This window comes from Balearica regulorum, chromosome Z, assembly GCF_011004875.1.
Source record: "Balearica regulorum gibbericeps isolate bBalReg1 chromosome Z, bBalReg1.pri, whole genome shotgun sequence".
NCBI lineage: Eukaryota > Metazoa > Chordata > Aves > Gruiformes > Gruidae > Balearica > Balearica regulorum.
In genome coordinates, this window is record NC_046220.1 from 70,762,893 (window position 1) to 70,834,981 (window position 72,089).

General features: G+C 40.0%; 3 protein-coding genes and 1 long non-coding RNA gene across 13 annotated transcripts; 2 read left to right on the plus strand and 2 right to left on the minus strand.

Moving 5' to 3' along the window:
- Positions 1-8,504: 8,504 nt before the first annotated feature.
- Positions 8,505-26,326, minus strand: ZNF131 (zinc finger protein 131). 10 transcript variants are annotated; one of them, XM_075740016.1, is made up of 8 exons: positions 26,100-26,221; positions 22,476-22,614; positions 22,004-22,105; positions 21,042-21,186; positions 17,732-18,095; positions 17,407-17,629; positions 12,735-12,865; positions 8,505-10,678 (listed from the first exon to the last, which is right to left on the minus strand). In XM_075740016.1, exons 2-8 carry the CDS (start codon positions 22,597-22,599, stop codon positions 10,016-10,018), a joined length of 1,752 nt encoding a protein of 583 aa, XP_075596131.1. In that variant the 5' UTR covers positions 22,600-22,614; positions 26,100-26,221; the 3' UTR covers positions 8,505-10,015. The 10 variants fall into 10 exon arrangements, with proteins under 10 accessions (XP_075596131.1, XP_075596125.1, XP_075596126.1 ...); XM_075740010.1 differs by adding an exon at positions 23,183-23,347 and having other exon boundaries at positions 17,407-18,095; positions 22,476-22,609; positions 26,100-26,167; XM_075740011.1 differs by lacking the exon at positions 26,100-26,221 and adding exons at positions 23,183-23,347; positions 24,976-25,562 and having other exon boundaries at positions 17,407-18,095; positions 22,476-22,609.
- An 884-nt stretch (positions 26,327-27,210) lies between these two features.
- LOC142599425 (uncharacterized) lies at positions 27,211-29,741 on the plus strand. Its single transcript, XR_012832988.1, has 2 exons — positions 27,211-27,643; positions 28,656-29,741. It is a non-coding gene; the product is annotated as an uncharacterized LOC142599425 (long non-coding RNA).
- A 9,592-nt stretch (positions 29,742-39,333) lies between these two features.
- Positions 39,334-47,874, plus strand: SELENOP (selenoprotein P). Its single transcript, XM_010312992.2, has 5 exons — positions 39,334-39,435; positions 40,880-41,083; positions 42,802-43,014; positions 44,442-44,559; positions 46,082-47,874. Exons 2-5 carry the CDS (start codon positions 40,893-40,895, stop codon positions 46,730-46,732), a joined length of 1,173 nt encoding a protein of 390 aa, XP_010311294.2. The 5' UTR covers positions 39,334-39,435; positions 40,880-40,892; the 3' UTR covers positions 46,733-47,874.
- CCDC152 (coiled-coil domain containing 152) lies at positions 47,522-65,129 on the minus strand. The gene is made up of 10 exons (XM_075739313.1): positions 64,971-65,129; positions 63,233-63,263; positions 62,358-62,474; positions 61,301-61,406; positions 53,128-53,196; positions 51,985-52,049; positions 50,465-50,567; positions 49,627-49,754; positions 48,626-48,712; positions 47,522-48,087 (listed from the first exon to the last, which is right to left on the minus strand). The coding sequence occupies exons 3-10, from the start codon at positions 62,442-62,444 to the stop codon at positions 47,965-47,967; spliced, it is 768 nt and encodes a 255-aa protein (XP_075595428.1). The 5' UTR covers positions 62,445-62,474; positions 63,233-63,263; positions 64,971-65,129; the 3' UTR covers positions 47,522-47,964.
- Between the last annotated feature and the right edge of the window lie 6,960 nt (positions 65,130-72,089).

The window sequence follows — 72,089 nt, forward strand, 5'->3', positions numbered from 1 at the left end:
AAAAAAAAAAAGGAAAATAAAACCCATTTACTTACTTTATAGGAACAGTCAGAGACTCAGCTAATTAATATTTGCCAAGTGTCCTAAAAGAAAGCTGTCTATGGATGAAGGACTACCTTTTTCCAACCACACAGAAGAGCCATGCTGGAGATTTTCTCAGTGTTAGCCAAGAGTTTCAAAGGCTGAAGTTTACTCCCTGCATCACAATAAAAATCAGAAAGAGAAGCAAACACTCCTGACTTCCAGGGCTCCGGAATAACACCAGAGGCCAAGACTGGCCATTTCCAGATTCACAGATTGGTAGGGGTTGGAAGGGACCTCTGGAGACCATCTAGTCCAACCCGCCTACTAGAGCACAATCACCTAGAGCAGGTTGCACAGGATTGCATCCAGGCAGGTTTTGAGTATCTCCAGAGAAGGAGACTCCACAGCCTCTCTGGGCAGCCTGTCCCAGTGCTCTGTCACCCTCAAAGTGAAGAAGTTTTTCCTCATGTTCAGATGGAACTTCCTGTGTTCCAGTTTGTGCCCGATGCCCCTTGTCCTGTCACTGGGCACCACTGGAGAGAGTCTGGCCCCTTCCTCTAGACATCCACCCTTTAGATATTTATAAGTATTGATGAGATCCCCTCTCAGTCTTGTCTTCTCCAGACTAAACAGCCCCAGCTCTCTCAGCCTTTCCTCATACGAGAGATGCTCCAGTCCCCTCATCACCCTTGTAGCCCTCCCCTGGACTCTCTCCAGTAGTTCCTTGTCTTTCTTGAAATTGGGAGCCCAGAACTGGACACAATATTCCAGATGTGGCCTTACCAGGGCAGAGTAGAGGGGGAGGATAACCTCCCTCGACCTGCTGGCCATGTTCTTCTTAATGCACCCCAGGATACCGTTGGCCTTCTTGGCCACAAGAGCACATTGCTGGCTTATGGAGAGCTTGTTGTCCACCAGGACTGCGAGGTCCTTCTCTGCAGTGCTGCTTCCCAGCAGGTCAACCCCTAACCTGCACTGGTGCCTGGAGTGGTTCTTTCCTAGGTGCAGGACCCTAAACTTGCCTTTATTGAATTTCATATGGCTCATCTCTGCCCAACTCTCCAGCCTGTCCGGGTCTCGCTGAATGGCAGTGCAGCCTTCTGGTGTGTCAGTCACTCCTCCCAGTTTAGTATTGTCAGCAAACTTGCTGAGGGTACACTCTGTCCTCTTGTCCAGGTCATTGATGAATATGTTGAACAAGACCAGACCCAGTACTGACCCTTGGGGCACACCACTAGCACCACTAGCTACAGGCCTCCAACCAGACTCTGCACCGCTTATCACAACCCTCTGGGCCCTGACATTCAGCCAAGTCTCAATCACCTCACTGTCCACTCATCTAACACACACTTCCTAAGCTTGCCCGTGAGGATGTTATGGGAGAGAGTGTCAAAAGCCCTGCTGAACTCAAGGTAGACAACATCCACTGCTCTCCCCTCATCTACCCAGCCAGTCATGCCATCATAGAAGGCTATCAGATTGGTCAGGCATGATTTCCCCATGGTGCATCCATGCTGACCGCTCCCAATAACCTTCTTTTCCTCCACATGCTTATTGATGACCCCCAGAATGAGCCGTTCCATCACCTTTCCAGGGATGGAGGTGAGGCTGAGAGGCCTGTAGTCTCCTGGGTCCTCCTTCTTGCCCTTTTGGAAGACTGGAGTGACATTGGCTTTCCTCCAGTCCTCAGGCACCTCTCCTGTTCTCCATGACCTTTCAAAGATGATGGAGACTGGCTTAGCAATAACATCTGCCAGCTCCCTGAACACTCGTGGGTGCATCCCATCAGGGCCCATAGATTTGTGGGCATCGAGTTTGCTGAAATGATCTCTAACCTGATCCTCCTTGACCAAGACAGAATCTTCCTTTCTCCAGACTTTCTCTCTTACCTCCAGGGTCTCAGTTTCCTGAGGGCCAACCTTAGCAGTGAAGACTGAAGCAAAGGTGGCAGTCAGTAACTCTGCCTTCTCTGTATCCTCCATCACTAGGGCAGCCACCTCATTCAGCAGCGGGCCCACATTTTCCCTAGTCTTCCTTTTGCTACTGATGTACTCAAAGAAGCCCTTCTTGTTGTCTTTGACATCCCTTGCCAGATTTCATTTCAAATGGGCCTTAGTCTTCCTCGTTGCATCCCTGCATACTCTGACAACATACCTGTATTCCTCCCTAGTGGCCAGTCTCTTTTTCCATTTGGTAAACTTCCTTCTTCCTTTTGCGTTTTTCCAGGAGCTCTTTGCTTATTCATGCAGGTCTCCTGCCTCCTTTGCTTGTCTTCCTATTCTTTGGGATGCACCAATCTTGAGCTTGGACAAAGTGGTGCTTCAATATTGACCAGCTCTCTTGGGCCTTCTTATCTTCTAGAGGCCCAACCCAAGTTTCTTCCTATGCAAAAGTCGTGTGGTGTTTTCCAGCTGTAAGAAGCTAATCCCATCACTTGTCAGTATGGTTCAAGTTCATGTCCTCTTACTTGTCATGTTCCCCACCCAAGTGTAACTTTGGCTCCAAAAAAAAAAGAGCGAAAACCCCAAATCTTACAACCATCTCTGTCACTTGTGTCACCTCCCTTGACCTGCTGGTCACGCCTCTTTTGATGCGGCCCAGGACACATTTGGCTTTCTGGGCTGCAAGCGCACACTTCTGGCTCATGTTGAGCTTCTCATCAATTATCACACCCAAGTCCTTCTCCTCAGGGCTGCTCTCAATCCATTCCTCGCCCAGCCTGTCGCTGTGCTTGGGATTGCGCCGACCCACATGCAGGACCTTGCACTTGGCCTTGTTGAACTTCACACGGTTCACACGGGCCCACCTCTCCAGCCTGTCCAGGTCCCTGTGGATGGCATCCCTTCCCTCCAGCGTGTCGACCACACCACACAGCTTGGTGTCGTTGGCAAACTTGCTGAGGGTGCAACTCGATCCTGCTGTCCATGTTGCCGACAAAGATGCTAAAGGGTGCCGGTCCCAGTACCGACAGCCATTAGAATTTATTACAATAAATTATTCATATTTGCAATAGCACAGGACTTGTGTTAGTTTACAAAACAATTTTGGGTATTATTTTCATATGACAAAGCTAAGGACCCCACAATTGGACAACATTTTTGAAACACCCCAGTAGCTGCAAATTTTAAACCGACACTCTCAAAATATCCCTAGCAAGTAACTGCAAGAATAGTAAAACCAGCATATTCAGGTATCTTAGTTCCTAATTCCCAAACAGAACAACTGTCTAGAACTAACTAAAATACTGAGGTCCTTGCATCTATTTGTGGTATAAGATACTATTTAGAAAAGAAGTATCAGTTGAATTAAAGGCGTTAGAAGATAATATTTAAGTGGTCAGGAAAAATAAACTCAACCAAATTATTTGCTCATTTACAGACATGGTATTGCTCAGCCCCTGGAACTGCTCTGAGGAAATATTTTAAAAGAAATTACCCAGTACAAGAAAAAACACTATATATGTAATTTAGGACCTTTTTGGATAGAACGATATTTTTTCAATTCAGTTTGTTACACACACATGCACAACACCACTCTCTCCCTGAAAATGAGTATTGTTTTTCAGTTTTCCTCCAGTACCGTATTGGGGGACAATCTAAGCACACTGCAACACATGTGCACCCATGACATCAACAAATGTATTTGGTGTGAATCAACTGAAATATCACCCTACATTCTTAAAGGAGTGATAAAAACCTACAAATTTCTTGCAACACCTGCTGTTATGTGTTTAACAGTAAGTGTGCCAGCCACTCTAAAGCTGTATGAACAGATTACACTGTATAAGGAATAATATCCCAACCCAGAAAACACTGAAGCATGTCCTGGCTCCTTCCATGGAATTAGCCATATGTTTTGTATGTTAAACACAATATGGGGTTTCTTAAACTGAAGATATTTTGTCTCTCACACATGTGTCCCTCAAATAATCTGAAGCTCCGCGGGCGACCCAGGTGGGTGTCTCGGCCCCAGCCCCACAGCCCAGCACAGGCCGTCGCACACAGTTGAAAATGCTTTATTTTGAGTTATTTTGAAGAAATGTCAGACTTAGAAAAATGTGGGATGTTATATCAGTAACTTTACCGAGAAAAAAAAAATCCTTTTAGCCAGTATACTTCCTCTAGGCAAATTAACACACAAATTAAAGCAACAGCGACAAAGTGCTATCGAAATTATTAAAACTCCTCCGGCGGCATAGGCAGAGGCTCGAGAGGAAGGCTCGGCCACATCGGCGGTAGTTCCCCCCGCCGCCCCCCGGTTAGAGCGCCGGAAGGCAGAGGAACGAGCGCTCAGCTCCCTGGCAGAGGCTGCGCCGGACAAGCAGGTACGCGAAAGGCGGCTCCCCCCCCCCCGCTGCCCCCAGCCCGGCTCCGCAGGGCCTCGCCGCCCCTTCCCGCCGCCCAGCGGAGCAGCCCCGGATGGCGGGCCTCAGCGCCGCCGCAGGCCCACAGCCCCGGCCCGCCATTTGCTCTGTCGGGCTGCCCGCCATTTGCCCGCCGTCCCTCCCTTCCCGCGGCTGGGACAGACCTTCCTGCCCCACCACGCCCTTCCCCCGGGAGAGGCGGGGGGGCCGCGCGGTTCCCGGCCAGCTGGCTGAGGGGGCCGGCAGCCGCGGCTGAAGGCGATGGCGGTCCGGGCTGAGGGCGCTGCCGGCAGCCCGAGCTGAGGGGCCGCCACCTTTGCCTCCAAACCTTGGACAGCTCCGGCGGCCGGCTGCGCTTCCCCTCTCGGCAGCCGGCACAGCCGCCAGCGGCCCCTTACACCCTCCAGGTACTCCTGTCCCCCCGTTTCAGACCCGCACCCTAGGAGCGACTGCCTGCACCCCCCCCTTCCTAGCTCCTGGTCTCTTAACAGTACAAATTATTTCCTCAAAAGGCCGCCAGCCCTCATTTAAAGGAACGGGAAAGACAAGCCCTAGCAGAGACAGTTACAGATGTCAAGGCTCCGGTCCAAAGAAAAATCCGGCAGGCAGGAAGCACCAGGGAGCTGTGCAAGCATCTGTCACCCTGAGCGCAAAGCCCGGGCGAGGACATGAACACGGACACACTTACAAAGTCAAGTCCAGCCGTGGCTGAAGCTGGACTAGATGGGAGCTGGTGAGGCAGGAAAGGGCTCCAGCTTCTGCTGTACCTGCCTGAGCTGTCACAGTTGTTTGACAAACTACAAATTATTTGTTTTTTCATTATCAACAGGTTGCTTTCATTTTTAAGTCACTTGCTAGCAGCAAACACTACAGTTCAAGAATAGAGGTGTTGGAAACAGCAACAACAATAAAATCTAACTGCACATTACATTCTCATTGTAGTCCCTGTAGAAGAGATACTTCAACCCTTAAACATAAACAAATAAATTGAACATGTTATAAATGTTTTCACATTGGACATAATGAGTTATATATTTTGTGTAAGACAGTATCATATTCTGCACCATTAGCTAATTTTAATTAGCATCACTGCAGGCAGGTGAAACAAAGCAGAGGCTGCATGATCCTCCTCTAGTAACCATTTCGCACAGGACTGACATCTGATCTCATCCTCATAACCCCATGGAAGAAACATGCTTTGGCTCAGGAACACCATTGTTAAAAAAAAAAAAAAGCAAAAACAAAAAAAAGCAGCAGCTAGTCCTTTCTTATATTGCCCAAATAACTCACCATTTCTCAAACTATCGATCAGCTCCCTTTCCCTGCTCTACTTTCAAAAGTAGCTTATGGCCTCCCATGTAGATCACATATAAATCTAAAAGTCTACCTCTAACCTTGGTCTCAATTTAATGCTGAATTTTATTTTACCTCCAGACACACCTCACAGGTTTTTGTTCATTCCCACTTTTCCATTTCTCACTGCCTAGACCCCACTGCTTTAGCTTTTGGTTTCATTTGGCATAAATTCACTCACTCCGTGTGCCACCCTATTGCAAGCTACAGGCCAGTACCTGCACACAGAGGCCTCTGGGGACCAGCAGTATGTATGTATTTAGAGGGAAGAACTCATCCAATGGTGCACAGAAAATGTAGTTGGGTCTTTAGAGACATCTGCGGCAGAAAGAGGATGGCAAGGTGGCCGTTCCAGAGGGCAGCCAGAGGTACTGACTCCTCCATCAATCTTCCCTCCCAGAGTATCAGCTCTATTTCTGCCTTTGTTTCACCTGCCAGAGTATCAGTAAGGAGGCATGCGGGACCCCACCAGTGGGAGCAATTTGGGTTTCAGATGTTTGGGAAGAAAACTGTAGGCTAAGAGGGGGTTGCAAAGGGAAAGGCTCTCCAGTGGAGTTATTACTTAGAATCATAGAATAGACTCATAGAATGGTTTGGTTTGGAAGGGACCTTAAAGATCATCTAGTTCCAACCCCCCTGCCATGGCCAGGGACACCCTCCACTAGACCACGTTGCCCAAAGCCCCATCCAACCTGGCCTTGAACACTTCCAGGGAGGGGGCTTCCACAGCTTCTCTGGGCAACCTGTTCCAGTGCCTCACCACCCTCACAGGGAAGAATTTCTTTCTAACATCTGATCTAAATTGACCCTTTTTTTGTTTAAATCCATTCCTCCTTGTCCTGTCACTCTATGCCCTTGTAAACAGTCCCTCTCCAGCTTTCCTGTAGGCCCCTTCAGGCACTGGAAGGCCGTGATTAGATCTCTCCAGAACCTTCTTTTCTCCAGGCTGAACAACCCCAACTCTCTCAGCCTGTCCTCATAGGAGAGGTGCTCCAGCCCTCTGATCAGCTTCGTGGCCCTCCTCTGGACTTGCTCCAACAGCTCCATGTCTTTCTTGTACTGGGGACCCCAGAGCTGGACGCAGTACTCCAGGTGGGGTCTCACAAGAGCAGAGTAGAGGGGCAGGATCACCTCCCTTGACCTGCTGGTCACACTGCTTTTGATGCAGCCCAGGATACAGTTGGCTTTCTGGGCTGCAAGCGCACACTGCTGGCTCATGTTGAGCTTCTCATCAATCAATACCCCCAAGTCCTTCTCCTCGGGGCTGCTTTCAATCCGTTCCTCACCCAGCCTACGGTTGTGCTTGGGATTGCCCTGACCCACCCGCAGGACCTTGCACTTGGCCTTGTTGAACTTCATGCGGTACGCACAGGCCCACCTCTCCAGCCGGTCAAGATCCCTCTGGACGCCATCCCTTCCCTCCAGCGTGTCAACTCCACCACACAGCTTGGTGTCGTTGGCAAACTTGCTGAGGGTGCACTTGATCCCATTGTCCATGTCGCTGACAAAGATACTGGTCCCAGTACCGACCCCTGAGCAACAGCACTCATCCCTGCTTTTCACTTGGACATTGAGCTGTTGACCACAGCTCTTTGAGTGCGATCATCCAGCCAATTCCTTATCCACTAAGTGGTCTGTCCGTTGAATCCATGTCTCTCCAATTTAGAGACAAGGATGTCATGCGGGACAGTGTCAAATGCTTTGCACAAGTCCAGCAAGATGATGTCTTTCCCTCTTCCCTTGTCCACCAATGCTGTAACCCTGTCATAGAAGGCCACCAAATTTGTCAGGCACGATTTGCCCTTAATGAAGCCATGTTGGCTGTCACGAATCACCTCCTCCTTTTCCATGTGCCTGAGCACAGGTTCCAGGAGGGTCTGCTCCATGATCTTGCCAGGCACAGAGGTGAGACTGGTCTTCCTTTTTTTCCCTTTCTAAAAATGGAGGTTATGTTTCCCATTTTCCAGTTAGTGGGAACTTTGCCAGATTGCCAGGACTTCTCAAATATGATGGAGAGTGGCTTAGCAAATTCATCTACCAGTTCCCTCAGGACTTGCAGATGCATCTCATCAGGTCCCATGGACTTGTGTCAGACCATCTAAGGAACCTGAAGGTGCACCTAATCTTCTCCTTCAGTGGGTGGTTCTTCATTCTCCCAGTCCCTGCCTTTTGCCTTCTGTGACCTGGGCAGTGTGGCCTGAGCACCTGAGGAGAGCCTTTCATCCTGTCCCTCAGGGTGAGGGGGGTGGATTGCTCATGGTCCCACCACGCCCCCACCCACGCTGCTGGGGCAGCACTGGGTGCAGCAACAGAGTATCATTTCTCTCCTACCAAATTAATGAACTGTTGTTGGACAGGGGAGATAAACAGATCAAGGAAATACCCAGTTGTGCTTGCCAAACCACATCCCTGCTACCAATACCATTTAACAGCTGAATTCACATTGGACTTAAATTACTTAAAAGTTAGTTTAATTGGTTAGACACACAGCCAGATTGTTTCTTTAATTCCACAGATTCAGACATTGTGTCTATATGCACAAATACCTAAAAAATTAGAGTTATGCAGCTAAGCAAGCAGCTCTGTCCTCTCTGTGTTATCAAAAGACAGGCTTCTTAACAGAAGCCAGGTATAAATACAATAGCCAACTTTTATTTTCATAATTAACATTGGGCCAAATTCTTCCTTCTGCACAGAATCTCATCACATATTACTTGCATCTCAGAAAACATCATAAAAAAAGAATGCTAGTTAATCAAACTGCTTGAAATTTTAATTGAGATCTACGTTTGTTCTGCAACAGTTTCTCAAAGGCTATGATGAAACACAAGAACCATTTTAAATGAGACTAAATAAAAGCACAAATCCCAGGAAATCATTCTGCATTTGGAGAAGACTGAATAGAAAAGCCTGATTTTAACTAAGATCTACAGGATTACCAAGAACATTAGGGAATGTCCTTGCAAAAATTCCTCCCTTCAGTTAAGGCTTTGAAAAGAAAGTTTTTCAAAGTGTGGAGCACCTCTAATCTCAAGGCAATAATTGAGAATTAGAAGTCCTTAGCATCCTTGAACATAGAGCTAGACAAGTATTTTCTAAACAAATCTAACTTTACAGTAAAGACCTATTAATCTTATTAAAAATGAGATTGATTCTTACCACTGGGAGCTGGCACTGTAACTGCCACTCAGTTGTTCCTAATTTATTGGATGAAACAAATAATGCAACATTTCATGGTTGGTATTGTTTTATTGTCTAATAGTGATTAAATTATTTACACTCCTACTTTTCAATCCCACCGTTTAGCACTCATACCTATGGCTTTTACGTTTAGCACATCTTTGTGTCAAGTGTCAGAATTTCATTTCATGAAACAAAAAACAGGAACCTGATACCATATAGACAAGTCTCCTCTATATTTATGTTTAAACATATTCATTAAAAAAAAATTACAATTTATAAAAGAAGAGTCTGCTGGTAGCTTTCTTCCAGCTCATATTTACCACAGACTCTACTGAGCTTTTCCTATTTTAAAGTGTCCCTTTTAAAATGTCCTGCTGCCTTCACATGGAATCAGTTTCCTCCCTCAGGCCCCCTGCCTCTAAATTGAACACAAAAAGAAAAAAAATCAGTAGCCGACAATTTTAAGCAAAAATATAAAGCACTATAACATTATTTACATTGCCTTTTGCTGAACTAGGTTCTTGAACACTCTAGGAACTTTGTGGACGTTTAACCAGTCAGTGTTGAAAAGGCACAGGATTTTTGTGCTCAGAGACCTCCAGCAACAATGTTTTTTCTCCAGCCTGAAAGCTAGGGACCGCTGTTAGGATACAGCAAAGTCTGTTCTGAAAATCACAGGTAGGCAATTGCCACTTACAATAGAACCCACCAGATTTTACTGATTCTTCTGCCACAGACACCCTGCAAATCTACAACAAGAGTTTGCTCCAACTGCAAGAGGAAAAGAGGTGAAGTTACTCTTACATATACCCAGGGATGGTGTAACAATGATACAAGTTATTCATTACTAAAATCCCCACAAAGCTGTCCATGTCTGTGGTAGTTTTTGTTCCATGGTATTACATGAATGTGAAAGATTTTTCACATATGAGAGAAGTTTAGTTGAACATGAAGAAAACTAATTTTGGTCCACTTGTCCAGCTTCCTATGGACAGCACATTGGAAAGGTGACCATTGATGGTTCAAAACCAATGTAAAAGTTAACAAAAATAATTTGGTATTTCATTCCTAAACCTGTGCAGTGTGTTTGTCCTAGTCATGCACCTTTTCATTCTGTGTGTCCACTAACTGTTGAGTTTTTAAGTCTTCAGCTTGTTCATGATCTTCCTTATCTGCATCATCTACTTGATTAGGTTCCTTTTCTTCTGCTTCTCCTTGATCAACACTTTCATATTCTACTTGTTCCAGGTGTGTTCCATCTATAAGTTCTGCCTGTACTTCTTCCATCTGTATTTGATTTACATGCTCAACATGTAACTGCTCCACATGAACTTCAGCGCCTTGTTCAGTCTGAATATGTTCAACTTCCAAGTAACTAATTTGCACCTGTTCTTGCAGTTCCTCCATCTGTGTGCCTTTCGCTTGATTGTCCTGTATGAGATCCTGGTGCATCTGTTCCACAGTAACCTGTGCAGGATCCACTTGTACCTGAATTACTGGTAGGACATGGACTTGCTCCACTTGTTCTATTATAGTCATTGATGTTACTGGTTCAGCTTCGACAGCTTCCACTGGAAGAACCTCTTCTGTCACTATTCGTTCAGAAATATTGTGCATTTCCTTGAGATGCCTTCTCAGCTCACTGCCTTGCATAAACCACAAATCACATAAGGTACAGTGGTTGGGTTTGTCACCGGTGTGTATTACCAAGTGATCTTTGAATTGATCCCAGCTGTTAAACACACTGTTACAAACCTGAAACAAAAGATAAAGTATATTAAAGAGCGCCAACAGAAATATAACAAAGTATAGTGCTTATTTCAGATCATGGCTTCACATAGTGTAGCCTCTTGCTACTTGGAATAAAAACCCATATATGTTAGAGGTAAAAGCTGAGAAGTCAGCTTCAGATGAACAGAAGACCTGGTATTAATTTATTTCTTTTTAAGAAACAGTGAGCTACTTTGAGTTGTGCATACACAGGATACTTAAACTTATGAGTCAGTACAGCATTTGAAAGTTTTCTTATTTTAACCTTATGTGAAATTCACATACAGTATAATGCCCCAATAAGTGTCTGGTGCTAGAGTGTTGGGTTGAAAGCTATTTATGTAATAATACTGTACAATGAAAGTGTAACACAAACTGTCCTTTTACTGACCTTCTAGATGCAGTACTACAAGCTGACTTTTCCTTATCAGCTTTCATTTGCTCATGGCATTGTAAGGTTTAACTGGCTAGACTGAACTCACTCATTTTGCCATTTCAAAGATACACTTGGGTGATTTCAGCAAATAAACTCTTTTAAAACTCCATCCCTTTAATTTTTTTCCAGATAAAAGTACTGCCTGAACTGCAGACACACTGTTTTCACAAAGCACATGAGCACAATTCCTTCCCTTCAGCTGGCACTGAGGTACGTGAAAACACCACACAGACTGCAGAAATGAATGAGGTGCCAGGGTAGGAGAGGGAGAGAGAAGAGTGGGGTAAGGTCAGGCTTGGAGTAAAGAAACAGTCTCAGGAATCTGTCCATGCAAGTGTTCTTGCCTGCAGAGAGAACATGTTTCAACATCCCTTCACTGCTGGCAAATAGTTTTGAAACAGAATGTTCCACCTCCTCAATTTTCAGCAACAGACAGAAGGATGATGGAATATCTGACAGGGATTAACTCAAGATCAGGACTGTGTAGTGGAGCTAAATATCTCCATTTTGCTGCTGAAGTCTGTTAAAACCAGTTTGTGTTGCGTAGCGCCATGCTTTTTCCCCCCAGCCTCATGCTTTAGAAAGCAGTTGCACGTACACTTCTTAAAATACTCATCTTGTAGATAAGCACTCAAAATTACTTAGCCATACATAAAGGTAATGACTATTGGTAATGCCCAAGCACATAATTATTGTTCTTGCCACGTGGAGCCTATTTCAGTACTCAAGGCATACACTGAAGAGCACGAAAAGTGCTCATCAAGGAAGCACAATTTTGTTTTCTCCTCTTTGTTCAGTGAGCCAAGATTGATTTATTGAATACTATTCCAATTTAGTTCCAAAGAGAGAAAAATTCATCCAAGAATTGCTGCAGTTTCCGTAGGCTGCTAATCCACATTCACAACATCTGTGAGAGGATGTGGTATCACTTTAGAAAGAGAAAGCTATGACACAAAGGAATTAGACCAAAGGGTCACAAAGACAAAACAGAATGTTCAATGAAGCTATTAGGTACAACTTTGTGTTATACAGTAATTCTCACATTTGGAACAAGCTTATCTTTAAGATCAAGGTGTGCTCCCAAGAATTAACTGCAGATTAGCATAACAACTAAATGATGCAACAGCATCAGTGAAACTTCCTATTAAATGATTTGATTAGCAACACAATTAATCTCCTGCAGTATTCAATGTTTTCTGTGAATAAGATCACTCCCACTTTTGGAACAAATAAAGCTGATATCGAGCAGTTTTATTCACTACACAATGCAATTTAACCTCAAACCACAGCCATCCTGTGAACTGAATAAGTTGAAATCCTAAAGGGAAAAAATAGACGGGGAAAGAGAGAGAGAGAGAGAGAATCTCACTGATTGTAAGCATTACGAGGCTCCATATCAGTAATTCCATATTTTAAATAGAACTACTTATATCTAAGAATTTATCTGCATGTTGTAGTTGAATGCAATCCTTATATTTATTTTACTAAAATAAGTTCTTGGAGACATAAGCCAACTCTTGTTGCCTTTCCTGCTCAGTACTCCCACGCTCCCTCAGCACAGCAAGGAGGTAACTAGCCTCAGGCTCTGCTACTTCCATTACCCACCTGACATTCATACAGCTTCTTTCTTCCCTTTTTAGCTCCAGCTCCAGACTGACAGGCCGTCAGGTGACATTTGAGCGTGCTATTCCTAGCAAAACGTTCATGGCAGTTTGGACATTCAAATGGTTTTTCACCTGTTAAGACAGATACAGGGATTTGTAAGTGCATAAACCCAGCCAGTTTTCTGTCATCTCTCTCTTCTTCCTCTCTCTCCCTTTTGTGTAATATATAAACACAATAAATTGTGATAAATACGCTGTAAAGATGCGGCCAACTGGATTATTCTACAGAAGGAGAGAAAGACATTCTATGTGAACTTTATTTATGTAAATAAAAGTGTAAAAATCTAATGTGGAGTCATAACTCTTATTTAGATAAAAAACAATGTAACAATTACCAGTGCCATTTAAAGTACATTTAAGTTTCTATGGAAATAAGATTACTGACAAAATATCTTAAAGAAATAGCAGCTATTTCTCTCTTTTAATCTGATAATATTTACAGTTAAAAAAAATCAACATTAGTAAATATACAAAGTGACACATCAAAGAAGGAAGTATATAAATAATACAAAGTTTTGTTTTCAAGAAAAAGAACAGCTTATGCTTGAGAGCTGAAACTGAGCTCCAGAAAAAGAAGTTGGCAGGGAATGACCACTAAGTAACAATGCATCAGTATTAAAACAAACAACACTCCCTCCCCTCAAAAATACAGTGAAGAGAAAGCACAGAGGGACATAAATGGGCACAAGCAAGATAAAAATTCTTTTCAGTTTAGCCATTTCATTCCAAACCTGGTACCAAATACAGAAGCCAGCTAAGGACAACAGCAGGGGAGGCTGAGTCGTTTTCTCTTTTTCATCCAAAGTAGTATATTGTTATTACTGTCATCAAGTAGTGACAAAGAACAAGTGGCATCTCTGTTTACTAATTTCACCATGCAAAACCACAATGAAATTCAAGGAAATTAGAGTACAAAAAAATTAGGAGCAGTATGTTTCTTCTGAAAGTCTGATAATTAATCTGTGGAGGTACTGACACCAATATCACAACTGAAACAAATGGCTTAATGAACTCCAAAAGAGCCTGAAATGCCTTAGTGAATAACATAAGAATCTATCCTAGCTAGTTTAAAAGCCTGCATTTTCAGGAATGCAGTAGTTACTGACTGTTGAGATGGAAAACCAATAAATCTGTATTTGCAGAAATAAAGATATTCAGAAGTTCCTAATTAGCTTTTCAAAAGAAATCCACAAGTAGCCTATAATTCTCACTTATACACCTAAATGCTACAGAAAAATGTTAAATGGTGGGAACATTCATAGAACATTCACCCTAATGGTTACAAAATGGTTTTTGGAGACTGTTGTACTGGTAATGCAGAGGATGCTGAACTGCCATCAAACTTGCAGGTCAAAAATCACAGCCTTTGCCCAAGCAACTAATGGATACTACAGAACAATACTTGCACCACAGACCTTCACCTGCCCCATTATCTGGTCACATTTAAATAGTTACTTGGAGCAAGGCACCAGTCAGGGACAGATTTATTCCGTTCTTACTCCAATTCTTCAGTAATTTCCAACATATTCTGCCAAAAGTGTCTGAAAGTGACAATTCAAAGATAATGGTGGCAATATCCAAAGGCCAAAAGACCTTGTGTGACTCCTTGCACAGTACAAATCAATGCTGTGACCTGAGCTGCACCAGTCACAGCAGTGATGAAAAACACAGAGAGCGTGCCGGCTGTCTTTTCTCCTTTCCTCTCCAAGAAACACACTAGAAAGCTGCAGGCTAAACTCCTCAGCTAAAGGTGACAACTTGCTTCTCCTTCCCTGTGTGTCATCCAACCACAAGTCTAGTCTCATCTAAGTGAGATTTTACAAACAGGGAGGTTTTTGGCCTGATCTAATGATTTTTTTTCCCCTCCCTTACGAGAATGGATGAGATTTCACTTGCCAATTGTAAGTAATACACAGGACAGAAATTCTGACTGGAGATAGTCCAATATTGTGCTGGTCTTTTATAATCTGACAGTCACAGGAAGGAGACTGCCCCAAATAAGTATTTTTTAACCCAAAGAAATTAATAACTAACACAGTGACTTTTATTTGCCTAATAGGTAAGAAATACCAGGGAATTCAACCATCACCATAAAGCTACCATATCATTATTTAGATTTGGTTTAGAGACAAATACTAAACCTAGTTTGTTGGGTTTTTTTCCACAAACACAAAGGCAGGCATTTCAGACATTTATCAAATGAACTTCTGGGGATCATTTATTCCAAGGTATGTAAATAGAGCCCATTAATTCACTCCTATGGAAGATGTTATTTCCAGTTCGAATTACACTTTCTGGAAAACTTATTTCAGATTTACCAAGCATGACAAATACCTTAATTAATTTTTCCTAAGAAGCTGGTATACAAATTACTTCGGTTACAGGGTTTTCAGACAAGGGCAGATTAATTTAGCTGCTTGGAGCACATCACAACTTCTTCACTTCCACCTTCACTAATGTGAGCACACACACACACACTCCATAAAATGAAAAGAAGAAAAAAATCAAGAGGGCCTAACTTTGAGAAATATTCAGCAGTCAAAATTTCCAGTAAAATTAAATGGAGTCAAAGCTGTTCAGTGTCTCTTTCTGCTAGGAAATATAAGCTTTGCAAAATAACAGGATTAGAGCAGCATGCTGTGAGCAGCAGCTTCATTCCAAGATTGATTTCTGTGTGAGGAAATTGCTTTTCTTGTATAAGACAAATTAGAGCTATTGAACTCAACAGATATACAGTACTTAAGTGCAGCATTGCAGAATTTCTGTCCTGGGCGTTACTTACGATCACCAAGTGATATCTGATCCATACTCATAAGGGGGAAAAAGATAACGCTTACGTAAGACCAAAACCCCTCCCTAAGTTCTGGAGATGACTTTGTTAATATTTTCAGAGTTACATGATATGCAAGACATTTTTTGAGGTATTTTTTCAGAGATTCAGAAGCTGCTTAAGGTACTGTATGCATAAGTGAGACAAACTCCATGGATCTCCTTCCTTTCTTTTATTAAGACAAAGAAAACAGCCATTGGCAATGTCAAATTACTGCATCAAAAAGAATTACCAACACTGATAAGGTGTCTATTTCTGCCCCAATTGCTATTTTTATGCTATTACTGGTGTTGTATTTGATCCTGTTGCTGCTTAATCACTTTGTAGGACATTCTTCTCCCAGGCCTTTTAATTTCATTTTAGCATTCAACCAGTGCTATACAGAATTCAGAACTTAGAAAGCTTTTAGCTGCATAGGATTTTTTCTGCTGACCTTAGAGGACCACAGTTAAATGGTAGTATCTGTTTTGATTTTAAGCTTAAGGCTTTTGAAAATGCTAAACCAGAAGTAATTAGATTTCATGTGTTGTATCAATATATATTTAGAACGTACTCTGTGCCTCCTGTGATGCATCAAATTGCTTTGTCCCCAAAATCCTTTGTTGCAACAGCAACCAACATATTGTGCTATTTGGCTTACTCTGTTAATCTGCCACAAACTTCTCTCTGAAAATGCTTTTGTTAAATAGCTTGTATTTGGATTGCTCATAATGGAGAAACACTCCCTCCTTCACAGGGGATAAGGATTTGCCAAAGACTGTTTATAAATGGAACTTTTAAGGGGCTAATGGGAATAGACTGGACACAGTGTCATATCAATACTCAGCAGTCCCATACACAGAGATAAAGAAATTCTAATTAAAAGGCTTTAACAACAACAAGAAGCTGCAAAAGAAATAGGGCTGCTACCATCCGTTAAATTCTTAGTGATAACTCATAACTGACATATTAAACAAAAACATCTGGAAGATCAGGACCACATATATTTTACATTCAGAGTTATCTGTATAACACTCAGTATCTGTTCAGATAGTAGACTTTTCAGTGAGATGAAGTAGCATCTTAATCTCCATATTATAGAGAAGAAAGAGCGAGCACACATCATTTTGTACTCAAAAGATGCTATCCAGATTTCAGAGACAGATTTCACAGTAAAAAAAGTGTACTATAGCCACTAAAAATGTCTTCCTGTGTTAATTAAAAAGAAAAATCAAATCATAGATGAGATGTCAAGAGCAAGGGTGAAACCTTCCAAACAAGATGGTACAAGAGAGAATCGTTAGGGGGTATTTTATGCCTAATGCATTAATATGCATTTGCTCAGATATTGTTAGATAAAGAAACCCTCTAAATTGTACTCCACTGAGAAGCTCACAGTTCAGATCATATTTCAACAGTAACATTTACTAGTAGAATTGGGAAAATACAGGTAGCTCCTCAGTTTGGTACTACTGAAGAAGGAAACATGCCTTAAGGAATTATTTTGAAAAAATCTTTAAGATTTAATAGACTTGAGAGAGAAGCTTCATTAATGCTTTCTGGTTTTAGGTGCCTATTTTTAACCACCTCAATCCCTCAAAAGTTTACATCTGTGGAAAAATGAAACAAACGAAAAATGACCAAAAAAGACACACCAGCATTTTAGTTGTAACTAGAAGCCAAGTATTTCTAGCACTCAAGACTCATGTTCTCTTCAGCGTATTCTCTATTTCCCCCAGAACATCCAAAAATCCAAAATGCTACAGCCAAGGCCACAAGGACACGACTGTAGCAGTACTCTTACCCGTGTGCTTCCGGAGGTGCTCTTTAAAATGTCCAAAGTGGTCAAACTGCTTATCACAGTACTGGCATATATGTATTTTTTTGCCAGGTCTTTGCTTCTTGCTGGCACCACCTTCATCAAGGTGGTAACAGGTGAGGTGCTGTTTCAAAGCACTCTCTCGTAGGTATGTTTTATTGCATATGTCACACTTGTAACTCTCAGTAGAATGTGTTTTCATGTGTTCCTTAAAATGGTAAAACAATTTAAACGAACGGTTACATTTCTCACAGTGGAATAAATTGTTCACGTGTGACAGCTGAAGTTCCACAATTTCAATACCTTCTACCTGTTTGCATGAGGGATCAGTTGCACTATCGCTTCCTTCTTGGATCTGGCATTTTCTCTCTCCCTGACGATACTTGCTGGTGATATCTGCCAAAAGAGCCAAAGCCGACTCATCCGAAGTACCCGTTGTCTGTATGTACTTTATGGATTGCTCTGCAGAAGCTACTTCTTCAAGTGTTTCAATGCTGTCATCTTCCACTTCAATCGTCCCTTCAGCAATCTCAACCTCAATTTCAACAGGCTCTGACTCTGCAGATGGCAGTGTTTCTGTGATAACATTAGAGGTTTCAGCTATCTTCCTCTTTTTTGGTTTATTTTTGTCTTGTGCTTGATTTGATTCTAAGGGTGATGAATTTTCTTTGTTCCTGTAAAGCATTTGCATAAACACATTTAAGATCCATAACCATCTACATACCAATTCCTGCCTGATACTGAGCTTCTGCATCCAACACTCTCTAGCTGTTTCTCAAAGAAGCTGAATGATGAATGACCACATAATCTGTGTGCATGTCAGAAGCTAATTTGTCCTTAAGCTATACTCCTTAGAGCTGTAAAATAGCATGGTTAAAGCCGCAGAGCCTTTGACATAAGGCTACTAAAGTGTTTTAAATAGCTCTCCTTGAATGATACAAAGCACTTATGAAGAAGAAAGGCCAGTTAACCTAATGACACAGGTTTATCTAAGAAACTTGTGAAATTCCATACTTGGCAAGAAAACTTCCCTGAAGGAAGGAGTTCTTTGGCCTGCCTACTCAGAAATAAGATTCAAGTCCTTCCTACGCTATTCACCTCTTAAGCTCTAGAGTGTGTACAACTGCCTGCAGTGCCTACAGCTTGTAAGAAAACACTACAGCTGTGACTTCACACAATGATTATTAAAACATACTTCAGGAAAGCACACAGCTAACAGCTGAAGTAAAAATAAAAGCCCCTGGGATGAGGAAAGAGTATTCTAGTTTAATTTTCTGTGCTTAAACACAACCACCAGCTCTGTTCCAGTTCTCCCTGCATCATACAGAACCCCCTCCTCCAAGATGTCAGGGATAGCATGCCACCTCAAACACAGAGCAGAGTGGGCCAATGCTTTCAAGTCACACCCTCAAGATCATCTGCAGCGCTTATGTGCTGGAGGTTTTACTACTGATGATCAGTTTCGAAAATGAGTGGCTATCTCCCCTCAGATGAGACTGACAGGAGTAAGCTGTGCTTTTACCTTCCTTCACAGCCTGATGAATCCTTTCACATAATTTACTCCCTATCACTTTCATGTTTTCTAGTAATAGGAGAGGTAAGGCTTTGCCCAGTATCGTAAGTCATGTCAGAGATGTGTGGCTAATGATCTAATGCAGGATACGGCTTATTAAATTGCCCCTTACTCTACTGAGACACAGGAAGACTGAGCAGCTAAACTTACAGTTTCATCTAGCCTGGATTTCTGGTGTCTAGGTGACTTTGCACATTACAGCAAGGAGCTCCAGGATCACGTACCAAAAGACTAATCTGCTCAAAGAGGAGACTACCATCCTTCAACACATTGTGTGAAACTTTTAATAGGGATACATACATACAACACAACTGCACTTTAAGGAGTAACAGCTGGCTGTTGGGTTTTTTTTCTAGTCTAGATTATGCATTGTGCAACTCTTCAATGCATTATACAAATAGTTCTAATTACCTCTACTTCAGCTGAAGTTTCTGAAGCTTACCCCTTCTAGTCAAAGCTGTGATTGAGGCACTGCATTGCAATTCTTTCCCCTCTTACTGTGGAGGAGACAGACTGACAGTGGTACTCCGGTTTGTCTTTCTAACAAAAGAACCCCCAAACCTAAACCAAACCAAACAAACCCACACAAAGAACTTTTCGAAATCTATGAACAATGGAAATAATCTTAAGAATAGACTGGCTTGCATGTGTGTTCGTTAAGCAAAACATTTGTTTCCTTATAAGAATTACAGGGTTTACTAGTGATGCCTAATCAACAAGCTGCATAACATCATACAATAGTGGGAAATGCAGGCTGGACAGTTTAGCTTGATGGATGGATCTGAAACCTGGTTCAACAGCTCTACTGGTGTACGCTGCCTCAAAGTGATACTGATTAGAACATACTTTTCCAGTTTCAAGTTTCTTTTAAATTCCTCAAGCAGACAGTTAAGATCTGCTTTTTGTCCTGAATTGGAAAAAACCCAAAACTTGTTTGATGGTATCATGCTTAATCTTAATAATCTCAAAAAAAGGTGTTTGTGGGGTTGGAGGGTAGGACTAGAAATGCATAATCCCATATCTTTCCTATTTAAAAAAAAATACCTACTTTTCAACTCTACTGCCAATCCACAGAATAAGCATGGAATAAGTTAATTTGGAAGTTAATGCTGATGTTGAAAATGAAATTTCCAGCATATCATGTCATGGAGGTTTTTTAAAACAAAATGTTAGCTGGCTACTAGAGGAACTTGGGGCAAATGCCACTCTCCTTGGCTAACATGTCTATAGGGAGATAAAAAGGAAACAACAGTCTTTCCTTAGCCTGAATGCTAAGACCTTTCAGCAGGTCTAGAAGAGAAAGCAAGAATAACCATAGCGCTAGGAGCACTTACTGCCCCTCCTTTTGTTTCATGCCATCAGAACAGCATAGCATGCAGAAGGAATGAGAACATGACAGCACTTTCACAAAGTGAAAGGGAAGGAAGGGGAAGAAAAACAGCATGATGGGACTGGCACCTGCTTTTCTCAGGCTGAAGTCTGGCAATGGAGTGGAGCTCCTGCTACTGGAGTTTTTGGTGCCACAGCAACATTTGATCAAGTATTAATCCCATATAAAACTTATTATAACCGTTACATTCATTCAAGACCTTTGAGAGGTTAATTTTGCAGCAAGAAGTTTTACGATCACTGCTTGTTCTCTCAGAAATAGCAGAAAGCTCCATGAAATCAAAACATCAGCACAAGCTTGTTAATGTGGTCTAATTACCTGAGGCACATCGTCACTGCACACCCTGCTGTCAATCAGGTGTGGGCAATCAGCACAGAGACCTGGTATTAATTACCACGAAGTCACAGCCCTACAATGTCTGCAACATTTACCAGCCATGTCACTTGTCATCGAGTTCCAGCCCAAAGAATGTGACATTTTTCAGCCTGTATAATTCTGACCCATATCTTATAGTAGAAGACTATATGGTCCCACACAAGTTTAGAGAGTTGCAGGATAAGGAACAGCACTGCAAAATACTGGCAGCTAGCTCTTGTAAAAGGATTCTTGTGACTCTACATTTCAGTGTTGGGAAGAAAAAAAAGCTTATGTGCTTACCTAATTTCAAGTGCTTTGATTGCTTCTAACATCTGTAGATACTCAGCGGCTTTCCAAACATCATTTGCTTCTTCCTCACCTTGGACCATTAGCTTTGCTGTATAGGTGAACTCAATTAGGTGACGAAATGCCATGTTACTTACACCTGTATACCAGCAACAAGAAAACCAGTTTCTTTTAGCAGTTCCTCAGTCTCACCTATCTGATGAATCTTGCATACTTGCCTGCTCACCACTTTGCTCGCAGCACTGTAGCTGCCAGTTTCATAAAGATGACACCCTTAAAAGGCTCATGTTGGAATAAAAAGTCTACTATAGAAACATACAGTTAATGTGCAACAACTACAGAGTTATGCCACAACATAGGAAGGATAAGATGGACAAAAAGCTGTTTGAATAACAAGAAGTGTAGATTTAAACACAAAAATACAATCTCTCTCAAGAAACCTCTGAGCAGCAAGTGTACTAGAGGCTGAAATATTGCTCCAGGAATTTGCTCCCTGACTACCAGGCAAGTATTGCTCCATGTCTGTCCTGCTCTTGCACCCCAGCCAAGGCATCTGCCATTGACCATCACTGGCAGCCCTTTTCACCTGACCAGAATGGCTGTTGTCAGGGATAAGATTATATGTCACACTGCTAGTCCTAAAAATGTACAGGGTCTGCCTGACCTCCATTAGCCATGTATCAGGGGGAAGAAAAATAAAAAGGAAACCAAAAACCAAACCACCCACAGAACCAAACCTCACACTTTCCCTTCCAAAAGTTTTAATTCAAGACTTTTCTTTTTAATTTTTCTTAAGGGGAAGTTCTCTTCCAGTGGTGATAGCTGCTTCAGAGCTGACATCTAGAAAGCTACTGATATGACTAAGCATGTATGTAAGCCTGAACCAAGGATACAACATTCATTTCCAGCTTGGGCACACAACTCTGAAGGTTTCTATTTGCGTAAATCAAGATTACCTTCAATCTCCACCAAGGGCTCCTGAGTGAAATCTTGAAAGAATTTGTAGAAGAACTGGCTACAGGCAGCAAGAACAGCCTTATGAGCTTTGAAATGGTGACCTACAAAGAGATACAAAAATTTTGGTTTAAGATAACACCTTCCTCACTCGTAGTGCAGATGCAGAAATATTAAATGCAGGAAATCCTTAGAAAACATGTTAAGTATAGCACAGCAGTTTCAAAATGGGCTTCTATCTGAAAATATTTAGTCCCTTGTTTGGAAAAGAGAAGCAAAATCATTAATTACGGCTGGAGACTCTGTTCACCCTGAGTTTTGAAATGAAACTCTGCAAGCAATTCACACACCAGTACAGAACCAAGAATTGGTTAGCAGCCCAGTTTGACAGCTGACCCATGACAAACTCAACAGCTTCCCAGCACAGCTTTCAGAATTGTCTGTATACCAACTGGTTCCCAAGCCTGTACGTACCATCGACAATCAGAGTGATATCTGTAAACTGGTCTTGCTCACGTTGTTCATTCAGTCGATCCAAAATAACTTTATAGTGTTCAGGGAATTCCTGGATACATTCCATTGTTTCTTCGGCTTCCATGGCAAAAGGACTGGTCTGCAAAAGATGTGGTATAAGAATACTGTGCCACTCAGTACACAGCTTGCACAGTCAAATTAGTATACACATGAACTAACTAGCACTTTTCAGGGACTACAAAACCAATAGAAATTCTAAACTGTCTTGGTAACAAGTTTACCTGATTTTAGCTAACAGGTAGAAAATGGTAGGGTTAATGATGTGGAATACTGCCTTATTCATACACACGAAAAAGCAGCAAAAGTGGGTAAATGTATTTCTCTATTCTACAGATGCAGCAGGGATCCACCTCCCTCAAAGCAAATACTGCAGGGATGTAACATCTCTGCAGCTAACTATTCAGCAAGACCTCAGCAGCATAATGTCAGAATCTTTATACACTTACTTCTTGCAATTCCACCAATCTACTTGGTGGAAGAACAGTTCTTAAAATTTTCATATTTAAGTCGCATTTTGCACCTAGTTAACACAAGGTGCAAGGATGTAACAAAGCAGCACTTTTCGGCTTCTGAGTACATAGGAGTTGCCATGGATTTAATATGCTGTCACACCCAAGAGCAAAGAACATCTTATTCACCCAGCCTACTTACACTTCTCCCCCCCTGCAAGGTGAAATACTCTTTGTCAACCTTTTGAAAGAGACACATATACTTGTAATCTGATGGCTCTTCCTCCCTTATACAATAAACATAGCTGGGGGTGGGAGCTGCAGAGGTTCTCAAACCTGAAGAGGTTTAGCAGAACTCCGTGCCTGTGGACAAGATGCAGATGTTAGTCTGCTGCTTATGCAAAAGAACCTTGGAAGAAAGGGTCCAAGCACTTCAATGAAATCATTTCACAAATTAACTCGGGGCAAAATCACTTGAGATCTGTGCAGCAGCACCCATCTTCCACATTCACGCAGCTCACACGGAGGACAAAAGCCAAGACATTTCAAGTCACAAGTCACATTAGCACAGAAACATTGTTTCTTTTCACAGTCTAACTGAAGATCATGTGGTTTCTGACTAGGCTTGAATGAGTCTTAAAGGAATTTGAGACATATCCTTCACTATACTGTTATACTTAGTATGGACAAAAGAAAGTCAGGAGAGCAGCTAGAATCAAACCAAACATTGAATATAGAGATGGAAACTTCTGGTGTAGCAAAGAAGCAGTTTTCTTCAGAGTGCTAGAAGGAAGTGCTTCCTGACTTCTGGTGCAGATTGTTTTTGTCTATGATTGAAATTGGTAAGTCCTGAGCCCAAAACTGTTCCTTGCATGTATTAACCACGTCTCAGTGGATGGCACACCACTTGCTAACTCCCCTTTGCAGCTGTGCAAATTCTACCTCACTTACAACAAACACACATATGTTTATATGGGGTTCAACTGAAGTAGAATTACCCAGTTATGATAAAAGCAGTTATTTTCTTATGACTAACAGACATCAAGTAAAGGAAATCGTAGAATTCCTATTTTCACCACAAAACACACTTTCTCGCATCTCAGAAAAATCAGCCCATGGAGAAATCATTTTGCCAAGAGCACACAAAAAGAAGAGCAGAAGCAACCATTTATGGCAGTCTAGCTCTACCTGCTATCACTGTTTTGCCAAGCAGATGCCGAAACACCTATCAGGGTCTTAAAAGAGACAGAGGAGACCAGCCTGTGAGGGCGTGGGGGAAGGTGAGGTGGAAGGGAGCGGATGCTGCTGCTGCTGCCTTCACTTCACCTCATCTGTAATGCTGGGTCTAAGACAGATGACCAGTAGCTCCTGCCTTTTTTCTGTTATCTGGTATTCCACATAAAGTCTCACGTGGGAAGTTGTCAGCCATTTACTTCACCGTTTAATTCTTCTTGCCCACTTATGACACATTGTAAAAGGACAGATGACTTGCAGTTAAAAGCATAATTCCTTAAATAAAATTTTGACCCCAACTCTCACGATTTCCACCTACTCAACTGCAATTTTCTTACAAATTGAGTATTTGCAGAGACATCTTACAAAAAAACCCCTCCAAACAATAACATCCCCCCTACCAAATATAAGAAATTTTAAAAAGTTCCTTTCTCAGAACACTTAAAGAACATGAATGAGAAAACATGCAACTTATGATTGCTAGTTTATTGTTGGGAATTAACACAGCACTAGTTAAAAATGTGAATTTATTGCATATCTAAGCGCAGCTACAGCATTCATTTAGTATTCTAATTGTAAAAACTCAAGTGATATTGCAGAAAAAAGCCCAACAGAACAACATATATTCAATAAGAGCACAACTGCTTTGGAGGAGGAAGTGAAAGGTACAGTCGAGAAAACCAGACAGAAGTGATACAATTTGCCACTTATAAGTAGGCTCATAGACAAGTGATGGAAACTGGACTATTTCAGTTTACCTTGATTTTCCTAGAAGACGCTGTCAACTACTGACTTAACCTTACCAGCTTGTAACACCAGATGCATCTCACATGATACGCGTATGATTGGCAGATTTGTTTTTATAAATCCGCCTCAATGAAGCCATCTTATTACTATCCCCCTGGACTACAATAGGAACTCCTCACATTTTAAGCATTTGGTTTTATTGCCTACGTGGCTCACACATGAATGCAGGCTGGCAGAGCAATGTTACGACAATTCAGATGACCCAGAGGTCCAGTCTGAGGACTGGCCGAACCACCACCATCTCACTGTAGCCACCTCAGAAAAGGGGAATCTTGAGGGGCGTTTGGTGGGCAACAGCAGTGGTTGCTTCCAGGTAACACAGAAACGAGAACTTCTTGCACACTTTGCTGCGTGTTTTTCCTCAAAAATAGCAACGGCACAGAAAGGATGAGAGCCGTCCCCTCAGCCACAGACAAGGCCTCGCTCTCGCCGAGGCGGCCCAGCCACACGCCGGGGGCCGCACTGCTGAGGGGCAAGAGAAGCCTGTCACCGACCACAGCGATCGTGAGGCGGCACCACCACCCGCCGCACCGGCCCGGGGCTCCACCGGCCCGGGGCCCCGCCCACCTCCCGCAGGCCCCGGCCCCGCCGAGCCCCCAGCGCCCGCGCGCGGCTCGCCCGGACTTCAGCCCTTGCGCCCCGTGGCCAGCCACGGCCTCCCACTCGCTAGCGGCAGACCCATTGGCGGGCGCTGATGGCAGTCAGCGCGATCCCCGCCAATCGCAAGGGGGCGGCAGAGCCCGCCCCAGGCGGAGGAGCCAATGAGCGCCCGCCGAGTCCCAGGAGCGGGAGAGGGCGGAAGGCCTAGCCAGCGCCGAGTGCCCGCCGGGCACGGGCGCTCCGAGAGCGGTGCGGCCGGCGGCCGGCGGGCGCGAGTATCCCACGGAGGCGCCCCCGAGGAGTGGCCTCGGCCGGTGCTGACCGAGCCGTGCGCTCGGCAGCACCGCCGTCTCGGTAGTCCTTATTACGTCATCAAAGCGCGCATTAAATCGATCCCTTTTCAATTCCCGGCCGCGTCGCACCCCAGCGGCGCGGCGCCCCGCGGGGTGGGAAGGCGGCTCCGCTAGGTACTCACCGCGAGGAGCCCCTCGTCCCGCGGCGCCCGCTCCGCCGTTACCGCTTCCTGCTCCCCAGCACGCTGGAAAGCGGGGCGGGTGCCGGCCAATCGCGACTCGCATTCCCGGCCTCCACCGCGCGAAGGAAGTGACGGCAGGGTCACCTTTCACACGACAGGGCGCGCACGCGGCGGAAGGCGGGGCTCGGCGGCCCGGTGCATTCTGGGATTCATAGTCTGCGTGTGTGTCTGTCAGCGAGGGGCAGCGGCCGTTGGGCGTGGGCGGCGCTGCCGCCGCCGCAGGAGCCGCGGTCGGGGGTGGGCGCTGCCCCCCCCCGGGTAGGTACCCGCTGTGCTGCCGAGGTGGAGGCAGTGCCGGGGCGGGGCTCCCGCGGGAAGCGACAGTTCTGACGGTCACTTCGTGCCGGCCCGGGCCGGAGCAGCACCGGCGGCGTCGGGCGGCCACCTCGCCCGGCAGGAGGGTTGGCGGGGGGAGCGGCTGGCGCGGCCGGTTGGCGCCCGCCGGAGGGCGATGTGGCGGCGGGGAGGCGGCCTCAGCTGTTCCGCCCCTGGGAGAGACACGGCTGGTTTCTGACGATGAAAGGAAAATGCAATTAAATGCGCCATTGAGATAAGATTAAACGCCGTTGTTGTTCCCAGCTGTCGAGTCGGCGCGTTCACCGGTTTCAGGCGTGAACCAACAAGTCCGTGCAAGTGACCGCCAGAACAGTGCCGCCACTGTTTGACTGCCTTACTGCGAGATCAGACTAATTCATGGGTGTCTTCGGAGCGCTGAAGGAAAACGCGTGTGTCTCCTCTTCCAGAGGTGCTTGGCCGTTCCGCTGCAGTGTCTTGTGCAAGTGACTCTGTTCCTGGCCGTGGCCTGGCGTCGGGAGCACGTCCACCCCCAGCCCCCGCAGAGGATTCTCTGCAGCTCCCTGCTCCCTTACACAACCACTCTTACACGCAAGGCGTGCAGACCATGGTGTTCTCCTTTTATAACGTCAGTTGAGTGGTACTCTGAGTATCCTGAAGTGGTGCCAAAAGGTGCACTGAAATACTGCCCAGCAAGGCTGCCTTGCCTTTCTTTTCCGTGGTGCCCAGCTCTGCTCCTCTAGCTCCAAGTTGCCGCAGCTGAAGAAAACGGCCAAGCAGCACCAACAGAGCTGCTGGGTTATTTGGCTGAGGCACCTTAGGAGAAGATAACGAGCAAGTGGCGCTGGCTGCAACCACTGCTTCTGCTATCCTGAAATGTGGGTTTCTCTTCTAGGCCAGAGTCTTCAGGGGCATCCCTAGTCAGCCAGGCTTCATGTGTGAAAACATAATTGTCCAAATTAACCAGTATAATAATTTAACTTGTCAAAAGACACAACGATCATCCCTTTGAGAACCTTTATGTCAATCATGACAACAGAAGAGCTGCTGCATGGAGTGGCTATGTGTCCCACATCATTCCTGTGAATGAACTTGTTTATTAACTTCTCCAGCTCTTTTCCCTGGTGCCAGATCCACATGATTACTTTTGCCATGTTCATCCTCCACTAAAAGGGTAAAAGTCTACGAAGGTAAGGCAGCCGTTCAGCATACAAATCCTACAACATCAAACAAAACAGGAATAGTAGACATCCAGTCAAGTTCAAATTAATTTTTATATACTCTTTAATACATAAACTCCTAAGACTCTGTAGTGTTTTATAATACAGTAATACAATAAAGTTTTATCAATACTGATGGTTTGTAAGGTAATATAAAAAACTTTGAAGTCAAATTTATGTCCCTTTTATTTCCTCAGGTTGTTGCATAATGGCCTTGCTAATGTAATAATATCGTTCTTGTTAGTAGTTCTGCTCAGACAATTGTTGTCAATCTAGGTGTGTCTGCCACACCCATTCTTGTTTTCTGGTACACAGCAGTACCTTAGGAATGTCGATGCTTCCTGCATTTAAAAAATATGAAGGCTTGCTTTAAACCATTATACATCTAATTTTTAGTTGAAGAACTGTATCTCCAATGGCTTGTAATTCAAATTGAAATATAGGTAAAGTTACTGCTATAGGACCAAAATACAACACAAGAATTAAAAATTTCCCTTCCAGGACCTTCTACCTTCCAGACAAGATTGGTGGTTTGCTTGTTTTTCATTAGTTTATGGGGTTTTTTGACCATTTGCTTTTTTTTCTATGGCATTTTCCATATGTTTCTTTCTTTACTTTTTTCCTATGGCTTCATCCTTCTAGTTGTTCTGTCGGATTAGATGGGAGCTTTTAAATGAATGGTTCATAATTTGTCCTAATAGCTTTTCAAACATAAAATTAGACTGAGTTATAACTTTTCAGGTTCTCCTTTTCCTCTCTTCGAGATGGGTGTGGCATTTCCCAGCACTACCTCTAGGATTTCTGCAAGTTATGTTACAAACCAATGCAATTTAGTTGTAAGTCTCAAAATAACCTGGTTTATTTACACAAGGAAAAAAAATGTTAAGCAAACATCCAAATTACCTTTATCCATATGTCTAGTTCAACCCTTATTTAGCCAGTTGTATGGCTAAAAAATCCCTATGTTTTTTTCCTTTTCCAGAATCACGTCAGTGACACTCTGGAGAAATCTATATTCATTAACATAACCTGATAAGCCTTCTGGACACAACATTCAGCTGAGTTTGGGAATAATACCAAAGTGTAGATGTTCTCTTCCAGCTCTGGGCTTCTCATGGCAGTGTGGAAGACGGCAGAGAACAGCCAGCCAGGCTGAGTGTTGGTTGCCTCTCCTGGGGAGAGCTGTGAAGTAGCAAGTGCACAAAAATGAATACTAAACTAATCGTAGAAAAGTGTGAATCAAACATTTCCCTTCTTTACTAAAGAAAACCCCTCTTATCTGGAGAAATGAAGGAATTAATAAACTGCAGATGTGAATTCAGAAGGTGTGCTTATGTGTAGGGTTGAGTAGATAACTACGTTTCAAAAGCAGTTGATTCAGATTATAAATGAAGGTCCAAAGGGACCATTAGCTTATCTAGCGCAAGGGTATTCACCTAGCAGCCTGTGACCTACACCCAGCTTTCTGGAGAGTTCTGACTGGCTCCCCAAATAGTTTTGAAAGCTGCTCAGTGCACTCACACACACCCAGATCTCCCATCACACTGTCCCACATCAGGGCCAAATGATTCACCCAGGGAGGTGCAGAATTCAGGTAGATACAATTGTGGCCTTTTCTGGTCTGTTCTGTTAAGTCTTATGAAATCATCTGGTCGTTCCTGTAGTGATATCAATCATTTGCAAGAAATCTCTGTATCGGATGACTCGGCATGTATCCGTTGCACAATGACTTGTTCTGTGTATGAAAGGGCTTTAGTTGTCATACCTAGGGCAAGCCAGATGTGTGCTGTTACTCAAGAGAAAACGTTTCTGTAGAGCCCCTTTGATAGGTATGCCTGGTGAAACAATATAACTGACTGTTTATAAAGTTTTAAAGGAAAATACGTATGGGTTGTGCCTCTGACAGAGAGCTGTTCTGTTAATCCTCCTAATCTCTACTCTTTCAAGAAGGAAGGGAAGATTTAAGGAGTTAGTGAAAGTCAAAATGATAGTGGTAACTGTAAAATGCAATGCTTGAAAACTCTAACATGCTGAATTGTGAATTGATATTGAAAATCCTTAAATCTTGCATCTGTGACACAAAGATGTCAGCTTGTTCCTTTGTTATCTTTATATTTTCAGAGGAAATGCACAGCTAGGACAGGATGTGCGTTTATATCTAGTCAGCATTATCTGTTGCCCTTCAAGCTCCATACCAAGTCTTATCTACTGTGTGCAAGTTTCATATTTTTGTGACCCCATGAAGATCAGCTGACTAGTGACATCAGGGAGATCTGTGTCTGGTGAACACTGCAAGAGAGGGTAGTTGAATTCTAGCATTCTTTTCCACATATTTTCTATTATTTAAAATATCTGGAGGAAGCAGCAAGTCTAAGAACTTTGTGTCTATCAGTTTCATAAACCATAGTGATCTGAATCCTGCAGAATTATGAGAAGCATGCCTAAAAGACATGGATAGTGGCTTAGTGCTTAAATAACAGTATGTGTTAAGTACTTTGCTATTTTTATTTTTTTTTCCTTTTATCCCAGAATATAGAATCATAGAATTACAGAATTATGGAGTGGGTTGGGTTGGAAGAGTCCTTTAAAGATAATCTAGTCTAGTTCCCAGTATAAATTCAGCAGGCCTTGGCTAGGTCAGTACTTGTCTGGGAAACCTCTTCAGGAATGCCTCTGTTAAAAACTTACCTGAGTTAATTGTTAAAATAACATGTATACCATGCCATTTTTGTATGGGTATGCATGGTGCATCATGAGTAGAAATAAAATACATATATTCACATTGTTTATAAAGATTCTGTATATGAAGATGTTACCTCTCCAGAGGTAACCCAGATTTTCACAAGCAAATATTCTGCAACCTGATTTGGGAAAACCTTTTGATTTGTGTTTTTTTTTGATAAGCAACAGTGAACATAGTGAACATAGCACATCAGGACATAGAATCATAGACTCATAGAATGGTTTGGTTTGGAAGGGACCTTAAAGATCATCTAGTTCCAACCCCCCTGCCATGAGCAGGGCCACCCTCCACCAGACCACGTTGCCCAAAGCCCCATCCAACCTGGCCTTGAACACTTCCAGGGAGGGGGCATCCACAGCTTCTCTGGGAAACCTGTTCCAGTGCCTCACCACTCTAACAGTAAAGAATTTCTTTCTAACATCTAATCTAAATCGACCCTCTTTTAGCTTAAACCCATTACCCCTCATCCTATCACTCCATGCCCTTGTAAACAGTCTCTCTCCATCTTTCCTGTAGGCCTCTTTAGGTACTGGAAGACCACAATTAGGTCTCCCCAGAGCCTTCTCTTCTCCAGGCTGAACAACCCCAGCTCTCTCAGCCTGTCTTTATAGGAGAGGTGCCCTCCTCTGGACTCACTCCAACAATGAAATGTGGTGGTTTTTCTAATTCTCTTTTACAGAGACTTCTCTACAGAGTCTGGAAGGGATTAAAGCTAAATTGGCAGAAGAAGTTTTTTGATCTATCCTACTATCAGTGCTGCAGTTCCAAGTATTATACATGCAGAAACATTAACAGATAGTTTTAGATTACTCCTCCTTTCAGGCCACGTAATCTTCCTGGAAAACCGTAGACCTATGGACCATATTATTGCTGGGAGAAATTATGTCTGACTGATAGGTTCATAAAATGTTCACTATAGATGAAAGTTTACTTCAGAGACTGGAGACAACCAGGGAAACATTCCACATGCAATTAAGATAATGTTAAGAGCAATAAAAAGTAGGAAAGCAGACAACCTAGAAATAATTCTTCCCAGTATGTAGGGGAAGATTTTTTCCTTCAAGAACTTTTCTTTTTCAAGCACATCCTTCCATCCATCAAGTGCATCTTCCATCTGTGCAAGACCATGTGTGCTATGTGGCACATTGGCTGTAACCGTGATGATTATAACAGCAACTTAAGTAGTCTCTTTGCAGACTCACGGATAAAGCAGCTACCAAAGCACATGTGCTACTGAAAGAGCACCCGGCCTCTGTCTGTTCTGTCATTTAAGTTCTTAAGACCAGCTTCATGCACAATCCACACCGTAAGCCTCAAACAGTGCCTGAGCCGCTGACTGCACAATGATTTGACTGAACAATGGAGAATGAAGTCCTACATTTGGCTTCAGGAGAACTAGATATCTGAAATCCTTTAATTATATGTTTGGTAACTTACCCCGGGCACATGTCTGTGTTAAAGAATCAACAAAAAATTTTATCATTAACTTAAAACATTTACAAGCAAGACATCATTAAGTCTTTGCAAAAAGCGAAATATAATTAAAAAGCATTTATTGTTAATTATTACTGTTATTACAGTCATGGGATCACTTATGCATTTAGTTTTCTGGTCTGTCTCTCCTTCTGAGCCTGCTAGCTGTGTTGGAGAGAATGTTCTGCAGCATTATTGCCATGATTTTTAAAGTGCTACCAGCTTTTTTCACTTCACATTCATGTTTTGTTTCCTCCTCTTGAGCTCTTACAGGAAATCTGGCAATGATTGTGATGCAGGATCAGCACAAATCCCTACTTTGTTTTTCTTTTTTTCTTTTTTTTTGCTGACAAGAAAAAGTTCAGAAAAACTTAGCTTGCAGTTTAGAGGACTGGATAAAATGCTGGGGGTCAAAGACAGGTGTGGGAGCTGCTCAGCTGTTCCACTATGAGACACTGACTCTGGGCACTGCTGGGGATACTACCACCTCCTTAAATCCAGTTCTTAAGACTGTTATATGCCTGTTATGTAAATAATAACTAGTAAATAATGTAAGACATATATGAGTAGTATTTTTGAATATGTCTTCCTGCCAAGAGGCAGCCAGTGAAAGATGAAAATAGAGGTCAGCTAGAGATGAAGATTTACCAAAGTAAATGCAAACCCGGGACCCATCTCTCCTGTAGTTCCATAAAAGTCTGTGCAATTGAGTAGCCCTGCAAACCTCTATTGACTGGCGAGATGTTGACGCATGGTGTGATGACTATTTTTTGTCAGGACCAGGACTCACTCACTTTTCAAGTTCCACAAGTTGAGCCAGTGCTTCTGGAACAGGATGAGGAGATGCAAAAGTGGGTATTGCTGTTACTGCCTGTAATTGGAGAACATGATATGAAGCCTGTTCAGCGTGAATTTTCAGACAAGCCAAGAGGTCCATCCAAACACATGTGAACATGTGAAATAATGGAAATTTCACAGAAGCAAGTAATAGTGGCTGCTTGAATTTTGCAAAGCAGATTTTTTCATGTCTTTGCTATTTGCAGTGATGTGGAGTAGTGTGATGGCTTGTGCAGGTGAGTTCCAAAGGTGTCCTCAGACAAGATGTCATCATATCTTCTGTACTCTCACTTTTCTTTCTTTCAAACACTGAGTTATTTCCTCTGTGTTGCATTCTGCACCCTTTGTTCTGGAGTAGAACTGTTACAGTTCTACTACTCTGATTTTGACTTTTCCCTCAACCAGCCAAACCCTAGGAGACCAAAGCCATAGGAAAAATAGGAAGACTGCCAGTGTCAAGGTAGGGCTAATATGTTTGTCTGATATAATGGTCTCCAATCTTTGCTGGCCCATTGTCAGCATAACATAGAAATAATATTCTGTATTCAAAATTTTACTTTGCCTTCATTGTTAGCTTCAAGAACAGCATCTGTGGAAAATAAAATATAGGACTGTAATATTAGAAGACTGGAGACTTCTGTTATTCATATTTCATCCAAAACACAGAAAAAGAAATATGTGTTAGTTAATAATTACAATTTTCAGCAAAAATGTGATCTCTTCAGGAGAATAGGAAATCTGAAGCTAGTAACAGTTTAGCTTTTTTTTTTTTTCAGTAGTTAGTATGAATTTATGACAGCTACGTTGTGTAGTCTAATATTAAAGCTATTCCAGTCTATTCAATCAATAAGCATTTAGCATTTTCAGAAGGTGGGCAGTTATCCAGCTGACTGTAGGCATAACCATTAGATTCTGAGTGCGGGTTGCAGATACCGAGTAGCTATATATCAATAACTGATACTGTATTTGCTGAACATTTTACAAAGTACTGTCTGATGAAGGCACAACTTGTAAGCCAGTATAGCTTCACTAACAGAAATAAAATCTAGGCAGGGGCTGATTGCTAATCACTACTGCTGACTCTTTAAATAATGGCACTGACAACAATGGGAAAGGTATTACTGTAAGATAGCTGCTCTAAGTCCTCCTCACATATCAAATGATGTTTTCTGATACAAGTCAGATAAAGATCTGACTCTTCCAGACTTCCATCATCATTCAAAGAACAGAGGGAGGCAGTCAGTCTGTTCAGCATTTGATTGTTGCAAGCAGATGTATGAGCACAGCTCTCCCTCTGCTTTTATGTAGAACACATTTAATGGCAGTTCAGTTCTTCCACCAGTCCTCAGAAGGTCAGTATTGCATTACAATATTTCTTTATCTACAGAGACCACTTGAGGTACTTATGTTTGGAGTTCATTATGGTACTAGGAGGCCCCTTTTTTCTGAAAACAGTTTTTACTCAAGGTGGGAGTAGACAGACATCAATCTCATCTTCCTGTGTGCTGCAGCAGCAAAGTGTATTTTGTTAAGTGAATAAATGCACTTAGACCAATCTACTTTTGTATTTCATCTGCAAATTCTTTCAGCAGTTCACAAACAATTTGCTACTGAGAATGCTTTGATGCTGAAATGACAGCTGCTTTTGAATTTCCAAGATGGACAGAAAATGGTTTATTTAGTCAGTTATACCTTCATTACTGGTGCTGGTGGCACATTCACATACTCTTGCCCTAAAAAGGATGCACAAGATTTTTTTTCACAGTTCAGCATTCTAGGATTATGCTACCTGAAAAGAAGTATCATCAACAATCAACTTTCAATATCATGTATTTGAAACTGTTAAGTATTTTAGTTTTTCAGACTCCATTTTATGTAAAACCATCTCCATCTTGCACTCAGCTATCTGAATTTGTCCCTAAGGGCTCCTAACATCTCTTGCAGACCATGATGTTTGCAGCCATTGTTGTACTCTCAGGAAAATAAAGCAACGTAGAGCCACAAAAAGAAATGTAACCAAAAATATGTCATCCATTTTTAAATCACAATTCAACAGTTCTTGAAAGAGAGCTTTTTCATACAAATCCCTCTTATTCATGAGCTGGACCCAGTTTTCAATTCAGTTTCCATGTATTTTACAACAGATAAGTAAAGAACAGACTTCACCTTCCTGTAAGGTTCACTGTATATTGTCACTGAATCCCGAGTACTGTGCTGTCCTAACTTCCATTGTCTGGCTAGGGTTCAGTGCAGTGAACTATGCTTGGATGACCTGTTGTAAATCATTAACAAGAACTTGCTTGTACAGGTATTTCTGGTGAGAAGCCTTTAAAGTCACCTGGAATGAACTGCTATGGATTCAGCTGATGAGTCATTGTCCTCCACATCTCCCAAGGACAGTTATTGGGTATGAAGATTTAATAGGAATTATATGTATTGCTGATGATACTTCTGAAGTTATGATTATGGTTACACCCTCTTTAAGACCTGATCTGTTAATGTAAAGAGAAATGTCTGAATACAGAAAAATCAGAGGTTCTCTTTAACTCTCTTTATATTCATTGATCCAGATGCTTAATCACTTTAATTATACATTGACTCAGTGCACTGTACTGGAAAGCCTAAAGCTGCCTGCTGAATTCCTGGTGCAACAGCATCATTCCTGTAGAAAGAGAGATCACTGATGACTGTGTGGGATTATGGCATCCATATAGGAGATCTGTACAGAAACCCTGCTTTGGGCGTTGCATGATTACATTTGCATCTTCTTGATTTACTATCCCCAATGCCAGGAGCCTAAGCAGAATCATACCAAACTGAAGGAATTTTCAGTTTTCTTCTGTAGATAACAGGACTGCCAAGTATTACTAAATACAAAAAATACAGATGATATTGTACAGGTATGATCTTCTTAACCACCTCTTGGGTATCATCAGGTAATTTGTCCATCCATCAAATTATAAGAGAACCATTGGTTTTAGGCCCACTGAGGTGACATGTAGAACTTGCAGACTGATAGAATTACTGCAGGATAAATGCAGAAAGTAAACAGAGCCAATAAGGAACTCAGAATACATGTAGATATTCAGCAGCTAGGCTCAGTTTGCATTTGTAATCTGTGCAATGATTATGACTTAGGGTATGTCTGACGAAAAAAAGACTTTCCTTGCTAATTACAGTGTGCTACAGATAGGTTCAAGTAGAGAAACATACTTCATTATTATAATGACATTTCCTAGCAGTAAAACAAAACATTTATCTACGAGATCAGAGCTCCTTTAAGTCTCATTTTGTTTTCAAGTAGACATTTGCATGTATCAGCTATTCCTTCACTCACTGAAACAATCTCCAGACCTATATCGGAGGATGTCAGCTTTTGTTGCTTCCTCTGAATTCTGAGAAGTATGCATCTGGTTATCTTACGATGCTCTGGATCTCACATGACAGAAGCACAAGACCAATATTGCACCATTATCCTTCTTTCTGGAGTTACTTTAACTAATAAACTTGTGGTTCTAATTATTTTGTTGAATTTACTTTACTTGAATAGATCTTCTCAGACTTCACTTAAATTACTCTTTATTTACAGCATTTAACCAAGAGTTTAAGGCCTCATAAACAAACAGAAATTTGTTTACGTAAGCATTAAGTAAACCTCAACACCCTGGTTTTGTTGCAATTTATTCCACTATAAAGTATGAGTAACTCCACTGACTTGACACAGTTACACCAGTATAAAATGAGAAGACGTGAGAAGAATCAGTAGAGACTTATGATCTGCCAGTGAACTTTGAATTCCCTGTTCGTGACATCCTCCAGTCACAAGAGCAAAACAGACACTGAAGTCCTAAGGTCTCATGATAGAATTTGTGCTGGATCCGTGTTCTGCCCCGTCCTCTCATCAGTTGCACATTACAAATCACTATAGTAGACTTTACCAGAATGTAATTACTGACAGCTCCATAATTCCATGTCCATTTTAGATTTTTTTAAAGAAAGGTATACGTTACCAATCTAGATAACAGAAATAAGAAACATCAGTTAATTTCCAAAGACACTGGTATTTCTGTGGTTTGATGCTTTGAAAAGTTTGAAACATGTAAAAAAAAGGGGATTATGTTTATGTTCTATAAGAAGGGTAGGGGCTGCAATTTCCACCAGGACCGTTATTCCCTCTCAAATAAGAAAGAGAGTAGAAACAAGATGATAATTATAAAAATTATTGTTTGAAACTGAAGCCTTGTCCAAATTAGAGTGCATAACTGCCTCCTGCAGTGAGATTGGAACATACCCAACAACTAAAGAAAATACTTGCAGTGGAAAGCAAAATTAAAATTTTAGACAATTATTTCTTTAGAAACTATGGACAAAGGGCAACAGGAACCTACAAATTAAAGAGGGATTAATATAAGAAATGGAATAGTCAGACTTTTAGACTGTAATTTGAGCAATTATTAACATCTTTATTCTACTGTTTGTAAAAAAATGTGGAAGTGGGGTTTTTTTTGCACTCAGAAAAGGTAATGCTTCAGACTGAAGTTTAAATATACTTAGGGCTTATACATTTCTACAACAACTTAATTAGATCTATCTAAAACCACAGCCAACATTATAATATTCCCTACCACTTGATTTAAGACAGAGGAACTTTTTTCCTCAATAAATCTTGAAGCAAACGATCTCATTTAAGGTGAATGTTGCAAAACAAGATGTTTATGGCTTATCACTATGAATGTAGTTAAGCTCTCCTTAATATTCTAAAGGTTATAATAAATTTAATGTAATAATAAATAATATAACAAATTGTATTTATTGGCACAATGATAACTGCTAACCACAACTGCTTCTCATCTTTCTGTAAGGGAACTGAGGGTCTGCAGGTGTCTCTGCATACTATATGGGAGGAAATACTAATTTTTCAGTAGTGACCACTGTACATTTCCATCCTCAAGCTACCATAGCAAGGTAGCTGTTTTATAAGTTAGCTGCTTCAGCTCAGTTTACTCTGTTTGGACCCTTTATTCTTCAGTACTTGTGAGCTGCTAGTCTCAGCAGCACTCACTGGTATTAAATGTAGCTCATAGGCTCAGCACTTGTTAATCAAGCCTTGGGCACATCCCTCTCTACAAAGCTGAAAAAGAAATGGAAATGGAATATTGGTCTTTGTTTGATAGTACCTCCACCTGTGTTGCTATAATTGGCAAGAGACCAACTGTCTGTGTCTACTGAGCTGCATTTTATTCGTCTCCCTCTTAACAGATCTGTAGCTGCTTCATTTCTTTTCGGCTGCTTCAGTGCTCATTTAGGAATTGACAGATATGATGCATACCAAATACTTACTTCCAGACAACCTTGCAGGGCTTTATTAGCACTGAAAATCAACACCCTATTCTGAGGCAGCAGGCCCAGCAAATAATCTGTCATTTGGAATAGCAAAAGACATCATCACAGTTATGACGTCTTGGTCCCAACCTGACAAAGAATACAAGGAAATCTTTCCCTAACAATCTAAGGACTACATTCCACCTTTTAAAAAAAATTCAGTCCCAGTCTGATGTCTGTGTTTTCTGCATTGTGTCCTCCAAGATTATTGAATAAAACTTCAGATCTTTGTCCTTCTTTCCATTGACTTGAGCATAGGACTTCTATGGTATAAACCCCAAGGTCGGCAGTTCCATTTCTCACACCCAGCCAGAAGCATAAAGCTCATCTGTGCAGGAGACCAAGTCTCAGGCCATAGAACTAAGCAATATAAATCTCACCACCGTAAACTCTGAGGGCACACCAAGTTTTTAAATATTTATTTCTCCATAAACACACATAACATGTACATTGAAGGAAATCAGACTCAAGAAAACTGCTGTCGAAATAAAACACACCATGCATAAACAATTCTCACTGAGGAAAGATAGTAAAAAAAAGTAAAAAAAAAAAGATAGTAAAAAAAAGTAAAAAAAGATAGTTTAACCTGAATGTCCGCAGATATGTCAGTGATGGTGTTAAGAAAACATAGCAGAGTAATACAGAGTTAAGTGGCTATTGCCACATGGTAGAACTTCATGGCTTTCATATAGCTACAGTGATTTAAATGGCTGAAGATCTGCACTCTAGCCTTTACAGAAATTCATAAACTGGCAGGTTCTACTGAAGTAAGTTTTAAAGCCAAGTGATGTAATCTACAGCAGCCGGGCAAAAGGAGCTCTGTACTGCGCATGCCCTCAGACAGGGTACACCATTCTCTAAGGCAAATATCAGATAAAGCATATGAGAGAAAAACTTGCTAGCTCAGCATTTTTATAAATAGGGAAGTACCTTCCCCCTCTTGCTGTGGTTACCACTGTGTTCAGACAATAATGATTCTTTGGCCCACCCTCCTCGTCTGACTGTACCACTACCTCCAGCTGAGTGGGGTGACTGACAAACTGCATAACCTGGTACTCAAAGTCATTATATGAAAAATACCTCGCCATTCTGCACGATAAATGGTTTCCACTTGGCATTAGTTAATAGAGAAATATTTTGGCTACTTTTGCTAAAGGGGTTTGCTTTGCTTGCAAGGTCATTCAGAATGAGCTCCCTGAACTTTGAACTGTATCTGCGAAGTGAGATAAACAAGAGCTGTATAAATACCACAGCCCTTTTCCCCCACACTGTTTTCTTCTGCAGCAGAGTTAAGCAGAACTGCCAAGGAGGAGGGGAGGAGGGAAGGGTAAGTGTGCTGGTTTTGCTGTGAAAGAGCTTCATGACTTAAGATTTGGCAGAGCATCTGCTTGTTTTTTTGGCTGAAAAGGCTGACTGTGGAAATTTCCATCGGAAACCAACTAGAAAGTTGAAATGTGAAGAGAAGTATAATTCAGAACATAGCTCTTCTCTAGGTCACAGGGCGAAACAGCTGTTGCTGGGTGCTGTATGCCAGTGCTGTAGAAGGCAATAAAGGCATAGAAGGATCTCAAGATATCACAGGAGTTTCATGTGGTTATAGTAAGTATAAAGGTGGGCAGCTGTCCAAATGTGTGGAAAGAGTAAAAAACTGGCCCTGTTGATATCAATTGAACCACAGTTTAATCTTCAAAGTACTGTACCTAAAATGCTTTTGGTAGAACTGCAGGAAAGAGAAGGCAAATTTCACAAATGATGTTGAGCATCAGATGCTTTGCAGCAGCTCACTCTTGTTTCAAAAGATCAATTATTAAAATGGTTTTTTTTAGACTATGACAAGATTGATGAAATGTGTGTTATTTATCAGAAGCTACTGTTTGCGAAACATTCTGTGTTTACTGTCAGACCGATGCCAGTGGTGAAATTATACAGTTCCACAACCTAGGACATGTTGAGGAGCAGTTTTATAATTTTATGTATTTCTTGTGTGTTTTCTGAGCATATTAAGCCAAAATTATTATGTTAATGGAATAAAAGGAAAAGATAATTACAGAATTTCTTGTATGCTTTCATTTTCATAAACATGAAATGGCCAAAGTGTGAGTAGGAGATTTTGTAAGAGCTGAGGAATCCTGAAACTCAGTTTTCATTTCCTGTTTTTGCAAAATTGTTTTGAGTGCGAGTGTTCTTAGGAGATTTTTCTCAAAGGGATCCAAATACTACAGACTGACTTGTAGAAATCTCTGTCTTTTTTTACTTATTATTTCTGCCAGGTTCTGTAATACTTGCTGTGAACCAAACTACACTGTTGGTGCAAGTACTTCTAAGTCAGTGGAATTACTGTGGAATCTGTCGCGAACTGGTCTAGATTCTTACTGGTGTAAACTGGCTCAGCACAACTGATTTCAAAACACAAGAAATGAGGCCACTTTAAAATCACTGAAATGTTAAAAACAGTCAAGAAGACATTACAAAGAGAAAGAAACAATGTAGCCTGATTCATAGCATTAAAATAAAATCCAGTTATTCTGAACACTTACTTTTCAGCTGTTTACATACAACAAAAAAACCACCGCACATTTATTATAGGGGAACTCCACTGCAAAATGAAAGAAATATGATCAAGCAGTAAACACAGTAGCTCAAATTTATTCTTAGAGTTGTTTTTTAAACTGAATGGAGCCAATATGCTGCTGTGTTTTTTTAATGGGAATTTCAGAGTCTGAACTTTGTTTAGGCATGTATCTCATTTTGTTTATTTTCTCTCTTTTCAGATAAAGCCCAGCCATGTGGGCAGGGCTGGGGCTAGTTCTGGCTCTCTGTCTCCTCCCAGGAGGAGGAACAGAGATCCAGAACTGCAAGGAGCCCCCAGAATGGCATATTGGGGAGGAGAACCCAATGCTGAACACTAGGGGCTCAGTCACGGTGGTGGCTCTCCTGCAAGCTAGCTGATACTTGTGCCTGCTGCAGGCTTCCAGGTAAGTGTAACTCCGCCATTTTTTATTAAAACATGGCTGGCCAATTTTTTAATGCTATCTGAGGATAATACCTGTGCCTAGCTACTGATGCACTCAGTGAAGTCTAGCTTCCTCAAATGCCACTATCCCAGCTGGCATGTGTGACCCGCTGACCAGGTTAACTCTCAGCAGGAATGTTCTGTACCAGTGGCTCAGATTTATTATCTCTTGACTTAGTCCTGACAGATCATCTTCTCCACATTGTATTTACAACATAAAAGTGTAATCAACTGGACATTAATGAAACCCAATAGGAACAGTTCCTTAAGCCTGTGCTTCAGTTAGCAACAGATAATTAATATAGCAAAGATGCTGAAGCCAAGAAACATCATATTTCTCTGCCATGGTTAGAACACCTGAAACATAGATCTGTGATCACTCATTTCTTATGTAATATGTGTAGGCAAAAAGGCAAATCAAAAGATGTGCTTTCCCAGCCCCTGTTCAGAAGTCCTAGATATAAAAAAAATTCCAGAAGGTAAAGACTGGCCTTTTGAAAAATACACTAAGCATTCAAGGGAATCATCAGTGTTATATTTTCATATGAGACCTGGGATGTTGGTGCTTTGGTTTTTAGAACCTGCTTCTGTGTAAATAATTAGGTATCATGACAGTAACAGCAGCTAGAAACTAATTTTGAGCTGACTGAAATGGGAATTGCATAGAGCCCTTATCTTGGGTTCATTTAGTGATTGAGAAATCATTCTGGTTTAAAAATTCATAGTATCAGTTTCAACGCTTGATTTTAATCACTGTAATAACATCTTAGTTTCCCCTCTAGGCTGCATAACTTCATATTATAATAGTCTTTGCAAGCTTTTTAAGATTTGAAAAAGTTGTGGTAAATCTCTGTCTCCATCAAAGTAAAAAGTTGGCTTTGTGGTTGTCTTTCAAGGTAGTTGGATTTGATTCTGTATGTTTTAGAAAGGTTTTAAAGAATCTTTCAAGCTCTAGAATATTTCCTGAAGCTGAAAAAAATAAACGAGTTTTCCAGAACAATTCAATAGGAAGGATACAAATGAAAAGGGAAACCGTCCTCCCACTGTACAGCAAAAAAGCAGCTTTCTGTTTACAGAGCAAAGAAAGACTTTTGTGCTGGGATGCCAAAGGAAAGACTAATAACTGCCAGCCAGATCATGCACACGTTCTATAGCCATCCTTTTGACTAGTTGCTGTAATACCCCTTTTCTGGCTATTATAGAAAATAGCCATGTCAAGATGAGTGGGACAGCTATTGGCCTTTTACTGCAGGTTTGCTTTCTTGATTATTTATCTTCCTGCTGTATTTATGGTATGCATTCTTTAACCAACTCTATAACCAAACCCTCATCATTTAAATAAAGACACCAGATAAACTAACAGTGTTAGACCATGAAGAGTGTGAAAGAACTGAAATACAAATAACACTGAATTCCATGTGAAAACAGATGTCTGCATACTACTTATAAGGACAGGAACCATGGCTTATTAGCTATTGTAGAGTCTGGTTTGGTGGCAGTAGATAGTCATGGCAAATGGCAAGAGTGTTTTAATGGTGTTAGATTGTTGCCATTAAAACTGGGAGAAAATAACATTCACTGTAATAAAAGCTAGATGGAGCATATTAACTTCTGTCGAATGTGGCAAATCTTACGATTCTCTGATGATTTATGGTCTTGCTTCTTTACATTCTCCCCTAGATTGGAGGACCTGCGAGTGAAATTAGAGAATAAAGGACTCTTCAATATCTCGTATGTGGTTGTCAACCATCAGGGAACTTATTCCCAGAAGAAATTTCACCTATTGAAAGAAAGAGTTTCAGAATATATTACTGTCTACCAGCAAGATGAACAGCAAGATGATGTCTGGACTACCTTAAATGGAAACAAAGATGACTTTCTCATCTATGACAGGTCTGTGTTTAGAGGGGAACACAGGAGAATATTTGCATGTATTTGGAGTAATGCGTTGTAAACCTCTATATTTAATTGATTTCCAAAACCCCTGATTACCTCACAACAAAGACATCATAATCAACTTCTAAATTGCATTAAGTAAAGCACTTACACTTTTACTGGAAAAAGGAAGCTACAAAAGAAAAGTCTGCTTTCACTTAAGTAACTTTGGGATAAAAAATGTTTTCTTTATAATCACTGGGTATTTAGATTAATATAACTGATTATATCCTGATTCTTCAGTTTTGATGTAATAGAAATTATTCAATAAGTCCTGCACTTCTAACATGTCCATCTTAATTACTGTTATGTTACTGTAACAAACATTCTCAGTTTATACTGAAGCATAATTAAGCCTAATAAAGAATTAGAATGTTACTTAACTTTTTTTTAGTAATGTGATGCAATTGCATGAATTAGCTAAATTAGGTTTGTGGATTGAAACTAGCACTGGAATGATCTTTAGAAAGTGATTGCATGTTACAGCAGCAAATACACCTAAGTATGGAAGGTTGCTGTCATATGACAGACGAGAACAAAGCTGTACGTAGTCTGTGGAAGGGCCCCAAAGCTGATGCCTGGCCCATGGCATTTGAAAGGTTGAACAGTTTTGTGCTGTCGACACGTAGGATACACCCACACCACGAATTGGTTTGTCACTAGTTTGGCCATGATCCATTATGGTTCTAGGAATGTATGTCTTTATTGTGCTGTTACTGGCAATGAAACCTTTGGCTGTGGCTGGTCCTAGGTGCGCACTGCAGACACGTAGGGAGCTGAGGCTAGAGGATTGTGTGTTGACATTGCAGGTGGGGTACTTCACAAGGGCCCCTTGTGTACAAGTTCTACATTTACTCCAGCTTCCTGGAATGTACCATTTGTGTAGTCAAGTGCATACCAGAACGCTCAAGTACAGATATGGGGCAAATAGGCACCATCAGAATCCTCTCATGCACACTAAATCAGTAATGCAGATGTATCGCAATGCACATTCCAGTCAAAATACATTATATTGCATAAAAGCATTCTTTGTTAGGATACAACATCCATGTGGCGATTTGTACTACTATGCAAACAGCTCTCCTCATTAGCAAGATGATAGATTTGCAGTGAGGGTACCTTTGCTAGTCTAAATACTACTAAACTAGAGGCTTCTGCCAGTAGAGTTATTACATCAGCCAGAAATCATGATTCACACTACTGACTGATGCAAACGTTTGTAAGGCAGGTACTGGTTTTGCCTGTAAACTCCCTAGACAGAAACACTTTCCTTGGGACTGTACAGTGTGGGTAGATGGACATGAATAAAGTATAATAAGAAGAGACGTTTAATTTTAGGTATATATTACATGTGTATGTAACCACAAAGTTCTTTCTCTCCTTAGATGCGGCCGTCTAGTGTATCATCTGGGTCTGCCCTATTCCTTCTTGTCTTTCCAATATGTAGAAGAATCTATTAAGATTGCATACTGTGAAAACAAGTGTGGAAACTGCTCTTACACGGTATTTTCTTGTTTCGTTATACATATATATGTATCTACTAGTGTCATGGTTTAACCTCAGCCAGCAGCTCAGCCACACACAGCAGCTCGCTCACTCCCCCCACCGGTGGGATGGAGGAGAGAATCCGAAGAGAATCGGAAGAGTAAAAATGAGAAAACTCGTGGGTTGAGATAAAGACAGTTTAACAGGTAAAGCAAAAGCAGCACGTGCAGGCAAAGCCAAACAAGGGATTCATTCACCACGGGCAGGCAGGTGTTCAGCCATCTCCAAGAAAGCAGGGCTCCATCATGCCTAACGGTGACTTCAGAAGACAAATGCCATCTGACTCTGAACGTGTTCCCCTGCCTCCTTCCTTTCCCCCCAGCCCCTAATATGTGGCGCATGATGCCATATGGTATGGAATATCCCTTTGGTCAGTTGGGGTCAGCTGTCCTGGCTGTCTCCCCTCCCAGCTCCTTGTGCACCCCCAGCGTACTCGCTGGTGGGGTGGTGTGAGGAGCAGAAAAGGCCTTGGCTCTGTGCAAGCACTGCTCAGCAGTAATGATAACATCTCTGTGTTATCAACACTGTTTTCAGCACAAATCCAGAACAGAGCCGCATACTAGCTACATACCAGATACTGTGAAGAAAACGAACTCTATCCCAGCCAAAGCCAGCACAACTAGGAAAGGAAACTGGATTTGATTGGTACTTAAAAAGAAAGTATTTCAATATGATTAGTGTAAAAAGACATGATTTAGAATTTATACATTTCATCTGTCTTGTCAGAGAGCTTTTAAACATTTTTCAAAATGAATTAGATCTATTTATAATAGACTGATTATCTGAATTCCTGCCCTTGATAGAAATGCAAATTATTTTCAGAAATCTAAATGCAATCTAATTCTGTTTCTGGAGTTACATGCAGCTAGTGAGCAATTAGCTACTCTAGTTTTTGAGGACGGCTAGGTACTTAAATAAACTAATTTTTTTTAAAAACCTGGGAATCAAATCTGAGGTGGTTTGAGTTACTGTTCCTTTTAGTTTACATTTAGACACAATATACAAGAGTTACTTTTGAAAAGTGGTAATACAAGGTGACAAATTATTGTTACCGTTATAAAAGAAGGGTAGCTTTGTTTTATATATACCTAAAGGTCAGAACTACTTTAAGGATTATCAAGAACTGTACATACCTAGTAATGAAAGTTCAATGAGAAGAATCATTTTTGATCCCATCATACAGGTTTCCAGCTAAGTGTAGGCCTCAGGCAGGTCAGATGTGGGATCCTAGAAAAAGAATACTTCTTATTAGCAATTACTTGAATTATAATTCCCAAAAGTTTACATTAAGATCCCAGTCTAGTTATCAGTGGTGTTGTAAAACAAGGTTCTTTTTGATACATTCATATCTTTCTTCAGCAAAGTAGCACAAATAATTAAAAATTGGGTTTCAAGATCTGCAAAAATGTTAAGATAATATTTTACAACTAGTTTAATTAAATATAATGCCTTGTATTTAATGCAAGCTTCTGTTTTGCAGGAACCTGATATTGATGTTATATGTGAAAACATCACTAAAAAAACAGATGAAAAGCTATCAGAGATAGAACCCAAACCAACTGGTCAACATTCACATCACCACAGTCTGCACAGACATAGACACCACCACCACCACCACCGTGAGGGTGGTCGTCATTCCAAAAATGAGAACCATCAGACTCCTTCCGAAAGTCAAAGACATCATCCTCACAGCGGTCAGCATCGTAGAGTTTTTGGCCATAACAGACATGATCACACAGGTAGTCATGAACAGGTAGACACTGCTCCTCCAGGAGAAAGTGTGGAAATTACACAAGATAAAAAGCTATGAAAAAAAGGGAAAAACAGCTGTAAAAACCAGTTAACTTGAAATTGGCAGACAGCATCAGACTCCACTTCTAGTAGCTGATGCTGTCATTGTCGACACCTTTTGTTTGAAGAGCTAGGAAATTCTGTCACTTGACAGTGTCGTGGAGCACTTCCAAATTCTTGCAGGTGACATGGCCAGCTGTCAGCAGAGGACATCACTGAATCTTGACAGTGACGTCTGCTCACTGCTGCCTGACAGTCACCAGCAGCAGGAACAAGTGAAGCTAGTGACACCTGACAGTGACAGGAAAAGGCAAGAAACTGAGCCTGAAAAACAAACTAAGCACCTTAAAAATGCAAAGGAGTCCTACTACCTAAATTCATATAGTTACAAGTGGAAAAATTAATGATTAAGTGTTTTTATTGTCCTCAATTAAAAATTATACTGACAGGTGTATAGAGGTGAAATATTGCAAAGAAGTAGACTTTTAGAGCAGTGCTCTTAAGATCATACAATACCTGTCAAATTCCATCAGTCAAAAGCTTCATAATTTAAAGGAATTTAATCAACCCACAGTTTGTTTTTCAGTTACACTGGGAAGGTGTCTGCATTTTTGATTAAGTTGTCTGTCTTCTTTCTCTTCTAACATTCTGCTTGCATTTGTGAGGACAGGAGCATAAACTATGACCTAGGGGCTCCTTTCTGATGTTTTGCAATCAAGAATAGAAGATAACTGAAACAGATATTTTAATCATTTTTTATTAAGAAGATGGGACATATTCAAAAGGTTGTTTTGGTTTTGGTTTTTTTTTTTGTAACCTAGGAATAACAATTATGTACAAGAAAAGCTTATTCCAAAGCAACGTGCCAAAATAACTTTTTTTTCTCAAATGTAAGATACAAGCAGTAATTGCATTATTTTAAAGTAACAGATTGATGTGCTTAACTTTTGTGGCACACATACAGTATCAAGGTCCATTAATATATAGTACTACAGCTTGTAAAATCCAACTAAATCAATAAGATTGTGCCTTAAGTGAGAAGCAGTGTTAACACCTCTTCATACAGAATGAGTATCAAAAAAGAGGGAGGGGCAGAACAAATTTAATCTTGGTTTAATGTTTATCTGTGTTTGTAACACTGCTGAATTTGATAAATCTGTATTGATTAGTAAGGTAACATACCACTTAAACTTGTATAACTTCTCTGTAGCTTATCATTTCTAACCTTTGATTAACTGAAGTAAAAATATGGTTCGAAGGATTCCTGGGTGAAGAAGAGAATATTCAAGAAATGAAAATGGCTTTGAAGTGTACACCATAATTAATGATGGTTTAATAGGGAAATTATTACTCCTGCGAAACCTGAATCTTTTTATTGTGAATACTGATTAGCAAGAAAGTAGTCCTGAATATACACAGAATGCATGCCTCTGGAATATTTGACAAGAATGTTTTCAATAAAAAATATTTAGTATTTCTTCATATTTTGTTTTTACTTTCAGGTGCGCAGTTTGAAATATACTGTTTCTGTTTCTTATTGTAGGTACTACTGAAATACTTCATGGTATTTACTCAAAATCGCTTCCGTTTGAAGTGCAGGTTTTGGCCTTTATTAAGACGTTGCTCTAAGTCTCTTATGGTGTTTTGGAGAATTTCAATTTCCTTGTTTTTCTCCTCCTGGAGATGCTGCAGCTTCTGTAAAAATGCAAGCAAAGGCTTTGTTGGAAAATATCACATAGGATTACATAACAATACAATATGCTGTTACTAATGAGAAATATTCTAATAAGAATATTTTTCTCAGTATGTTGTATCACAAAATTACAAAGATGACTTGCCCAGAATCCTATTTTTGTGACATCCCAAAGTCCCAAGCCTACAAAACCAATAATGCATGTGTATAATTTATATCACAGTCATTTAGGTCAGTTCTATCTTAAGTTCCCAGGTTAACAATTCTGCCCTAAACCCACTTCACATGTGGGCTCTTGTTGTTGAACCCAAGCTATATCAACATCTGTGCAAAGAGACATGAAATTAGTTGTCTAGAGGTGCGTGGGATGTGTGGGAGAGTGAGATGGACCCATAAGGCGTGAAACTCCACCCCATCCCCCACCCCCTTCCCCCTAGTTTTGTTGCAGAACACACACAGTAAACCACCAAGGAACTGCTGTTTGAAATACACTGTAACAGTATTTGGTATCTGCAGACTACAGGCTATTAAAGCACATACCCTTCGATAGATACTTTGTGGCAAGACAGAAGCATCTGAAAATGATTTTGTTGTTTTATTCTGAACTCTAGCTAATTTAGCATTGAACTGAAAGAATCAGGAAAAGACACGACATTAAGAACCCAACAGGAAAAAAAAAATATTTTAAATGACATGAGTATAATTTTCACTTTTTTAAAAATGTATTTTGTACCTGAAAGTAGTACTAGCAAGCTTATCTAATATTTAAACCTAGGATACTGAAGCTACTTATGTTAAAAAGAGTGCAATTACAAGTTATGTTTCTTTAAAAAATGCCTCAAAATATTGCAAAAAATACATAGCACAAATATTATAATCCAAATACATTTAGACAAGACGACTACTGAAAAAAATTTGAAGGTTCCACAGCCATGTGTCTGCAGGAGAAAAAAATGCAGGGGATGTTAAAAGCCTCTGAAAGCATCACCCTTCCCTGATGTTCCAAGGATAACTCAGCCCAACCACTTTCACACCTAATTTCTTTTTTAATATATGAAAGGTGTGAAGTATTTCCTTAACTTTTCCTGTAATGAGAGTGGCTTAAAACCTGAGCTATGAAATATGCATTGAATTCTGTGACTTACATCTCTGCAGAATTAGAAGACTTTAAGGTCTTCAAAGTTTATAAAAAAATATATCTTCCCAGCATTCAGAGATTAAAAAGAATAAAAATAAAAACATTGTTTATTTTTTTAATAGCTAAAAAACTAGCAAAAATTTCAAAATAATTTAAAACAAGAACACAGCAAATTCAGTCTCCCTATAGAGTGGCTAGAACTTGATTCCTGAGCAGAAGCAACTCAGATACCATCATGGAAGGGAGCACATGCCACTCATGGTTGTAAAGACAATAGTTGTTTAAGTTTCCTAGATTCTATCATATTACTTTGTTAAATACTAATTAATATTTTTCACTACACAGTCCCTTCTAAGTTTACCGAATGCCCAACTGATCTTCAACTCAGCTTTGTAAGGCATACCTCTATCTGTAGTTTAATTATTTCATTCTGTTTTTCTTCATTTTGAATTTTCAGCTGTCTAGTTAGCTCTAATATTTCCAGTTCTTTTTTCTCTCTCTGTTCTCTATACTCCACTTCTTTTATTTCAACTAGTAACACAGTAACACCAAATATGATGATTATAGAAGATGTTTAGATGGAAAAATAACATGATTTCCTAAATATTAAAAGTTTTTTGAAAAGCAGTTCAGTATTTCACAGGAAAACAATTTCATTCAAGCCAAAAATGTACTTTAAAACTATGTGTAAACCACCCTGATCCATCCCAGTAAGATGGAGTCTCTTTAAAGCAACATCATATTTTACAAAGAGTTTGGCTTTTTTCAGGTAAGTGGATGACCAAAAAACCTTAGACTTCAAGGCTATGCCAGCAATGAAAAAACTTAATCTTGAAACCAGCTTTTTCTCATTGCAGTATTATTTATTTGTGAAAAGAATGCCCTGGTCTCTAGAACATAGCTGGAACACTCTAACAGCAGTCTAGCTTATAGTTCAATGCAATTTTGCAATCAACACTTAACCCAAAATTTCATTCCTTCAGATTTTTAGGTCCAAGTTCCCAGTGTCTGTTCTACCTGTTTGGGAATTTCTGCTCATCCTCTGTTGCTGTACTACTCCCTCATTGCCACTTTCTACTCTCTTGAGCAAAGATAAAACTCAATTAAACACTGTCCACTTCTAGCTTTCATATGCTTCCACTAAGAAGTGGAACTTGTACGTATTGTAAATGAAGTATAGCTCCTACAGGTTACAATGTGGTTTACCCAATGCTATAGCATTCAGTCTTCAAAGAACTTACATTTTTTTCTTATATCGCAATTCAGCTGTATTATTTCTAATTTGTGGTCTTCCTCTTTGTTTTTAATTTCTACCATAAGTTTCTCAATCTGATCTTTATATTCCTGTGAATGTAAAAATCTTCATAAAAATCTCACTTTTAGTCTTCTGCAAAGCACAACATTAATGTAAAAATATACAGTACTCTATAATTCAGTACTTGTTTTACCCTTGATCTAGTAAATTCAAAATGCCCAATTACTTCTTACATGTGGCTGAAGTCCGCAGATGAAAAATGTAACAGATTTCATTGTATTACAGCTATCAGTTAATATAAAATAAGAAATTGTATTTATTAGGAGAACAAGCAAATGAAGAGGTAATATTCTTTCCCCCAATCCAGGATCTGATACAATGCTGCAGTTAGTTAGGTGACTACAGTTTTACTTTTGTGGATTTTTGACTCTAAGATTGTATAATAAAACTCACAATTATAGTATGAATTTTGTTAGCATTGCTTATACTAAGGATTCTGCAACTTCATACTGGCAGCAATAGAAACATCAGTCATAGCAGCAGTAGTGATGCTGGTAGCACTGATACTCAAGTGAAGAGTTTGAGCATGCCTATCGTAAGTTTGCTCCAATAACTACTCCAAAGTATTATCAAGGAATTGGCTGTAGCTGCCTTCTGACAAGGTAAGTAGCCACTCACCAGAGCAATGCTCGGAGGCACAAAGGCAGTTACTGCTTGGTAGTGATAGTATATAGGCGCATAGTCAGGTAAGTGCCTTCAGAACAACACTAGGAAGTTCCACCATGCCCATACATATATATATTGTATAGAATCATAGTTTTCTCATGCCTTTCAGAAGGCATTACTTATTTCATTCTCAAACTGTCAAGATAACAGCTCTATTGGTATAAAAAATTAATTTTAACTCACAGTTAGTACAAACAGGCAAAGAAAATCATCAGTGAGATTCCTAACCCTACACAGGTAACAGATCTGCAATCTTAGCACAGAGAACTAATGCAACTTGTGACCAGCCCTGCTGGTGTTACCACCTTTCCAAAAATGAGTGGCATAGATAAAAAGTAGAAAGATCATAAATGGAATTTATTACGAGACACAGATAAAAAGCAGACACCTATTATCTTTGTAGCATTTACTCTGAAAGAAACTACAGACAAAATTCAGACAGTTCTGGATTCTCTGGCAGTACAGCAGACATTGTGAATATCAAAACCATATTCCCACACAAAAATGTATTTTAATGCAAGGGATTAGATTTTAGAATGTAAAGTTGAATTAGCTAAATACAGCTAAGAAAAAATAAGTGCATCTTAGATTGAGCCAGAGTTCTCAGCACTTAGTAGTTTTGACCTCTTAGTCCCGCTAACACATTCTTACATCAATACTGTCATGAGAACAACTCTTCTCATGAGTATCAGTAGCAAACCCAATATAAAGATATATGAAGTGCTACAATAGATATAAAACATTATTCCTCTACCTAAAGAATGATCATTTGTGACGTACCTGCTCACAAGCCTTTAATTTCTCTTCCAAGATGTGAACAGTACCCTTCAGTCTATCATTTTCATCTACGTAAATAAAAAACTATATGATACACTAAAAAGTACATTTTGACAGTATTATTAGCACGAAAGCAGAATAAGGAAATTACTTTCATTTTTTGACTTGTCTGAACTGTAAAAAATTTTTTGTAGACATGATAATCATAATTTACAAAACTACATAATCTCAGTCTCCATTTTTTAAGAAGAAAATTCATAGTTGAATCATAATATTTGTCTGCTATTACTACTTTGAACTGTCTTTATCCTTCTAATAACTGAAGCATTCAAGAAAATCTAGATGCAAAGTTCTGTAGGTCAGAAAATAAAAGATTATTATCATGGCTACAACAGCTTCTTATTGAAAGATGCAACTTTTAAAGTACTTGTTACCCAAAAATTAGAAAGTAGTATCTCAAAAACAGAATTTAGAAAAAGCAGGTGCTTTTATTGATTATTAAAAGTCACTCTGAGTACTAAAAGCAGCCATATACTTCTGATTTTTAGAGGTTTATTAATATTTATGCTAATATGCCTTGAAAAGACAGTGGGTATAAAATTAACTACAAAGTCTACAGCTAAATGCTGGTATAAAGATATAGCAAATATGTATATATTTTATTTTAAAATAGCAATGAGTAATTTTCAAGTTTTTATGGATAACAGCTAAATTTTAACATTACACTGAGGATTAAGACTCTTTATTTTAACAAAGTAATAAAAATATGCATAAATGCTTTAGATTACAGTCCAAAAGTAATAGATTACAGTCCAAAAGTTGAAGGATACTTTCTTACCTTTTCTAAAATTGCCTGTGCTATGCTGAAATAAATTTAAAGCCCAACTATTGATTAAAAGAAACCTCACTGAGGCAGAACTTCTTTTACATGTGGATTCTAAGTAGGATAATAGTAATAGACATTTATTAAGCATATAGATGACCACTATCTGCACAGGATTGATTTTAGATATGTATTTTTTCCTTTCTGTTTGGCTGCTGGTAAGTTTCTCTCTCTGAAAGAACTAGTAAATATAAACAAAAAATTTAAATGCCTGCTCATTTTAAATTACAATACAGTATATATAAGAACGTTTTTGCTTTTACCTTTCACATGACACTGGTTTTCAACAGCTTGTGTTAGACCCTTTATCACATTCTGTAGAGTAGTACATTCTACAAGAAGTAAAAAAAATCCAGTGTTTTTGAATAATTTCTTCACCATTTTAATTTTCTTTTGTTTATAAACTTTTCTGAAATATTTTATAATCATCTTGATTAAATATTAATCTAAGTCTTCTTACTGACTATACAAATAACTCAGGTAATTATTACTGCTTAATTTTATCTTTTAGTTTGACGATAGAATAAAAACTATTCCATCAAGCATATGAACAATTTCATAAAACTATTACATTTTTGTTTCTAGCCAGAAAATAAGGATGTTACTGTTCTCTGGGCAATAATGGAAATTTTTCATATCGGCATTCCACCAATTTGATGTACTTAATGAAACTGAAGCTTACTTTCCTGACAGCATTTTTGCCAAGATTCTTTTTTAACAAGACCAACATTATCCACTCATTGCAGTTTCTTCCCCCCCCCCCCGCCTTTTTAGTGTATATTAACATTTATCTTGTAGCTCAGCATAAACTTGGAGAGATTCAGAATATCCTACTATATCCCCATTATTTAATTTTCAACAAAATAATTACGTGTGTGTATGTATATGCAACTTGTTATCAGTTTACATGCTTATATTTAATAATGTTTTTTAATTGTGTTTTTAATATTGAACACCATATGGACTGCCTGTAATATAACATTTGGTTTTCATTAAATACTATTTTTATCCCTTATGTTCCTTGTAACCTTATCAGTAAAGTTACAAAACATTCAAAGACTGGGAAGACTGGGGACACTAAAACTGAGGTTGCTTTACTCTTAAAACCTTTCTTTCTATTTCCAGAGTACCACTGCATTTCTTAAGTGGCTTTTAATTTCTGCAACAGATAAAGTACATTAAATAACAGTTACTCATCTCAGAGGACCAAAACTCTGTTGAAAATTGTAGATCATATAATTAAAGACTACATTACAAATAATGGACTCAGGGAGACAAATTAAGATCCCAGGTCGGATTCAGTTTTCCACTCTCTTTTTGACCTTTATTCTTCCACCAAGTCTGCTTTTCACAAACCAAGTACGTTAACCAGCTACATTCTCCCGTTCCACGCTTCCCAGAAAACAGTAGAGGGAGCACGAACAGCACAGAAACATTGCCTGGCCTCAGTTCCTGTACTGGATCGAAAGCATTTGTGGAAAAATACTGTTTAAAATTGGAAGCATTGGGCTAGCATGCCCATTTGTACCAAACAGTTCTACTACAAATTTTCTCCCATTTGAAAATGTATGGTAGTAAACCCAAGTGCTTGTAATTCATGCAAAAATTGGAAAAACATCTATGCATTTGAATAAACAATAGGACAGTAGGTAGTCTTACAATGAATCACAGCTACTTAAGTGCAAGCCATTCTTTTGTCCAGTCCCAAGAAAATTTGCTTATCTTTCTTATATTTTAAAGGATGCATCTTGGTAAATCCTTTATGTAAGTACATTGTAACTGGAAAAAAATACCGGGAACCCACAAGTTTCCCTTGCCTACATTATGGAAAAAAAAAATAATCAAAATTTTGCTAAATGGTTGCAGCTTTGTGGATGACTGGCATTGCATCTCTTATGGATTCTGTGTAGTTCCTTTCCTGTAAAGGATACTCCCTACATGCAGAAAGACTGAACAGCCTAAGTGCTCTTTTTCCATGTTTAATATCTATAATTTATTGCAGCTTCTTCCATCTGCAATTACAATTGAAGCTATTGGCTTTTTTAACAGGGCAATTAACATCAACCACTTTTTCCTTTAACACATTGGAAACACTAAGTCAACAAGTATGCAATCCTGAAGATGCTACGAAAATACGGCATTCAATACATCTGTCCCACCTTGGTTACTTGGAAGCATTATCTACTGCTACAAAGCAATTCCTACAAGAAATATTTAAAGAAAGTAAAGTAATTATTTGCAAAAAAATAAAACACTAATTAATTAAAAATAGAGCCACCCTAAGTGCTCTGTAGATGATAATGTGATTGCTTTCTTTTTAAAAACTATATTAGATTTTAGTTCAGAATGGTAGCTTCCACCACAAAAGTCCATTTAGTCACCACAGAAAACGTTTAGGAGCAGAAAACAAGAATGCCATACTTGCCATACTTGTGTCTGTCTTAAATGGATCTACAGTGATGTATTCTAAACAAAAACTCTGGTCCTGAATCTCACCTTTGTTTAGAACTATCAAGACAAAACACAGCTCAATTATGACCTTTCAGAACATGTATACACTAGTCCAGTTGCTCATCTTTTCCCACCTTATCTTTGGTTCAATTGTTTGCAGTCTCCTCTCTCCCTTGAATTTTATACGTTTTCTTTCTTACTTTACATTTCCTTCAGAATTCCCAGTTTTCTTTTACCTTAAACAGTTCTAGAGAGAGACTTCTGGCAATCGATGGTATCCAGGACCCCTCAGGTTCTCACTTATACTTGTTGGAGATCTCTTGGAGCATGAAATGCTATTCCTATTTCTGTTTCTCATACTGACAAAGAGTTCTTCAGCCAGGATAAAATTCCACTTCCTCCACCCTACCACCACTAGTAGCCACAAACCCTTCACGGTAGGCAGAACAACAGCCTTCCTTTCCATAGTGCTCTTTCTCTCTGTTCCTCTGCTGTAAGCAGCATGTTTATTTGGAATCATATGTGAATCATTCAGCAGCATGTGGTCTCTCATGTTTTTTCCTTAGCTGTTCTGTGAATTGTTTTGCTGTCCACTGCCAAACCTTACATTCTAAGGCTGACTTGTTTACCTATCCTGTAAATTCACTTGCCCTTGTGTTAAATTTGTAATAGGATGAACTTCAGAATGCTCTTCAACTTGAGCATGTACATACATTAAGATTGCATGTTGACATTGTTCATCAAGAAATTAATGCAGCTCTCCAAATGCAGCAATTTTGTTGCCTTTGGACTAACTCTTTAAATTATACTTGCAGGAAATGTGGCCAAGCTGGATTCTGGGAAGCAGTTTAGGACGTAAGGCTATAAGAAATCTTCTTTTCCAAGCCACAGCTGGCAATATCCCTATATAAAAGCCATTCTTGTAACTAGAATATGTTGGAATAACTGTTGTCAGAGTAAGAATGGAAGTATCAATACTACATTTCGTCCCTTATATCTTTTCCAGTTCTGCACAGGATCCCTCTATAACTCCATCACTAATAAAGAGCGGGTTTTTTTAACACCACAGTGCTTTGACTTTCAAAAGGTTTTACAAAGAATCAAATTATTAGATACAACACTTTTAGTGCTCTGATTCTGAATACACAGTGTGCTATTAATTCCTTCTGAAGGGTCAGTGTTGCAGGTGAATTCAATAAAGGTGTAAAGACCATTTCTATACATTTCAAAAAGAAAAAAGCAAAATGTTTTAGAAACATTATATACATACTATAACTTATAATCACTACACCAACCATAATGTCCTTTTGAAATACTTTTAATGTTACAGTCACTGCTATCTCCAGTAACATGGTAACTGTTTACCTGAAGATTCTTCTGACAGCATCTGCTTCAGATTATGGCAATTTCCTGCCCAAGATGGTTTGTGAAACTGTGTTGTCTGATCACTATTAATGAATACAGTTCAAAAATATAAACTTATAAGCACTTCATGCCATGACAGCTGATGTGTTTACCTTATTGGTAAACCGTTAACCTAACAGAGCACCCATGATAACTGTTTGAATTTCTAAATACATTCTATCACTTTGGCATCTCTCATTTACCTTTTACTTCCTTCTCATTAAATAGCTTTCAAAAACACCTCTTAGATGTCCCATATTATTCCAAGTACCTGCTTTTCACTTTTTTCATTACTGCTACAAACAGCTCTGCAATCTCGCTTACCTATTGACCAGAATCCTTAGCTTCCAACAATTCTGCCTCCTATCCATATCTGTACTAATTTGTACAACTGCTATGACTTCAATATTACTGAGATTTGTTTTTTCCTGACTAACCCTGCTGCTCAAACTTTAGTTCGTATTTCATGCTGATTGCTCTGGTATTTTTACTTGGACCTCTGCCATCCACATTTTTTTCCCATCATGTGTTTCAAAACAGCTCCAGAGGTCATTCACTTCAGTTATATCAGCATAACTATTTCCTCAAACAATTTCACTCTTATCAAAGTGAGGCACTATTATGCACAAAGCTCAAATCTCTCTTCTGACTCTTGTCTATTTGCAGTCCATTCTACTTTCACAGTCCTTGTTGCAGTCATCCCAGCTGCTCCAGTTTCCTGTATTGTCTCTTTTACTTTCTCTGCTATCTTTTGTCCCATTGGTTTTATAGTAAGATCGATTTCTTATTTTTCCTTCCCCTTTTTAAAATCTATCTGTATAAACCCCCTCCTCTCCATTTTTGTCAATAATGAAGCCTGTTGATCTGTTTCTGAATGACTGTCTTGCATTGTCTTTTGCGCTTGAGAAACAAATGGCTCTAATGAGTCAGATCAAAGTTCCATGTAGTTCACTATCCTACTTCACAATACCCAGTAGAAGATGCGTCAGGAAAGAAGAAAAAAAGCTGGATAAACACTACTCTTAATCACAGAATCAGAGAATGGTTTGGTTTGGAAGGGACCTTAAAGATCATCTAGTTCCAACCCCCTGCCATGGGCAGGAACACCTTCCACTAGACCAGGTTGCCCAAAGCCCCATCCAACCTGGCCTTGAACATTTCCAGGGAGGGGGCATCCACAGCTTCTCTGGGCAACCTGTTCCAGTGCCTCACCACCCTCACAGTAAAGAATTTCTTTCTAACATCTAATCTAAATCGACCCTCCTTCAGCTTAAACCCATTACCCCTTGTCCTGTCACTACACTCCTTGATAAACAGTCCCTCTCCAGCCTTCCTGGAGGCCCCTTCAGGTACTGGTAAGCTGCAATTAGATCTCCCCAGAGCCGCCTTTTCTCCAGGCTGAACAACCCCAACTCTCTCAGCCTGTCCTCACAGGAGAGGTGCTCCAGCCCTCTGATCAGCTTCGTGGCCCTCCTCTGGACTCACTCCAACAGCTCCATGTCTCTCCTGTACTGGGGCCCCAGAGCTGGATGCAGTACTCCAGGTGGGGTCTCACAAGAGCAGAGTAGAGGGGCAGGATCACCTCCCTCGACCTGCTGGTCACGCCTCTCTTGATGCAGCCCAGGACACGGTTGGCTTTCTGGGCTGCAAGCGCACACTGCCGGCTGATGTTCTTATCAATCAACACCCCCAAGTCCTTCTCCTCAGGGATGCTTTCAATCCATTCCTCGCCCAGCCTATAGTCGTGCTTGGGATTGCACTGACCCATGTGCAGGACCTTGCACTTGGCGTTGTTGAACTTCATGCAGTTCGCACGGGCCCACTTCTCCAGCCGGTCAAGGTCCCTGTGGATGGCATCCCTTCCCTCCAGCGTGTCGACCACACCACACAGCTTGGTGTTGTTGGCAAACTTGCTGCGGGTGCACTCGATCCCACTGTCCATGTCGCCGACAAAGATGTTGAACAGTGCTGGTCCCAGTACCGACCCCTGAGGAACAGCACTCGTCACCGTTCTCCACCTGGACATTGAGCCGTTGACCACAGCTCTTTGAGTGTGACCATCCAGCCAGTTCCTTATCCACTGAGTGGTCCATCCATCGAATCCATGTCTCTCCAATTTAGAGCACAAGGATGTCGTGTGGGACAGTGTCAAATGCCTTGCACAAGTCCATATATCCTCTTAGCTTCCAGAACACAAGACCTGAGTGAGAGGTACTGTATATGTGTTTAACAAATGTGTTAAGTTTTGTTACATGTTTTTTTTCTAATCTTTTTTGACTAATTTATATTTCTGTTATCCACAAGCTTCTATGGAATTGATTTAACAACTTTATTTTGTAATGTGTGGAAAAGTTCCTCCTTTTGCTTGCTTTAAATAATTCAACAAGTTTGATTTCTGTCTAGTTCTCTTATTATATTAAATGGTGAATATTCATTCCCTAGTCACTTTCCCTATGTCATTCTTAATTTTATAGCTATGAGTTATATCAGCTCTATTCTTTCTCTTTAGGCTGAAAAGTTTCCGGTCAACTTACGTCTTTCTTCAGATGTTCCAAGATTGTGATCAAATCTGTAAGGGTCCCAAGTGCGTTCTCCCCCAACCATCTTCTGGGTGTTTGGCTGTGCTCAAGGCCAACTTAGAGTACAGCTGGTGACCTTGAGAAAAGCTGTTTGAAGAAAGCTGGAAGACTCCTCAGAAATGGTTGCCCCTCCTTCCCTTTGGAGCTACTTTTAAGTTGAGGCTTTTGCTCTTGGCCTGCCTTGAGCTACACTGCAGCTGTGTTGCAGCCACATACCATGTATATCCAGACATGGTATGGTCATGATCTAGGGAGAGACTTTCTGGCTTGATTTCAGACCTGCCTCATCACTACAGACCTGCTAGTGATCACTAGACCACGCCTGGCCCTTGTTGCCATTTCTGGACCTGATCCTGACTCAACCTCCTATCTTGACCTTGAACCTGCTCCATCACTATGTATTTGTTTGGTAATGTGGGCTTTTGGCTGACCCTGGCAGCTCTCACTGGGCCAGCCCTGCATGGGTACAGTGGGAGTGAGCCTCGACTGGTGAAACCCCTACCTCTGTGGGCCTTGTTACGCAATTGGTTCCTGATTCCCTGTCCCTTGCTCCTTCCTGACAATACCAAGCCTTGCCATCTTCTCTGTTATCTTTCCTACTTCTTATATGTCTGTTTTGAAACGTGCAGACCAGAATGTTACATGAAAATCACAGGGACATGATGTTTGTTTCTTTATTTCTTCCATAATCCTATCACATGCCTATCACTGTGTTTGCTTCTTTGACCACTGATATCTTCAGAGAACTGTCCAGAAGAATACCAAGATCTCTTTCCTGAGAAGTAGCCAAGTACAGCCAACCACTGTTTACATAAAATGCCTCCCGCGTGCACTGCTACTGGTTTTCATCCCACTTTTTATCACTTGTCATTCTGTATCATGAGATTCCTGGTATAATTGCATAGATTAGCATCATTAAGCAAACTTAACTCACTCAATAGCCTTAACAATTCATTTCTGATTATGCTAAATTATTTAAGTACCAGTTAAGATTTAAGTTAAATCAACTGGCACTGTCACTCCAGTGTGAAACTAAGCTTATTCCTCCCCTTTTTCCTCACTTTTAGCAAGTTGACTTGTCAGAGACCAAAATTCTACAAAAAGGTGCACCTTTCAGCAACTCTACAAACTACAGAAGAGTAAGCAGCAAGGTTACCTTGGAGCACCAGTCCCACCAGTCAGCGTGCCATCTCCAAATACAGGCAAGCTTTGACACTTCAGAAGGCAGCAAAATACACAGTCAAGAGTACATCTGGCTCACTTCTCAGTGGGCAAAATGTTTCTGGTGACCAGGTGAAACATATCATTTATCATATTGATCCTAATGCAACAGCTCAGCTGGGGGCATGACAGTTGTCAGGGCTGACCTTACTATTCCCAAATGTTGACCCTGTTGTTCTACACAGACATCTGAGCTGCTTATGGATTAACAAAAGTCACAGGTTAGCACTTTAAGTAAAACTGCTGATGTTAGTTTGCTTAAAAGTGCTGGCTTTGTAAACTGTGGCAGTTCACTAGAACCTCAAGAGGATGGGAAAGGTAAACATTTGGACACAATAACATCATCAGGTATATCAAAGTCATCTGATCCTCTCTCTCTTTCCCTGCCAACACATTGTTTCCGTGGAAAAGGAGATAACACAATCAAAAGAAAAAAGATGAACAGGAAAAAATGAAAGAAAATACAAAAGGAAAATTTTTCTTTCATAGGTACTGCATGCACTCAAATATCTCTAAAGTGGATGGATATTAACATCAAATGAAAAATAATTACTTTAATGCAGTGCTTAAGATATGTTTGTAGATTAAAGTTATCTGGTTTATGCAAATGAGATGGATTCTATTATATGACCCCCTAATAAGCATTACTATTTTCCCCCACAGTATTTTAGATCCTTTCTATTTTATTTTTGTCTTTTATATGACTGAAAATAATGGAAATATTTCTTGGAACTTCCTGAATATATGCAAAACCCATGCCATTTGTTAAAAAATAACTTACCTTCTTTTACTGATTCCTCCTTTGACTGGCTTAATGTTAACAACCTGTTGCATTTTTCCAGCTGAAGAACCAGCATGTTATTTGCTTCATTAATTTCTGATATTTTCTAGAAAATTGGAAAAAAACACTAAAGTTACATTAATATATTTTGATTTAAGTTTTAAATTAATGTAAAATTTAACAATTTCACAACACTGCAGTTACAAACCCATATTATTTGCCATTCTGGAAATTCCGTTATAAAGGAGAACAGTGCTAAACTCAAGAGCCTGTGCTATTGTGAGTTTACTCCAATAGAACTAAGAATGCTGACATACATTACTAGTTATGAACTCGTTTCTTCTAAATTCTGTAATCCACAGTCTGAATCAATCCTCAGCAAGGTTCTTTTTATTGCTTTGCACATGAGGCTGTCAACACCCTCACTGAGCACCAACATGAGTAATGGGTGTAAATAAGAATTGGTATAGTATGGTTTTTTCCATAAGAAATGCTAAATTTATTTCAGGTGCCCCTTTTATATCATCTCTAGTACGGATTTACTGATCAGGAAACCGCTAAAGAGTTGGCCATTGTGGGTCTAACAAGAAATACAGTACTGATTTTCCTCAGTGGATCCATCTTTTAAGAACTGACATATACATAAAATAAAGAGATCTCAATGTATATGGAATATAAGAACAGATGCTCCCGCTGTGGCAATGACATTTTTCTAGAACAATTTCTGAAAAGATAGTCCAAGCAAAGCTGTGTAATACTGTTATCTCCAATATCAGCTCCTGATACTTCCATGCTTCTCCTGAGAAGCCAAAATTGGCCTCTGCACCATTAAAACTCTAGCACAGAAACAAAGGCTTCTCAGACTCTGCAGAAGTCACTCATATCACTCTGAGATACAGTCAACACAAACACTTTCCAAACAAAGTTGGTATTACAAGGCGTATTAATAAGAATAAGCTGATACCACTTTGAAGACATTTTCACTTGAAAAGCTTGTTAAAATGTCACAAAATAGTTATAGATAGCAGTTTCAACATTTTTTACCTTCTTCACTTACTTTTTCTATCTCTGAGAAGTTATCTAAAAGTTTATCAAGGTTTACCACACTGATTTTCTTCATTGTTTGTTCATGGCTGTGATTCATTTATTTATGGACAATAAAATCCAGTGATCACTGTATATATAAAAAGATAGATCTATGAATTCATATATTTCTCATTTGTACTATGTCAAAAGATTTCATATGCACAAATAACACTTTTTTTTTTTTAATTAAAACTATTTTTTCATGTGAAGCTAAACTTCAACCAACCTAAGATCTTGCATCTCTATGAAACAAAATAAATGTCAGAGCACCCAAGCAAAATCTATCAAATGGTTAGGTTAAATAGTTGAATTGCAATTTTTTGCTGCAATTAAAAATTAAACTTGAATTCACTTCCATGGACACAATCATGCAATTTTACCTAAATATATTAGTGGTCTGCACATAGGATGCTTTTAAAACATATGACCAATTTCTCTTTAGATATGTTGCTAAACCAGACCTTCCTGTCCTCACTTTAAAGAGTAGGAAATCCAATCAATTGAAACAATTACTCCTTCTCTACTGTGCACATTTTAGAGGCAACAGATGAAATTTCGTTAAGTTTCATTAACTTAAAAAAAATGTTACTTAAGTAAATGAGATTTTACCAGGTACACATTAATGCAGGATCTAGACATTTTACCTGTGTAGATGCTCTAATACTTAACTGCTCAGGCTTTAAGTTACTTACACATTTCCTTATAAATAATTTTCATTAATATCAGTGATGAGACACTGCAGCACATAAACCTTACCACATCAGTAAAATGACAGTATTTGGAAAAGCACCCATATAATTCCAAATTATTAACACAGTTCCTATTTTTAGCAGAAATTCTACTTACAGAATCTTCAACACACATTTGCAAGATGGATCTGAAATACACAATATGAGTGCATCTAAAAATATTGAAACTATGTCTGAACATCAGGCTCCATGAAACAAAATTCCACTACCAGATAAACCATGTAATCATCACTTCTATGTGGTAATAGATGAACTATCTTTTTACAAATAACAAAAAATTGCAATGAGAGAGATGAACCAGAAGTTAGAATGCGTGCACTACCCAGAAACTGAATGGGTTTCCAGACAGAAATACTTGCAGTAAAGTTAGGTGGAAATAGGTTTGTAAATGAACAGCTACTAAGCAGGAACCAAAATCACATAACTCAGTTATTTTCTCAGTCATTTAATATTTACAAGTCTTTACATATATGTAACTTCTTTACCAAAGCAGTAAGATAAACATATTGGTTCTGTGTGTTTAATACTCATTTTTCTCTTGCATCCACTAAAACAAATTAATTAGTTAAAGCTAAGTAACTTTGGGGGGTTTTTTTAATCAACAATTTTTAAGAATATATGTAACAGTAAAGAACTAATGCTTCTTGGTTAAATTGGTGATTTTTTTAAGTTAGCAATCTTAATGACCTCTGTTATTACAATGCAATGATTTATTAAAATGGAGTTTAAAATATTTATTCAGGACATTCATTTTTGTAAAACAATGACATATCTTAATATTCTATTAGTTGATAATCTAAATGTACACTATGAATGCCAAGCCCTGATCTTCCCAGTCCTTATCATGGACAGTATCTTATCTGTTTGTCAATCACTATTTCTTGTCATCATGCTCTTAAAACTGTGTTTTACCCTCTAAATTTTGACTGAGGATGGGAGTTCAGGGGGCTGCTGTGTTGTGTGCTGTTTCGTTTGTGTGTTTCCTTAGTCTATGGCATCATTTTTTTTTCTCAGATGACCAGATGTGCTCAGCACTTGGCAGCATTAGGCAAGACTGCCACTGGGAATAAAACTCCTGCTGAACTGAAAGAATAAATTAAAAAATATATGTTATATTATTGATGTTGTATGTTTCCAGCAAGAAAACTCATCACTTTTATTTTTGTGTATATTAGTAATATATATGTTATACCTTCCAAAAGAATTTTTGTAAAGCCTCCCACTTGTTTCGAACTATATTTATTTCACTAGGGGGAAAATTAAAGACTTAAAATGTATTTTTGAGAGTCCTAAAGCTGACACCTTTATTTAATTTCTCTAACTCTTTGCCATCCATGCTCTCTCAGTATTCTAAGTATTGTAGCTGATGATTTTGGAGTTTAATGTTTCATTTTTGCTCATAAAACAGTGAAGCCTGTGTTTATAACCAAAATAAGACAAGTAGATATTAATTTTTTACTGCATATCTCAAATGAATATAGTAATTATTCAATAATAGACACTTCAAATACTCTCATCTTTTTTCTGAATGCCATCCTTCTTTAAGATAGGCACCTGTCATTTGCATTGACTATAACCTTACTTTAATTACTCTTTGAAGACCCTGAGCACATTTAAAACATGGTTTGCGGATCAAAATTATAGCCACCCACGTGGCACCCACACGTGGGGTGAATCCCATCCCCTCATCCGATTTTACAGACAACCGCAACAGGCCAAGAGGCACCAGCTGCACCACTGCAAACCCCACCGACGACGCCGAGACCCAGCGACCCTCCTTCTCTCTCCCACTTCTGCAGTTCGTCTACACAAAGTGCCCTGAGTAGAAGACAGACCCTCTCACAGTCTCAGGTGCACAGGACACGCAAAGCAGTGCCTTTTACTCCTCAGTGCGCGGGCATAACCGACATACGGAGCAGGACGATAACGCTCCCGATACGGGCGACAAGATGGACCCCCCTCACACTGCCCCGCTCCCCCACAGCCAGCTGAGAGGAACCGGTGCGCGCGCCCCTGAAGGCGGGAACCCAGCTGCGCCGGCGGGGCGTACCACTACCGACCCTGTGGGGATCACTTCTCCCCGCTCCACTCCGGCCCGCTAGAGGGCTCGACCGCATGCCGGCTGTTGGATCGTGTTGGGGCTGAGGGGCTGTGCTGAGGGGACAGCGTGCAGGGCGGCGGGACGGTGGTGGTCTCGGGGCGCCTCTCACCAAGTCTCCACGGGATAACCTTCTCCTTGGGGTAAGGGTGACAGGGAAATTGGGGGCAGTGCAGCCCAATGCTGTCTTGACATAATCCCAACTGCACTGCCACCACTTGCTGCCTCACCAAAAAACCCAGACAAAACCTGAACACATCAGCAGAGCACCTGTTGAGGTCCTGGTTTCACTTCTCTGTGTAATATATGAATTATTTTATCAAATAAAATGGCCAGCAGGTCGAGGGAGGTTATCTTCCTCCCCTATTCTGCCCTGGTGAGGCCACATCTGGAATATTCTGTCCAGCTCTGGTCTCCCCAGTTCAAGACAGACAGGGAACTACTGGAGAGAGTCCAGCGGAGGGCTACAAAGATGATGAGGGGACTGGAACATCTCTCACATGAGGAAAGTTTAGTCTGGAGAAGAAAAGACTGAGAGGGGTCTGTCCGATCAATACTTATAAATATCTAAAGGGTGGATGTCTAGAGGAAGGGGCCAGACTCTTCTCAATGGTGCCCTGTGACAGGACAAGGGGCAACGGGCACAAACTGGAACACAGGAAGTTCCATCTGAACATGAGGAAAAACTTCTTTACTTTGAGGGTGACAGAGCACTAGGACAGGCTGCCCAGAGAGGTTATAGATTCTCCTTTCTGGAGATATTCAAAACCCACCTGGACGTGATCCTGTGCAACCTGCTCTAGGTGATCCTGCTTTAGCAGGGGGTTGGACTAGATGATGTCCAGAGATCCCTTCCAACCCCTACCATTCTGGGATTCTGTGTGAAATGGCTCCTCACATCAACATTAACATCAGCTGAAGGGGGACTTCATGTGTGAATGAATGTTCCTTTGAACAGCAGCAGATAGATATTGGATGGGAGCACTTCTTTTGATTCCCTTTATCTCTGGTTTCTCCGCATTTATAGTGTGCATGCAACTATGGCTACCATGCAGTGATACTCCATTGCCTATCACTCCTTTTTCTCAGGGAAATGAGGAAATTACCACAAAAGGCATCTGAGAAAATCGCCAAGACGTCCATCTCAGTGTGCGTGTGCACCCTGAGGCTGCTGAGGTGGAGGTCAGTACTACAAGTGGGAGGCTGCCTGCTCTGTAGGCAGGCTGCTCCTGTGGGCAGTGTACATAGGTGCTGCTGCGGTGCTGGTGGTGACTGAGGGTTTTGCTGCTGCTTTGGGTAGGCTGGGAAATCGATCTTCTGCCTAAATATGAAAAGGAGTGAGTTATGTCTTTTTTTTTTGTCTTTTTTTTTTTTTCTGTTACTGAAATTTAATAGCAAGTCCTGTTAAGATTACCTTGTCCTAACATATTTAGTATCCTGCCAGGCTTTTTTTTAAAAAAAAAAAAAAAAAAAAAAAAAGTAGACATGTAGGACTGGTAGGGGACCCACTGGGTTGCTGAATAACATCCCTGTGAAATCAGAGGCAACCAAGCCCTGTGGTCCCACAGGAAAACAGAACAACTCCTCTTCCTATGGATTCTTCCTAACTTACTAGGTATAAATTGCTTCTTTTCTAGGCTACAGTTGAGTCAATGATCAAGACATATCAACCTCTCTTTAATCCTGCTAGGAGTGTCTAATGTAAGGTTTAATGTCCTGCCTTACCATGGAAACTGTACTGAGGCAATGGGGACTCTTTGGCAGTTGAGTTGTAACTGTAGAATAGGCTTCTTAGCTAGATACCCTTGCTGAAAACTTCACAGAAAAACATTAGCCATTTTGTCATTTAAATGATCATAACTAGGTTTTGGGGTTAGTAGTGCTGGGTGAGTGACTATTTGCCATACTTAAGGGAATCACCAAATACTTTGGTTTGGAAGGTACTTCTGGAGCTTGCCTGGTTCAAACCCCTTCTCCAGGCAGGGCCAGCTTCAAAGCTATAATGGGCTGCTCATGGCCTTGTTAAGTTGAGTTTGGAATATCTTCAAGGAAAAGACTGTTTTATGGTATAATCTGAAGAGGAAAAGTTTTACAGGCTTGGATTTAGACAGAAACAACCGTTAATTTACTTTATGGGCATAGATTTTTTTTTAGAAACAGGCTGTAAAATTACATTCCTAGAGTCACATCTGCATGCTAGAATAAATGGACTTGTTCTCAGAAATGCTAAATATGCTGTAGCATCCTCAGATAGTCTGGTTTTGTTTGTAACAGAGAGGGAAGAGGTTACATCTTGAATGCTTGTTGATGCTGTCCTCAAGAGCAGGACTGCCTGCCATGCAGATCAGAAGCCATGGGAGCATGCAGGATCCTTCATGCCTGAGAGCATCCAGAGAAATAACAACCTACCAAATGCTGTTTGCTGGCAACTGCTCTATCAGAATGTCTGAGGGTTGGTGTCCACTTGGACATCGACATAGACAAAGTGATGAAAATAATTTTTGTGGATGGATCTGCAGCTGAGATACAAGTGGGAAAAAGACACACTGCCAAATGTGTCACGATGACAGACTCTAATAGAGAAAGGGGTAGTCCTGTCATGTCCCAGGGACATGCTTTTTGTGTTTTCTAACTCACTTTCCCCGCTTCACTGACCAATTTTTACAAATCTGTTACAGATTTTCATTTGTTCTGGCAAACTGCAGCATGTCAATAAACCTGTTAAAAATGTTTGGTACTTAAAAAAAATAATCCAAGTTTAATAAAGTTATTTGTTAGAGAAGACTAGATCACTAGATTAAGTGAAATGTCACAGCAAGAAGTTCTTGTTAGACTTAGGAAAAGGTGCACAATCACTACTGACTGATGTAAAGATAAAAATACCCCAACAAACTCTGAGTGGTGAGGATTTTAATGCACAATAAACCACAGTGTATTGCACAGATGATTTTTTTTTGTGTTCATTATTTAATGGTGGTTCTATTTTATAGACTACATTCACAGGAAGACAGGGAATGAAGGCTGAAATCCAATTCTCATGATTAGGCAAAAATGTTACCCTGTGCCCATATATTATATTTGCAGTAATGCTATGCTAAATCACCCATATGTAAATGTGTCATTTAACCACTGGAAAGGTGATTACTATGAGCAGACAGGGAAAAAATGCAGAAAAAAAAAATTGAGGGAAAAATGTATGACAGATTTTGACACAGAAATACATGGAACAAAAAACTGTAGGACAGGGATAGAACATTTAACTTATAATAGGTTTAGCAGTCAGCAAATATTCTTTTGTTTTAGCTTTTAAAATATTGCTGCTAAACTAGTAAGCATTTTAATACTGCAAACTTTAAAATACGAGAGTTTTTCTATAGTTCATTTAGAGTGCATTCTATTCTTTTGCCTTTTAATAGGGTAGTAACTTCTCTGGCAATACAGCTCAAGAGTCTAATGGTCACTGAAAAAATGTCTGACATCCACTGTGCATTAGGCAAGTAGGGATGTCTTTTCTGGAAAAGACCAGCAGGTGGCTGGGTGATGCTGTATTAATACAGTGCAGCCTACAGAGGGTTTCTAACAGAAATTGAAACCACCAGTGTCCTTTATTGCCATTACAAGCATCCCTGTAAGAGAAACTTCTGTGCCAAACGCCTATGACACAGCAGTCCCAGCCATGTTTCCTGTTCTAATTCTCACAAACAGCATAATCTGTGTACATTTAAAATCTCATGGTTAGGCATAGGCTTAAGTAATTTTTTACTGATCTTCATGCCATTATTACAGTTTGATGGTCTTTAATACCCTTCCTTACAACCCCGGCCATATCAGAGGAAGGTGTCAGCTGCATTTACAGAGTTAAAGTTTGCAAGATTCAACTCAGTTTGCAAAATGTTTGTTTTCCTCTTATTCTGAAGAGCACATAGAAGGAAGAGCGAAAGTTCTAACCTACTTGAGACTCCCTGAGCACTCATCACAGTGTTTACCATACGACAATGTCAGGCTGCAGTGTGGCTCAGTAAGATGGGGGGATAAGTTGTACTATCATGCATCTTGGGCATCAGCATACTCTTTGCTATGTTGCATTCCTCTTGCTAAAAGGATTTATTTTTCTGGTTTAGGAGATGAAAGCTGTCTGTGAGGAGGAATTTTTGGTATAGAAGCACCCATTTCTGTTGTGTTCTCCAAAATATACAAATATAATACAAATATACACAAATACATATAAATACATGGTTTTTAAGTAGGTTAACATACTAGAACACATTTAAATATTGATATCTAAATATATATGTGTATAGGCAAATACAGCCATTAAACCAGTATCTGTAACCATTAAAGTAACCTCAGTAAAAATAGTTGATTGCATGTTACCATCACTCATGCATATTTGTTTCTAAAGTCTTGGGGTGGGAGGTTTGGGGAAAAAAAAAAAAAAAAGAAAAAGAAAAGACTACTTTGGTGGCTTTATCCTCATAATTGGAGCCATCAGACAACATAAAAGGCCACTTAGTTTCAGCATATGCTTGAGCTGTTATTTTGTTCAGAAACAGAACAGAAATGTTCTTCCACAAAGTATTTTTTCCTCTGTACTTGTGTCTTTTTGTTTAGCAAAGGATGACCAAATCTTTACTTTATAGCTTCAGTAACTGAAAAAATAATGGCTTAGCATTAGTGTTTATGGTATGTATCAAAATAAAGTTTAATTATTTGTAACAGGACATTGGTAGGCAGTGAATTTCTGATGTTGCTTACATGAATTCCATATTCTTGTAATCTCAAAAGCAGTGTTCTGTGATGCAGGATGGAGGAAAAAAAAAAAAAAAGTAAGGTAAACACTTGGTAAATTGGAAATGAATTCTCCTAAAATGCATATCAGTCTGTGACTCTGTGAAAACCTGGATTTTGTAATCTCTACAATCTTCTATGTTAGCTGTACCACATGCTTGTCTTAAAATGGCTTTGGTTTGCCTTCTGAAATAGCTTTCTAAATTACTACAGATAGAAAACCAGCTCACTGTATCATGCTGTCTACAAGCCTTTGTCTGGAATAGCCTGTATTCATCTGCAGCATAACTTTTAATAAACTAGCCATATGGTATTGAAGGTAGACAGCATGTTCCAGCACTTTACTGCATAGACAGACTGGTACATGCTGTTTCCAAGAGGAAAAAGGCCCGTCATATGTCATTAGAGCCTAAGAGACCTTTGCAGTCATTTAGCTTGTCAGAATAATATTTTTGTTTTAAAAGTCTCAACCATCACCCAAGTAAAAACAGGAATTTGTACCACAGCTTGTTTACTCTTTGTCTGACACAGACACTCATTAATGTTGACCTTGTTATTACATACATACCCATGCCTAAACAGAAATCACATGCTTAGACTAAATAATTTAACTACATTAATTCAAAAGTTTAATCTATGCTACAGGGAAGAAAGTGTCTTATCATCTGCACACAGGTGGATTCAGATATTCTTATGACTTGAATTCTTCAGTAGTCAGGTATTCTTCATTAGAGTGTATCAATATCATCACTTGGAGTCAATTTCAAAGAGAACATAATTATGCAAAAACAGATTGTTGATTTTGATGATTTGCTTCTGTAAAACTTGAAGTCACTAGAATAATATTCTTCTCTAAATATTTTCACTTTATTAATTACTATTTATTATTTATATTGTAGCCATGTCAGCATTCCAACCATGCCAAAGCCCTGTCCGGCAAGCCCCAGTACGAGCCTACAAAAAAACATTCTTGGCTTGGAAGCTTTTAATAGGTAGATATTGTACCAGTTCAAATAGGATATGGCAAAAATGACTCATGAACTTTGAGGATGAAGAGCACTAGAGAAAGAAGGACAAAGTCAAGAGAAGTAATTGTATTGCTTCCACTGGCTTCCTAAGTAACTTAACCCCAATTCCTTTGCTTTTCTATTTACATCAGATTTATCTTTCTGTTGCCATGCTGATGCGTCAGACTGTATAATTTCAATTTTAAGCACAATTAGAACAAGTATATTCTTATAATTATTGGTAATTCTGGATCTCTTGTACTTTTAAAGTAGTGCTGAAATTCTGACCTAGTTTCCTTGTACTCTTAAAAAAATCAGGGTGGTAGTGAGTGTTTGAATCATACAAATGTATGTCAGATTGGCAAGGAACGTATTTTCTTTTTGTACTACATCTAGTACACAATAATAACATACTGCTTTGTTAAGGACTACATTTTCCAGAGATTATCCAATCTTGTCTAATTATCCTATTTGAAGGAGTCCATTTGGACAATATTCTGTTTATTTCTTTTGTTTCTTACTTTTCTCTCCATTGAATACTAGCCCTTCTTCTATGGAAGTTAAACAGTTGGGGGTAGTTTTGTAAGAAAGGAATGCTTGCATCTAAAGCATCATTTCGTACACTATGGAAGGAGGAAGACAACTTGTAAAGACACATATATTTCTATTTTCTTGTAATTCTGTTTGTGACACTGCTCAAATATCAGTGCTAGGCTAAAAGTATGCATTTTGCTTCTAAATAATAATTTAATGCATTCCTCAATGAAGTAAATTCAGAAGGTTCCTATAATTGATTGATTGGTAGAAATCAGTTAATTAATACTAATTGCATTCTGAAGAAAGTGACACAACTTTGCCATTATTTACACTATAAAACCAAGAGACTTTGTGTCCCTAGAGCTTTTCATAAAATAGGGCATTCTATGGCTAGTCTGTTCTTGTAGTGTCACTACCACTGCAAATTATATGGACCACACTTGAGTAAAGTTTTGCATTTTAAAATATTGTAGGTTTACAAATCTAATTGCAGCTTGCACAGGTCCTTGCCCAGAGTTGCACAT

Coding starts and splice junctions, on each gene's coding strand:
- CCDC152 (XM_075739313.1), bottom strand. CDS start 62,444: ATGAATCACAGCCATGAACAAACAATGAAGAAAATCAGTGTGGTAAAC. Junction 61,407..62,357: donor ACTTCTCAGAGATAGAAAAA/GTAAGTGAAGAA, acceptor CCAATTTTCTAG/AAAATATCAGAAATTAATGA. Junction 48,088..48,625: donor CACAAAGTATCTATCGAAGG/GTATGTGCTTTA, acceptor GCATTTTTACAG/AAGCTGCAGCATCTCCAGGA.
- ZNF131 (XM_075740013.1), bottom strand. CDS start 22,599: ATGGAAGCCGAAGAAACAATGGAATGTATCCAGGAATTCCCTGAACAC. Junction 22,106..22,475: donor TATCACTCTGATTGTCGATG/GTACGTACAGGC, acceptor ATCTCTTTGTAG/GTCACCATTTCAAAGCTCAT. Junction 10,679..12,734: donor AGAAGCTGTATGAATGTCAG/GTGGGTAATGGA, acceptor CTTTTGTTTCAG/GTTTGTAACAGTGTGTTTAA.